Genomic DNA, 71,915 nt, shown 5'->3' on the forward strand with positions numbered 1-71,915 from the left:
CCTTAAGCGTAATTATCCTGCTCATGTTATTGATCACGCCATTCGCAAAGTTTCTACTATTGATCGTACCACCGCTCTCACTCCTCACACTCGTCCCTCTAATGATCGCATCCTTTCACTCTTACTGTATCATCCTATTAACAATTCCATTAAACCCATTGTTAACCGCAACTTTTCTCTGCTTGACTCTGATACTCGTACTTCTGCTATTTTCAACAACCGCCCTCTTTTTTCTTATAAACGTGATCGTAATCTTCGTTCTTTCTTGGTTAAGGGAGTTCTTCCCTCTAACAAAGAATCTGGTACTTTTCGCTGTTCTCGTAAACGTTGTTATACTTGTCCTCACATAGCCTCTCACACTTCTGTCGTCGGTCCTAAATCCACTGTTAAAATTACTGACCATTTTGTTTGTACCACTTCTAATGTTGTATATTGTATTAAATGTACCCGCTGTAATCTTTGTATGTGGGCGAGACTGGCCGCCGTCTTGGTGATCGCATTTGCAATCATCTTTATGATATTTGCAATAACGATCCCACCAAACCAATTTCCCGCCATTTTAATCTAGCTAACCACTCTCTTTCTGAGTTCATTGTTTTCGGTCTTTGATTAACGGCAACAATGATTGTCGCAAGACCAAAGAAATGCGGCTTATTCACCTATTGGGCACTCTTAGTCCCAACGGGATTAATGAACGCTTTACTTTCAACTAACCTTTTCTTTTGTCTTTTGATTGCTTGTTTTCGTTTCCTTGCCCACCTTGCTCTCATTGGTTTCTTTTGTCTTATTCTATCATATATTCACTCCTTTCTACCACCTCTTTCTCTTTTACTCCGACGAAGGACTAGTGTCCGAAACGTCAGTAAGTTTTCTCATCTTTTCACGGTGTATAATTTACCTTTTCATCATTGCTGTTGACGGTTCCCTATCAGCACGAATTTCATTTTGTCTTCGCTAAGCTTCAATTTATCGATTAATATCCATACCCTGATAGCTTTAACACGTGGTTCCCATTTTTCTTGTCGCATTTTCACTCAGCATACATTCAATTAGGTTGAAAATATAAATAAAGCTGAGTATCATGAGCATAAAGATGTTTGAGATACTCTGTGACATACATGTTTTTAATCTATTTAATGAGTTTTCATTCACAGTACCGAAATGAGGTTCCTCGTGGTCGTTTTACTCGTGTCCTTAGCTGTGTTCGTTTCTCCAGTCATCAAGCCGGCGTGTGGACAGAAAAACAAGCCAGCCGGACAGGTAAGCTGATGATGTCATTAACAATTAAAATTGAAGCCAGAACGATTGGCTTGTTGACTTGAAGACCTGGAGAGCGAGAGGCTCATTGTTTAATTTAGTCAAAACGTACTAATTAGTAAAATATATGAATTAAAATAATTGTGAAATTAGGTTAAAAACGTAGCTAATTGAGAATCTATAATATTTTAAAATGACTATGCGAATTGCTTTAACCTCTCAAAGGCTGTAAAATTCTGTTAGAAAAGTAGGGATCACCATGCATTCAAAAGAAATAATAATGACTTTACTAACACGAGAAAAAACGATTCTTTTCAAAAGATTTTGATGGGCCTTAATAGCAGTTATTGCCCATGTTCGCGCGGCCAAAACATCGAAACCATAATTTTTTTGCACGTTTTTAGTTTATAGCTTTTTTTAATTTTTACATTGCGCATAAAACAATCTTTTAAACTTTTGATCAAAAATTTAATTGTCTTCGAAAGTAAAACATAATAATAATAATAATAATAATAATAATAATAATAATAAATAATAATAAATATTTATATAGCGCCTATCCAAATCTGCTCTTGGCGCTTTAAACAAAAAGAAAAACCACGAACCGTGGTAGGCTGTGAGCTTTGCTTGGCGCCTGTGGCTGCCGCTACACAACCCATATCACAGGGGAAAAAATAGATGAATAAATGATACGAAAGTAAAATAAACACACACGCACGACGAAACCACGACTAAAGGTCAGACTGTTGTAACGGGTAACAATCCCTTACTCTTACGAAAAATACAAAAGGATATTTTACGTCCACTTTATCGGGTGTCAAGTGCAAGCAGACGGGACCTCTGGTTTTACGTCATTATCCAAGAAGACGCTTGCTTGATGGCTGTTGTCTCCTACGAGTTCCTCCACCCTTTGACAGGTCTTATTTTTAATCCTGCTGGGTGTCAAGCCACCCTCCTCACTGGATAGTCAGTGGGGGAGCCGGTTTAGACGCCGACGACCCGTCCATGTGGCAGGTAGTACTGTGTTACATGGTACCACTAGCAAGTTCGAAAACCTGACCTGACCATCATGGTAAATTAGTCTTTTTTTTGAGCTGAAGTGACGATGTATACAAGAAACTCATGGTGTACCACTTTCAAATCTCCGTGAAATAGCTCAACCCAGTATAGCGTGAAGAGTATTTGGCTGTAAGCATAAAGCAAATTTATAAAAGTCATATACAATTTGTCGCGAAAGTTTTTTTTCTGGAAATTTAATGTTCATTTTTTAGGTCAAATAGGGCAAAAATTGGCCTAATACCACCCCCCACAGTTTCAAAACGAGCACATTGACCCTTTTTTTTTAATTGTATTTTTGACTTTTATATATGTTAGTCTTTAAGTAGAAAAAGTTATAAAAAAATTCTATCGAAGGGAAGTGTGACTGCCAAACTACCTTTAATATGATAATTCTAACTGGTTTCACTACAAAAACCTTATTTAAAAAGCATCGGCGTTATACTCATGGTTTTTACAGTGTTTATAAAGTGCTCTTGAAAATAAAATGTTCAAAAATACATTAAAGATGACTAGTAATTAGCAAACCCGAGCTCGAAGAAAAAACTGGGTCGTGTTGGCATTGCGCGCAGTGCCTTCTGGGGCAGTTTTATGTGAAATATTTTTAAGATGATGGCTATTTCATTCCCAAAATTGCCCAAAAAATGACACTGTAATGTAAACTCGACCGAGGTTTCTCCTCATCCTCAGAATGGCTAATAAATACAGCACTTACCGATTGTGCAACGAGCTCGGCTTCGCCTCGTGCAATATTCAGCGCGTGCTTGTATTTAGAAACAAAGCACACTCACATAGCAGTCTCTAACGCCTAATCAAAGCATAAGCATCATACCTTTTAGTCAACGTCATGTCTGGCGGGTCGTCCTGGTATCCCTGGTCTCCACGGTACACCCGGTGCTCCTGGACGAGACGGACGAGATGGCAGACCAGGTACTCAAGGTAAACAAGGTCCTCGAGGGTTTGATGGGACTCCAGGTAAGCAAGGACCTCCCGGAGCTCCTGGTACACCCGGTAACACTGGTCCTCAGGGTCTTAAGGGTGACGCGGGCCCAAAAGGAGAAAAGTGCGAGCCTGGCGCAAGAATTCTTTCAGCCTATTCCAACTGGAAAGAATGTTCATGGACCAAGATCAACGAAGGAAAAGACAATGGGCTGATCAGGGTACGTTCGTAAATTTAGCAAAACATGCTAGTATTTAACAACCCTTGCCATATTTTTCCTTTTTCTAATGTAGCACTTTTTACGTTTAAAAACACATAATTAGATTCAAAGGTTTTTTGATTGATATTTGTGTTGGTATTTATGCGACTCAAGTAGTAGTTTAAGGATGGCACGATCCGGATTTTCAGTGAGGATTTACTAATTTTGGGTGAGGATAGGTGAGGAGCGGTGAGGATTTAATCATTTTCTAATACGTCACGCATTACCATGAAAGTATATCTCTTCCTATTGTGTCAAAACACAATGAAATTCAATAGAGGATTTTAATCTGTGATGCCACAGGTAGCTTTATTCAGCGAGTATATTTGCAGAGGATTCAATTATATTCTAATACGGCACGCATTACGTATATCATATAAGGTGGATTTAATTATTTTTATTGCTTATTAACATAAAATGACGGGTAGGTATTGTGAAGTTGTCATGACGACCAATTGACGCCATGAGTTTATTGTTTGACAAGTTTGGACAGGTCTTTTGTTTACCAATCCAATTTATAGAGCGCGGGGATTTTGAATTTTTAACTCCAAAACTCAACCAACCAAGCAAGCAAGCAAAACCTAAAAAATTTACTTTTGAGAAACGCAATGGCTACGTTATTCCAGTTAGGCTCTCGAGGATATCACGCTACCGTCAATGAATTCAAAGGACTAATGAAAATTTGATGACTATTGTATCCAACACAATGCAATTAATGACTCATAAACGATATACAATAAGACCTACTAAGTTCTTCCTAATTATGCAAAAATCAGCTGAAAATGATTAGTTCTGTTATCTTGTTCTTTATTATATAAACAGCAATCGTTTTATTTCATACTGGACCATAGTACAATGATTCTGAGTTCCCTTGGTATTCAAGCTTATTAATGCTGTCATATCTCTTTCCTTCAATCATTTTTTGTCACGTGATAAATAAGACACGGCATCAAAACAATTTTATGAATGCACAAATCTACAGGAAGCTCATATCCAATTTAGTTATTGAAAAACACAGGAAGCCCATGGCCAAGACCATTCGAAATACCAAAATTAATAAATGATTTGATAATAATTTTATATTTGCTTATTTTTTCTATGATTGAGAGTCGATGAGAGGTCGATGAGAGGTCGATGTAAGATTACCTCCTCTCCTCCTGCTATCAGGCTATCAATAGCTTAGCTATCAGGCTATCGATAGCTTAGCTATTGGGCTATCGATAGCTTAGCTATCAGGCTATCAATAGCTTAGCTATCAGGCTATCGATAACCTGGCTATCAATAGCTTAGTTTCTTGGCTATCAATTGGTATCTATTGATAGCCAAAATTAGTAAATCCTCACCGAAAATCCGGATCGTGCCATCCCTACACTACTACTGACTCAAAAGGAGCATCCACCTCTTATACTATGTATGTAAAGCAGTGGTTCCCAGATCATGAGCCAATGCCATTACTAGGAGCATACAGTGTCCTTGAGACATTGTGTTCCCAGATAAGAAGCCCAATTGGTATGTAGGATAACGTTTTAAAGTGTATATCAAGGAAATTTCTGTTCTTTCAAAATCACTTATAATGTGAATAGTGTTGTAGTAGGGTTGCAGTATTTTTGTATGTAAAATTTTCTTTTAGGAGATAAAAACATCTGAAATATCAATGTGCAAATGAGATGACGCAAATTCAAGACTAATTTATTATACCAAAACGCTTTTGTGGAAAGTACTGCTGTTTTTTTCATTTGCAAATCGTCCTTATGACTGAAATATATGGCTTTGTTAACTTTTAGGTTATTTCACTTCAGGAAACTTGTCGTAAATTACATTGCAAAATGTAACCCATTCTTGAATTTATGTCATCTCATTTGCATATTGATATTATAAATGTTTATATCTTTGAAAATAGAAGTGCACATACAAAAATATTGCGACCATACTACTACAACTGTTCAAATATAAATGATTTTGAAAATAATGTCTTTCCTTGATATACACTTTAAACTTTCCTATGAACTTTTTCGTTCAATAACTTTATACAGGATTGTCTTTTCTACAAGAATTTCACTGATTCCATCCTTCATGTTTACTGGAATGGCGATTTTAGAATTAATAATTGTAACGACTGTTGTAAGCGCTGGTTCTTCACGTTCAACGGTGTTGAATGCAAGACCCCTCGTGCTATTGACGGTACCTTGTACTTGAGAAAAGGAGTGGGTCACAACATCCACCGTGTCCGCCATATTGAAGGTCACTGTGACAAGATCCACAAGGGACCTGTTCGTGTAGGATTCAATGTCGGGAACTGTGCCGGGTATGGAAATGTTGACGCCTATACCGGATGGAATTCAAACAGTCGTCTTTTTGTAGAGGAGGTGCCCAGACCCCAGTCGTAAACTATCCATTTCCGACAAGACATAAGCCAGACTGATTGAATGCGAAGTCTAGTAAAGCACTATAACAAGCGCTTTGAGAATTTTTGAGCACTTTGTTTGATCCATGCTGTGTTAGTTGAAAAAATAGGAATAGAATAAACGTCAAAAACTAAATGTTACCATTATCGTTCACTATATTGTTGTGAAGTAATATCACTATTAAATGCCGCAAAAATATGTTGAGACATTGTGTTGTACTGAAATTAAACACTGAAAGGAGTTGATCAGAGGTAGGTTTTACCAAGCAAACATCGTAGATACTCGTACCTGATCTCATGGCTAAACAAATTCAGGGACCCCTCGGCACTGACTGGGGCTGAGTTATAGAGGCCACCACCCCCGCAATAGCGATGCAATTCATTTCATTTGCAAATCAATACATTGACGGCACTCGCGCCTTAGCTGAGATGTCAACTCAATGTACTCATGCTTTTTTGTGGTATGAGAGAACATGCATCTCCCTTTTGCAATCTGTTAGAGTTACTACCCTTCAGTAACATTTTCAAACTAAGATCAGCGTTACTTACACATCAAATTATAAATAAGAAATCTGAAGTACCTCATATATTCAAAAATATACTTAATCTGGTGAGTGAGCAACATTCTTATAATACAAGATATGCCTCTAAGGGTAATGTTGTTCGTTCATCAATCAATACCAACTATGGTAAATTTACATCTAATTTCTCGGCTTCTAAGATTTGGGAAGAAATTCCAACTCCTATAAAAAAAGTTACTTCCTTTCAAACATTCAAAAAGCGAATGAAAATTTATCTCATTCACTCACAAAAGTGATAAACAATATATAATGTAAAATACAGTATGTTGGTCAATGCATTAACAAACCCCTTTCGAATTCCAAATTACCGCTGTGTTTCTTGATTACAGACTCATTTACTCAGGCTTAGCCTCGATTTTGTGAAGAATATTCACGTGTTCCAGTCAAGGTCCGTCAAGTTTCAAAGTGTTTGTATTGTTGAAGTTGTGCATTCTTTACTTTACCGTTGATATTTGAAAGTAATTAGACACCGATTCGAGGCTTAGCCTGAGCAAATGAGCCTGTAATCAATAAACACAGCGGTAATGTGGAACTCGAAAAAGGTCTATTATTCCCTTAATACTTGATAATTGATGGCTGTTGACTCGATAGTTTATACTTTTTCAAAAGCCGTACACACTAAACGTGATCTCGCTTTGTAAATATTTATCCTGTATTTTTCATAACTGTTCAACTCTATTTAAATATTCCTATATTTTTGCATTGTAATTTCGTGTGTGAAATAAATTTGACTTGACTTGACTTGCGCAAACAAACACTGGGAGCCTACGCAAACCGGGATGAGTGGCGATATAAGACACGAACCTTTTACACTTGATAAATATAGATAAAAAGATACACCATTTGACTGAATAAACTTAAGAGCGGCTGTCCGTAAAAACCAGACAAATTCGAAATTTCGTGGCAACAGTCAAAAAATCGATTTTGTTCATACTTTGAAGTTAGATACCCTATCATATGATATTAATGCCTGTGCACTTAGTTTTGCAAAATTATTTTTTGTTCGGGAGAAATTTGAATTTTTATGCAGATAGGCAAATATGCTAATTTGACGACTCTGAAATTGAGGTAAATTACCGATCTCGTGTACGAAATACAATCAATACTTGACCTTTCTAACCTAAAAAACTTCAAATATGGTATCTCTATCACAGGTAGCCCAAGCTTGGTTTCTGTGGTGTCCTATTATAAAGAAATGTATGGAGATTCATAAAAAAATTCAATAAAATTATTGAAACGTGAAATAAAGCCCCGAAATTTTACCCGATCATTGAGAAATATCACTTCTTTGGTTCTGCGTGGTTATTTTTTGAATTTTTGCAAATGTGCAAATTTTGAGGCTTTATTTCATGTTTCAATGACATTATTGAAATTTTTTATGAATCTCCATACATTTCCTTATAATAGGACACCACAGAAACCAAGCTTGGGCTACCTGTATCTCTATATGCCTCACAATGATTTTCAGACATGTAGCTGTAACGAAGAATTTCTGGAAGAATTATTTGCAAGACACAGTTTTCTTGAGCTTAAAAGTACCCTCAAAACAAGTGAGAATTTTACCTTATTCTATACATACTGAGATTTTCTTATGAAATTTCCCTGTGTGAAAAACAAGTTCGTGACTTTTTTTAGCCAATCAGAGAAGCGAAACGATTTGTCATGTGTGAAAAAAGCGTTTCGTCCAATCGCAAACAACTGTCAAGACGAATCATGTTTTCGCGGTCGTCGCGGGTAGCTTTGTCGAGCAGCTTTCAAATATTTTCAGTGTATTCTAGTTGTTTGTAGTTCAAATTAAACTTATCTGTTATAGCTTATGAATGATAGAAGTGGGTTCCCTGTGGAAGAGAGAGAGAGAGAGAGAAGGAGCTCGTGGGAATGGGACAGAGTTGTTATAGGGAAAAGTAGACAAGTTGTTGTGGTTCTTAAAAAATGAATCCGGAATTCGAATGATTTTATCTTCAGGACAGCACATATGTGTAAGTATATTGATTCCGTTTTTCTTGGACAGAATATATTCTCATATAAGGTTTTGCAATTGTCATTCTAGCGAATCGTGAAAACCTGAACTCGTGAAAACCTGAAATCGTGAAAACCTGAAATCGTGAAAACCTGAACTCGTGAAATTAATCCTGTAGCGTGGAATTGTGAAATCATTGACTGACTGAACTCTGAATAAACTGATAATCTAGAACTTGAACGTCACGCATCTTGACTATAGTCCTCGGGATAATCTAGAACCACTACATTATCTAATCAAGAGCTAGGAGATATTTGTGAGGATGGTTGAACAATCAAGAAGATTTGTGTCTCTAGACAAACCTACAGACAAGTTTATCGAAGACCAAAAAAAGAAAAAAAAAAAAACAAAAACAGAAACACTCTTTCAAAACACGAAGATATGTAAGTTTGCTGACTGAGTTTCTCAACTCCAAAGAGTCGAGGAAATCCCGCCAGAAGAGCTTAATGGATATATCCGTGAATTGCAGTACTATCTCAAACGAACAACAGAAAAACATGTCTTTGATTCTGAGTGGAAATACTACAAGTACGTCTATAGGAAAAAGGCCAGTGTCGAGATTACAAAGTGCAGTGGGCACCGAGTGTCGTGAATCTTCATTCATGAAAAGTTCTAGTTTCCCTGCAGCAGGTCCATTCAGTGGAGCAGTTTTTCAATGAGGACAGTTTAACACAACAATAAAAACTTTAAACAAGTCGCCGACTTTCACCGATAACTCATTCAAATCAACAGAGTCAACAGGTAGCTTCAAACGCATCAAGCGTGTGTTTGAATCGTCGAGACGAAGACAGCCCTCCGCTTTGACAAACTAAGTTTATAAGACTTCATTGACCTACTCATTTTGGTTGCTTATTTCGTTATTTTCAAAAGAACAGTTTTATATTTAGTTTAGAATTTAAACGTTTTGCTATTTACTTTGTACCAGATATGGTTTTTGATTTTAATAGTGATATTTTTACATGTAGCTTTTAAGCTTTTAGCTTTTCGAAGGAGAATTTTAAAATACAGCAGTTTTGTATTTTTTTTTTTTTTTTTAGAGAACCCATTAAAGGTGAATAGATAAAAACAACAAAATATCAGTACAGCTGTATGTATAAAATAAATAAATTACAGGATGGAAAGCGCTTTGTACGGGATTTTCCCACTCGTTAGTTTTGTATCTGAAATCTCACTCGTTCGCTGCGCTCACTCGTTCCATTTCAGATACTTCACCAACTCGTGCGAAAATCCCGTACGCGCGCTTTTCATGAAGTAATCTCTATATGGCCGATACAACGGAAAAGCGAGATTTTCACTGTATGTGATGTCAAGATGATATCGTTCAAGATTGTGGGGAAAAAAATCTGAGGTAAATGTGTTTTTAAGCTTCTACGATCGATCAAATATGCCTAAATACGTTGTTTCAGAAAGGATCGTTTTTGCATAAATTAGCAAGTAAATGACTGCCAAAATTAAATTAATAGTTTTCAAATCTTTTATAAGCCGTTTGAGACATTAATACTTAGCAAATTCGAGGGATTTTTCTGAAGAAAGAGCAGCATTTACTCTCTACCGCTTCACAAATCATGAATTCTAGGTGTAGTGACGGCCATCTACACAAAACCGCGAAAGCGTTGCGTGACCACCGGCGGCGGGATAATAAATACTGTGTGTGTCTGTGATTTTTTTTTTTTTTTTTAATGTATCCAAATAAATACCGAAAATACTACTTTTATTTCCCGTTAATAATAATAATAATAATAATAATAATAATAATAATAATAATAATAATAATAATAATAATAATAAATCACTTTATTTAAGTGTCTAGTCGTTCTAGCGCTTTTCGCACTAATTGGGGACACTTTTCGCTCACACGCACTACCACTACATTTAATATTCTATGCACACAACGCTCAACTCACATGTTGATTTTTACGGAGGGAGGAAACCGGAGAACCCGGAGAAAACCCTCGTAGCATAGGAGAGAACAACACATCAAACAAACTCAATTCACATGTGGCGACCGCAGGGCTCGAACCAGCGACCCGACCCGTTGGACTCACAGCGGTGAAAGACGACGCGTTAGCCGCGAACGCCACCCATGCTACCCTTAACTACATTTGTGCGTCTTCCTCCTTTTGTTTTAGTATCTAAAAGTATAACGTTTGTGTTAGCAGCTCCTGGCCGTTCAAATCTATGCAAGGCTCTGATGACGTATTCCAGAGTTAATAGAGGGGACTCCCCTCTATTAACTCTGCGTTGGAGGGTCCTGAAGGGGGTTCCTAATCCCATTTCCAAGTCCAACATTTACCCAAATCCCAGTTCAAATCCCTTTATTCTTAGCCCGAGTATGTTTTGCTAAAACCTTAATCCAACTCCCATTTTTGATGGTTTTTTGTTTATGAATCCCAGTGCATGATATTAAATTTTCCCAGCACCAAACAAGGAGAATACCAGCACTCATTTTACCCCTTCAGGACCCTCTAAGTACTAGCTCGGTTCAATCACAAAATGGGTTGGGGAATAAAATCAAACGAAGGTCGAAAACGTCTTAAAGAAATACAGAAAGACTATCTTATGGCCCAGTTTAACATTGGTGAGCAGACCGGGCATAAAGTTGATCCTGTAACGACATCAAAAAAGAAAAAAACTGTCATCGCTTATCACCACCGCAAGTACAGGAGTGGCGCAGCTCAACGGGGTCGAACTGAAAGCATTTTTGGCCTTCCTCAAAGTCCTTGAGGAAGGCCAAGAATTCTGATGGTGTCAGTTTTTTTAAGTCCTGATGGTTTCCTCACATCTAAACAAGTGGTATAAGGTTTTTTTTACGATTACCAAAGAAAAAGGTCGTCCCCGTCGAAATAGATGCACAAGAAGACGACAAGCTTCCAGAAAAGGCTCTGGACAAAATGAACAAGGAAGTACAGAATGCCCTATTAATACATCACACCATATTCTTGGATGTTTATAATGTGTGTGAGCTTGCTGTGCAGAACATGATAAAAAAATTCTCGAAACCCCTGTTACGAGAGATGTGAGCAACACGTGGACACCAGCAAAAAGGATAAGAAAAGAAAACAATCCTACATTGACGCCACTCGTCCGCACACATCTTTTCACAAGAAAAACAACCATTTCAACTAAAGCCGTTTTATAAGAAGAAATATTTATACCGACATTATTAGTTTTTGTTTCCTAAATTAAAACAATATATATGACGCGAGTATATATTGATTGGGATTCATGTGATAACTTACCGATACCGAAATCACTCGCGTAACTCAAGGGCGGATCCAACGGAGGGGTCCAGGGCTGCGGACCCCCCTTTACAGCTCGTTATTTCCCTTTTTTTTTAAATACGACATATTACAGATAATTTTCTTTTGAAAGTCATAACTCTTATGTAGGTTTATAAATTGAAAGCCAAATCAAGTTGTTATGTTTGTGTTCTGAAAGATTACAACAAATATAGCGGTGTGTATGACCTCAAAAGTAACGTCACTGATTGAATGTAGTTTTTGGACCCCCCCCCCCTAAGAAATATCCTGGATCCGCCTTTGAAACTAGACAAATGTTACCTCAGGGATCACACACAATACGAGGGCGTATAACGCGAGCCGATCTATTATTTTTGATGCGTTCGTGAGAAGAGCAAAGTTTGCATTCCTATATTACATAAATTTGTTATGCATACAAGAGGGGGGTATTGTTTTGAAAGAAAGCATAGTTTAAGGGGCTTCGAAATTTAAGTTTAGTCCTTAAGTGGCTGGGCCTGTAAAAAAATAAGATTCTTGAGGAGAACTCTTCATCCCCAATGGTCATGGCCGCCAGTGGTCACGCAACGCTTTCGTGGTTTTGTCTAGATGGCCGTCACTACACCTAGAATTCATGATTTGTGAAGCGGTAGAGAGTAAATGCTGCTCTTTCTTCAGAAAAATCCCTCAAATTTGCTAAGTATTGATGTCTCAAACGGATTATAAAAGGTTTGAAAAATATTATTTTAATTTTGGCAGTCATTTACTTGCTAATTTATGCAAAAACGATCCTTTCTGAAACAACGTATTTAGGCATATTTGATCAATCGTAGAAGTTTAAAAACACATTTACCTAAGATTTTTTTTCCCCACAATCTTGAACGATATCATCTTGACATCACATACAGTGAAAATCTCGCTTTTCCGTTGTATCGGCCATGGTAAAATTCTCACTTGTTTTGAGGGTACTTTTAAGCTCAAGAAAACTGTGTCTTGCAAATAATTCTTCCAGAAATTCTTCGTTACAGCTACATGTCTGAAAATCATTGTGAGGCATATAGAGATACAGGTAGCCCAAGCTTGGTTTCTGTGGTGTCCTATTATAAGGAAATGTATGGAGATTCATAAAAAAATTCAATAAAATTATTGAAACGTGAAATAAAGCCCCGAAATTTTACCCGATCATTGAGAAATATCACTTCTTTGGTTCTGCGTGGTTATTTTTTGAATTTTTGCAAATGTGCAAATTTTGAGGCTTTATTTCATGTTTCAATGACATTATTGAAATTTTTTATGAATCTCCATACATTTCCTTATAATAGGACACCACAGAAACCAAGCTTGGGCTACCTGTGATAGAGATACCATATTTGAAGTTTTTTAGGTTAGAAAGGTCAAGTATTGATTGTATTTCGTACACGAGATCGGTGATTTACCTCAATTTCAGAGTCGTCAAATTAGCATATTTGCCTATCTGCATAAAAATTCAAATTTCTCCCGAACAAAAAATAATTTTGCAAAACTAAGTGCACAGGGGTTAATGTTATATGATAGGTTATCTAACTTCAAAGTATGAACAAAATCGATTTTTTGACTGTTGCCACCTTATGTCTGATTTTTACGGACAACCGCTCTTAATCATTATGGCAGTGTTATTATTAATTATTGGCTTAAAAAAACACAAGTGGAACTGAAATTTCAAATTAAGAAACCAAGTTATGCGGTGTCCCCCAGGGTTCTATTTTAGGCCCATTGTTGTTCTTGATATTCATGAATTATATTTTCAAAATATTCTAACGAATTCACAACTTATTTTATGCAAATAAAAGCTTAAAAGCATTAGAATAAAAATGTAACTTCCTAAATCAAATACCTGGCTTATTATTAATTACAAGATATTAAAATATTGATATTAAAAAATTGGTAGGCTTAAACACATTGGAATTAAATGTTAACATAGACCTTGCTAAATTAAGTAACTGGCTTTTTATTAATTTCAAAATATTTTTTGAACATTTCAAAAGAAACTTTCTCTGGAACCTAATATAAATAATATTGATATAAACTCAAATAGAACGAGGATTTTAATAAATATCTCGTAATGTTGTTAGACAGCAATCTTTTCTGGACGTATCATATAGATTACATAGCAATAAAAAGAAGGAAAGCAGTAGTTAAACCAATAAATTAAATACGAAGTTGATATACTGACAAAAACACGCTGACACGCTGTAGAGGATGGGTGGGTGCGGCGTCGCGATGTGCACTTGCTCCCTGGGATGTCAAGAAGAACTGTCACAAAGGCCCGATGACAGGTTAATATATAGAAAAGCGGTGCATCAAGAGATCTCATTTGTATGTTAAATATTAATATCGTTGTTATTATTGGCACTTAGAATAGCTAATGTTGCTCAGTATTAACTTTGTTTTCATTTCATGGTTTTACTGCATGAGCTGACTACTCTCCATAATATTTATCGATCTCTTATTCACCCTTATCCTATTTATGGCATATGCTATGGAGACAAGCTGCTCATCTCAAAGTCCTTCCACAACAAAAAAGCTTTTAGATTAATGTACTTTGTTGATAGATCAGAGCATACCAACCCTCTTTTCATTAGAGCTAATATGTTACCTACACATGTCCTTTATTATGAATCTGTTGCCCAGTTAATGCATGACATTAAAAATAGGTTGCACCCAATAATATTTTCAACCTATTTATTCTTGCTTCTAATGTTCACTCATAAAACACTACTAGAGATTTTTGCGTCAGGTAATTTCTATATTAAAAACTCTCAACTCTCAAGAACAAAATAATTCTTTCTCAAGATTTGGAGCTAGATTGATATTGTTATGTTGATATTTCCTCAGTTGTAGACAGGCTTAATTACAAATCATAACGCTGATTATTATTCATTACAATTCATTTGTTTTTTAATATCGCTGTTTAGCTATTAATATCATCTCCTTTGCCCTCTTTCTCTCTCTCCCTCCCTCTCTCTCTCCATTCATTTTCTTGATTTCCGGGATGGTGTTAACTTGGAAATGTATTCTTTAATTCTTGTAATAAACTTGAAACTTGAATACTAGCCAGAAAAAAACAGCACCTCTCTATGACGGCGTTGCCAGGAAACAGAAAATGCTATGACCCAGAGGCTTCTTTTGTTATTTTGCTCTAAACACGTTCTTACGTGAACGTTATGAAAGCGGAAAAACAACACTGTATCCACAGAAAGCTCCGTTAGTTAACCATCGCTCGAGGATACAATTCTTTAACAAACCACAGTTCCAAATAAGGTCCAGTTGCGAGACAGTGTCACGTGGTATATCTTTTTTTTACAAATCTTACAAATTTCTCGCGCGCTGATTGCTTATTTTTATCATTGATAAGGTGAAGACAGATAAGCTGACTCCAACGAGCAAGCACTCTACTTTGAATGTTTTGATAACTAAGATTGAGAAGTTTTCAATGTTTTTGTTATTGTAAAAAAACAAATTGACATCAGATTGTGTCAGTCCTCTTAATGACGAAATTTATATTGCTTCATCACATCATCAAAGTAGTGTGCGCATCCACTTGGCTACGCCTCTTGGATCCACACTACTTTGATAATGTGAGGACGCAATTTATCGTCAATAAGAGGAAAGATAAGAAAACTGATGCCAATTTGTTAAATGGAAGAATGATTAACAATAAATTATGAGGCGATGAATCATACATCTTTTGTTCGGTGATGAATGACTTTGGTCCCTACCCCACCCCCCTCATGAATGTTGAAATCATTTATGCCAATTAGCTTTCAAAACTCTGAAAATAAGTTCAACTTGACTTTCTTTCCTCCTTTGCTACTACTGATATGACAGAACATGTTACAACATGTAAGGACTGGATCTTCAAGCTCTTGTCAGTCTTTACTTAACTGACTGTCCGCTTGAAAGAAGTTCATTCAGTACCTTGGTGATCGACAACAGAACAAGATACTACAGAACAAAGAAATCACTTGAATTCGTAGCAGGTAGGTTACAATTTTTTTTTTTTTTTTTTTCGAGATTCGTTAAAAAAAATGGAATCCTTAAGAAAAAAGTTTTGTTACCTTTACTGCTTGAGTTTTAAAATAAAGGTTACACTGAGTTACTAAACTCGGTCTGGCCTCTATGATTTCGTCTCTGCATCTTGATGAGCGAAGAGGAGCAGGATTTAAATATTTTCACAATATATTTTTATGCCATTTTCTTTCTCCTTACGTGTTTTTTTCGGCCGTTACGTTTCTCAAACGAACAATTTAATTGAATACTAATTAGAGTGGATGAATTTTTTAACGTAACTGCAATGTTTCTTCAACATTTTCCCTCACACCTTTTCTTAATCAAATAATGTAATTGTATTTTTAAGTGCATGAAATGTTGGTTGACTAAAACGTTTAAAAAATTGCACATTTCAAAATGGTCATGAGCGAAGAGAAACATATCAGGCGGGAGGAAAAACGTTTTAAGAAATCTTTTTCTTTTCCAGGGCACACTTAACTTTTGAGACTCTCATCATGCATTTAAACTTCTTAGTGCTCTTTTCATTTTTTTAGTTTATTGTCTTTCATTTTAGTATGTGTTGGAAGTTATTAAATAGATAGCTAAAGACCAAACTGCTGTCTACAGGCTCTTTGGCTAGCTCTCCAAATGAATTCCTTCGGAAATACATGGCCCAATCTAATTCAATGAAACAAGCAAGCTGTTGACGGGTCCCTATCAGCACGAATTCCGTTTTGTATTCGTTAAGCTTCAATTTATCGGTTAATATCAATGCCCTGATGCATTTAACACGTTGTTCCTATTTCTGTAGTCGCGCTTTCACTCGGCATACAGTCAATTAGGCTGAAAAGATAAATAAAGCTGAGTGTATAAATGAGCATAAAGATGTTTAAGATGATGCTGTACATGTTGTTAATTTGAGGCGTTAACGTTGGACAAGGCAGAAGTTGTAAACCGCTTTTAATCTATTTAATCGAATTTTCCTTCACAGTATAAAATGAGGTTCTTCGTGGTCGTGTTTCTCGTGTCCTTAGCTGTGTTCGTTTCTCCCGCCATCAAGCCGGCGTGTGGACAGAAAAACAAGCCAGCCGGACAGGTAAGCTAATGATGTCACATCGCCAACTATTCCGGCCATGCGCCGCTCGCCAAGTCAGCGGATATCATGTATAAAATAAAAACCACAGGAAGCCCAAGCTCTCTCAGGCCCGGACTTAGAGAAACAAAACCTTTTGCTACGGTATTCCTGTGCTTTAATAGGTATCCTATTACAAAAGATGGCAAACGAGAGCTGAGGATTCAAGCTTTATTTTGGTAACAAACATGCCGTATTTTGCGAATAATTTTCAAGGTTTTCGCTTCACAAAGTGCCTATTCTTGAAGAAGGATCTCTCAAATATTCGTCTCAAATCGGAGCTTTTTTTTAAAAAAAACGAAAAGTAGAAATTCGTTCAATCGACCACAGATTCGACATCAGTAATCTAGAATGTGTGTATTTTAAGGATCGACCCCGGCAAATGAGGTAACTAGTTCTGATTTTGAGAAATCCTGTTTATAATATTTGACCTTTTGTGTTTTTCTTGCAATTTAACAAAGCACATATGGCAAGAAGGCTGTTAAAATCTAACTATCGAGACGAAAAGGTTTTTCCAAACAAATTAAAGTATGTTTGGTAAAAATCAAATGCTTTAATGTTATATATTGTTCTTCTACCCCGGCAAGTACAAAACTGTTTACACAGAAATTTATAAATCGCAAACTATCTTGACTCTCTATACATTTCTTTGTAAAATCTGACTTAACTCGCTTAACACTTTCAAGAAACACCGCTGCATTTGTACGCGGGCGCATGCACGGAATAGTTGGCGATGTTAACAATTAAAATTGAAGGCCGAGCGATTGGCTGTTGACTTGAAGATCACGAGAACGAGAGGCTTCATTGTTTAATTTAGTCAAAACGTACTAATTAGTCACATACATGGATTAAAATAATTGTGAAATTAGAGTTCAAAATGTGACTGTAAAAGGACGTTGCCTGCTAATTGAGAATCAGTAATATTTTAAAATGACTATGCGAATTGTTTTATCCTATCATAGGGCTGAAAAAAATATGTTACAAAAGTAGGGAACACCATGCATTTAAAAGAAAATAATAAAGCTTAAAGGATCGTTAAAAAGTGATGACGTCATAATTTTACTAACACGAGAAAAAACGACTTTTTTTCTATGACTCTAACTGTTAGTTTTAAAATATATAATTTCTTGGCTTCGTGCTCCCTATTTTGTTATCATTAGGTACATACAGATTGTGCCCATTTTCTTTTAAAAAGCAATTATTGAGGTTAATTAAAGACTAAGTTGGCATTTACTTTATAACTTAAACAAAGAAAATTAGAAGTATCCAGGAGTTTTTAAGAGATACGAATTTTTACAGAATATCATTAGGGCTAAGTCTTAAACCGAATGCGTGACAAGCGTTACATAGCATACAAAACGGCGTGACAACACTGTTTTCGGCGCGTTTGCACGTCAAGCTAAAGCATGACGCTTCCCTGCCATCCAAGCCAAAAAAAAAAAAGGAAAAATAAACCATATTCTTAATAAATAAACTTATGTTTGTTCAAGTGTGGTAGTTCATCATTGTCATCGTACGATAATGTCGATAATGCTGCTCCGTTTGCACGTGCGTGGGCTTTATATATTATGGTATGTTCAAAAACGTTTTCTCATGCACTAACTGATGACAATCACAATTTGAATGCATATTAATGATGGGGAAATACCGAATTGAAAACATATTTGCCTTCAAAATTCTGCGACTCCAAAAATTGGAAAAAATAAACTCAGAACCCCTATTTAGCCACCACAGTAAAAAAAACTTTCTTGGCTATATTCGAGCTATAGCCACACGACACAGAGATGGCTACATTCCCCGGGCTACATTCAAGCTATAGCGTCATTCCGTTACCATGCAATCAGATGATAAACAAAACTGATATGGACTATTGTATAGAGCTATATGAACTATGCACACTTAATTGCGGGAACGAAAGTCTTCAGTAAAGACAACATCGGCTTAAATATCATTTTTCATGCATATGAATGATATGTGTATATGAATAGTAGCCGTCGTACAGTATATTTAGCCGTTAGCTCAGTGCATGCCAAACCACAGTCGACCAAGGATCGACAAGAAACGTCATCGTCATTGTCATCAAGCCCAGCTAGAGCAGTCATTGATATATCTAAATCCTTGAATCCGGCAAGCTTCAAGAAAGAATTGTAATGGAGTTTTTCATTTACCTGTGACTTGTTCAAGCTGGACTTTGATTTCTTTTCAAGATCGTTATCGAACAAGTTGAATTCTCTCGAAGGTAATAAGAAATCGAGACGGAATCTAACGAAGTCTAGTTCAGACCACGAGCAATGTTGAGATGTCGGATATAGGTTGTTTGGCTTTCAACATCTTTTTTAATTTAGCGATATATCTAGCAGGGATTACGCACAAGACAATATGTTTAACGATATTAATGCTTGATTGCTATTTCAGTTTTTCTGTCAGACAATCAGGGCGAATCTAGTTTTTATCAAATATCATATGATTATGTGAAGCTGTTTTGACATAAACCATTTCATGACTTAATTGTTAATTGTTTTCAGCCCGGAACAGATTTTTCATGTCTGGCGTGTCGTCCTGGTATCCCTGGTCTCCACGGTACACCCGGTGCTCCTGGACGAGACGGACGAGATGGCAGAACAGGTACTCAAGGTAAACAAGGTCCTCGAGGGTTTGACGGGACTCCAGGCAAGCAAGGACCTCCCGGAGCTGCTGGTACACCCGGTAAAACTGGTCCTCAGGGTCCAAAGGGTGACGCTGGTTCAAAAGGAGAAAAGGGGGAGTCTGGGGCGAGTGGACTCTCAGCCTATTCGAACTGGAAAGAATGTTCGTGGACCAACATTGACGAAGGAAAAGATAGTGGTCTGATCAGGGTAGGTATTTCTCCAGTTTCAAATTGTCATCATTCTCCTCCATGCCTGTGTTACGCTTAGGGCTGACAAAAAGGAGGATGTTTCACTAGCATGCTTTGCGCGCCGTACTCATTATGCATCTGTCTTTAGCGTTTGTTTGTTTGTTGTTGTTTTTTTTCTCCAAACAAAATCAACAGCCGTTCGCTTATTAAATATTTTCTGCATCCATACTGATAAACAATAGAAAGTCTGGCCATGATCTCTGGGACTTCGGTGTTTTTGTAATTTTTGCCATTGGAAAATCAAAATATGTCGTATCAATGAATAAATAGAAAAAGATAAAAATTGTTCAGATACAAGCAATGTGTTTGAAGGCTTTGAATTACGTGGGAATAAGCCGATATTAGACGAAGAAAATTAAAAAGAAGACACACCTACATAAAGTATAGTCTTCATACTATGCTATATACCTTAGGTCTCCTTAAAGTCTCCACGTTTGAGTGAGATACGGCCATTACAATTTCCACTATAAAATTCCCCATGTGTTTCACTTCGTCTTGTCTTACGTCCTTGATGTGTTTTTGAGTGTCTTATACAATTCTGATAATCTTGATTTTAGAATTCAAACGTATACTTCATATGATAACAGCAACAAGGCAAAAGTTTATATATCTATTTTTATTTAAGTCATGTGAAGGCAGTTTTATAAAGAGGAAATAGAGTTAAGCCCGCTAAGTTTACTTTTATTTTTTACTCACAGAAAGTGTAACAAGCCCGACAGACAATTCAAAAATCTCCTTAATCTAACAAACTGTAAGCGAATGAATAGTCAATCCACTAGACACTAATTTTATTCAACTCAAGAAAGCCAAACCTATAGTATTCAACAGTGCAGATAGTGTAATTTTATTTAAAAATCAATTTGAAAAAAAAACTTAAAATTTCAAATGCAAAGGCAAAACATTCGAAGAAAATCCTCGATCGTAGAAAGAAGTTTGTATATTTTTCTCAAGGGTAGATAAACAACAACAAACTTAACACATGGCTTTTGTACCTCGAACAACAGCTGCTAGATAAAACTTTGTTCACTAACGATTTACTTCTTTCCGGAAAATCGAGATTGTTGTTGTTCAAAAACCGGCAATGCAAGTCTTCTTTCTTCAAAAATGCCTGGAAATTAAGATGGCTGCTAAATTTCACAAGTTTAAAACACGCAATACCAGCAAATTCCGTCTAATTGATTTTTTTGTGTAGACAATACAGTAGACAAAGAGCATAGTATCATCTCAATAGTATTATCCATAGTCGATGTTTCTACATTGACACCAAAGCGAAAATGAGTAGTTCACGTGACTTTTCAGTGTGATAATATAGTTGGTCATGGCGCGCAAAGCATGCTAGGTAAACATCTTCCTTTGTATGACAGCAAAGACTTCAATTTCAAGTTGTATACATCCTGGTGACGCGAGTGAAAAACGTCTGCGCATTCTCTGAATCCGTATGCAAATTAGTCAAAACATAAGTAAATTTGACTTTCAAACATACCTGATAAATTGGACTTAACAAAATGCCAAAACTTAGTGTCCATACTTGAAACTTAAGTCTAATTCTTTCATATTGTGTTTGTTAATACAGTATCTTGGTCTGACAAAAATATACTCTCGAACTGTTTTGTATACTTTGAGAAAACAAACATTCATTTTCTCACTCAAAATCTTCAACATTCTTAGAAAACGTGCTGAAATGCACGCATGCACAAACATTTTTCTCTAGTGTGCATCCTGGTTGGTTTTCTTTCCAACTCCAAAAGCTTTTCCAGCTCTTGGTTTATTTCCTCTCCTCTAAAACCGTCCCTAACAAATAGAAATGGATTGGAGCTCCGAGATCATATACATGGACTGTATATAGCGGCTTCTAGAAAGGCCGCCTTATCTTTGTTTTTTAGTTTGACCCCATACTGGGTAGCTCAACTAGGCTGTACTTGCGGTTGAGAATAGCAATAACGGTTTTTTGCTACCGAATCAACATTAATTCAGTATTGAGTTTTTATCGTTTAATATCAACGTAAGCGACATTTTTTTTTTAGCCAAGATTCAGAAAATAATAATATTCTATCATAACATTTGACAACAGATGCGCTTGCACAGATACCAAATATATAGGGCAGTGACTTTGTGGAATGAGTTGGCAGATTCACTCAAATCTATTGAGTCTTTAAATCGTTTTAAGACATCATATAAGAGTTTCCTTAAATAATTTTCGTATATTATTTCGGATATTCTATTAGAATTATCACCACTTATATGGTTTTTTAGAATCTTAATTGTAAATGTAGTATTTTTTGGATATTATTCCTGAAAAGCCCTCTGGGAGGTTTATATGCATAGCCATTTGGTATCTGTGCAAGCGCGTCTGTTGTCAAGTATTACAGCAGTAATTGTAACTGGTAAAGGGACTATTTTGGATTTTATTGAACGTTCTTATCCATATAAAATTTTTCACTTTCGGTTTGGTTCGGTATGGTTGGTTAGGCTAGTTTGAAGAAAAAACAAAACAAAACAAAAAAAAGATCGTAGTGATTCAGTTCTGCTTTAGTAATAGTCACCCATTACAAGCCTGCTAACCTCAGTGTTATTCTAATAAATGTTTTTCCTGCAGGATTGTGTTTTTCACAAGAACTACAGCGACTCTTTCCTTCGTGTTTTCTGGAACGGGAACTTAAGGGTTTATAACTGCAACTTTTGTTGTAAGCGCTGGTTCTTCACGTTCAACGGTGCTGAATGTCAAGTCCCACGTGCTATCGACGGCATCGTGTACTTGAGAAAAGGAAAAGGCACCCAAGATCTTCACCGTGTCCGCCATATTGAGGGTCACTGTGACAAGATCCACAAGGGACCTGTTCGTGTGGGCTTCAATGTGGGGAACTGTGCAAAAAGTGCCTCAGGTGATGCCTATACCGGATGGCAGTCTACCAGCCGTCTGTTCGTAGAGGAGGTACCCAGGCCCCAGCAGTGAGATCTTCCCTTCCTTACCAGTCCCTATAGCTAGCTCATCATACAGTATTCAATCAGTCTGGCTGTTAATTCTATTGATAACCAGGCTGAATGAATAGTGAATGAAAAGTGACTTAAAAACAACGATCATGATAACAACAGGCACAACGTTAAAATTAAAGATAGAGTTCCACTCTATTGCCTTCAAAAAATTGTTTCAAGTCGAGGCAAGTGGGTCAATACAATAAATGTATAGAAACTGGCTCAAATGCAACGATTTTTCGAAGGTAATAACGTATAACTCTGATATCTGCCATTGACTAAGATGTAATGAATTGTAGTAGAACAATTTGATGCTGTAAAAAAATCACTGTTAACAGAAAATAAAATATTAACATCTCCTACACTGGCTGTACGTGCACAGAGGAGTAGTACAGATGAAGTTTGCAATGTTAGCAAAAAGATGATGGAATGCTTCATGGAAAAGAATGATTTCCTTTAAGACGATCTTCTCCCTTAAGGTGCTTTTTACATAACATTTAAATAATTGCAGTTTTTCCCTTTTTCAGCCTATAAAATAAATAGTATTGCGTTATGTCACATTACTTGAAATTTGATTTTGCGCCATAGATCACGCAAATATTCCAATGTTCTCAGTCATAATCATCCAGTACCCAGAAGTCTTCACGGCACCAGCCACTAGTCCTTTGCGAGCATATGATATAGAGATCCAAGTGCAGTAAATGGTATTGTCAGCAAACTTTGCCAGGAAATAGGAAAGGATAGGTCTACTTTTCGCGGATCGATATTGCTCATATGACTGATAACGTCTGATCGAACTTATACAGGCTTATAAGCAACCGACTAGGAATAAATCTTTTTTTCTCCAAAACGATTGTCGTATTTTGAAAATTTAAGTCTAAAAAGAAAAATGGATTAAAGAAAAAAAAAAGAAAAAAAAAAGAAAAATTTTATTTGAATAAGATGGAATTTGAACCCACCAAAAGAAATTTAAAAAACACAATTCCACTGTGCCATACCCCCGAGACATCCGCAGAGCTGAGGCGACGTATGGACTTCGGACCTGACGGCGATTAAATCCTTCTGCCCTTGGGTGTACGAATTACGCAAGAAAATGTTCTAGCCGAAGCATCAGGGGAGAGACCAGCCGGCCCCCAGACCATATCGGCTAATCCCTTGCATCTCTGCCACGCACGGAATCGGTTGAAAAACTACTGTTAAAAAGTCTAGTCTATTCGGTTTATTGTTTTCACGGCTATTGTTATGCTGATTCACCTAGAACCGTGGTCCAGTGGATAAATCGTTGTCGTTAAAGATACTGAGTCAAGCTCGTCTGAGGAGGGTTAGCACTTGGATGGGTGACCTAAACATAATACCTACTTACGCTTTTGCTCTTTTTTCAGTTTTTCTTATTGATTTTTTTGAAATAATAGAAGTCTTTGACTAACCTATTCCTGTCTACCCAAATCCGTCAAATTGAAAACTAGCAGAGGAAAATCCATGGGGGAAAAATGAAACTGCCAGCCATTTATTATTTTCATATAGGAGTGGTCTAAATCAAATCTTATCGTAGACTTTACTGTCGGTCCTAAAGTCCTTTCCCACTAAAGACTGACGGCTGCAAAGGAGACTAAACTTGCAAAGGTAAGCTAATTTTACTAGAGAAAAGGATACTATTTTATCAGATATAGAAACATAAAAGATATGACGTCTAAACCATGTTTTCGATACAAAATTAAACATAAAAACGACGTCACAGAAATTCAGTTTTTCAATCCAAAGCATTTTGACATTTTAAATTTAAAATACTTATTTATTAGCGGATTACCTGTGGTAAACCGCTCATAAAATATCTTGGCTTTTTTCTATGATTTCCTCCACGACAAAATGGACAAATATTGCAATACTACCCAGGTCCTTACCCTTACAGAGACCTTTGCGGGCTTCTGCTATAATTAGCTTGTACCACCTGTCATCAATGTCACTATGTTGCTAAGTGACGATGAGAGGGCGGAGCTAGCACATCACGTGACATAAGTTTGTGTTTACGCATGCTCTATTTTGTTGACTGCTGTAATTCAGACAGCCGAACTAGAAATATTAATTAACCATCGTAATCGTAAACAAGGATTTTTTAAGTAAGATGTTAATGGCTTCTAAGCGAGGATTTCTAATGGGCAATAGATTATTGTGGTTAACCATCATGCTTTGATTCAGCTATTCGAAGCAGTATTTTCTGTAATCGAAGATCAGTTCTAAGGGATAAACTAGTCGTGTTAATGAGCTTCGAATTTTAAATTATTTTGCAAGCTGACCCGATTCTGATCATTTGATGCTATATTTTATTAAGGTATTTTCATAAGGTATTTTGGCTCTGAAAGCTACTACAAAAAACACCAGGCAAATATTGAAAAAAAAAAAAAATTTTTTTTTGAGTTTTGATTTTCTTTATTTTTTTATTTTTTAAATTGCGTGCGTGGAGACAGAATGTCTACTCTCTGACATAATTGCGTATGCGAAAATCCGAATTCCGGGTTGACGAACCTGCTGGACTGCTGGAATTGAAACTGGACAATTCTTCCCGATTATTATGAAATTATGTGATAAACGTTTTGCCCAATTTGGATTTTATTGTACATTAGTAGCTCTGTCACCGTCTTTCGAAACTTCGCGACTTTTTTCCACTTCTCCTTTGGATTCTTAGAGGCTCTGAAACCAGGAAACCCGGTCTACCCTGCCACCAGGGTCTTGTTTTTATTAAAAATTACGTCTTTGCTCTAAAAGAGGAAAATATGTTGTTTTGAAGCACTTTTGATTGGTACTACATTTCGACGAGTAAAGCTTTCTTTCGTTTGTACTGCGACTATTACAATGACCTTATTTCACTCAAACTAGAAGCTTTTTGCTTGACCGGTGATGGTGTAAGAGAAGTAAAAAAATAATTTGAAACATTTTTCATAGTCAAACAAGAATGAACAAAGCGAATAGATCAGGCTTAGCTAGGTTCTGTTCTCTGATAAGACACTCCTGAAGCTGTAGGACACGAAAAACGTTATGGAATCACGGGAAGTAGGTGAGTGATTTCTATAACTTGAGTGTTCTACAGCTTCACGAGTGCTTTATCAGAGAAAAGAACATAGCTAAGACTGATCTCGCTGCGCTCGTGGTTCCACTTGAGTTTGGATCATATGCTTGCACCATTCCCTGTTCGATAAGAGTACAGACCATACAAAAAGGGACCTCCATTTGCAAAATCTCAACCAAAGGTCTAGATAAAAACACCCTATCAGGAACTATTGTTTTTTGGCTTCTAAATAAGAAACTAGTATTGTTAAAAACCTACTCAGCCTGATTTCTCACTAGATGCCAATTAATGATATAACAACCATTTACAGCTTGACTTGGGAAAATAGCGGTTCTTTTATGCGGGTCTTTTTATGCTGTATTCAATTAATTTTGCGAAGTTGTATTCTAGAAGGATGAAATTGTCTTTCATCTATAATGATGGATAATGCACCCCCCTCCAAAACGAAAAAAATCTATACAACGTCTGATAACTTGGTTGGGCTTCCTGTGGGGTAATACGGGGTAAAAAACAAAAGCTAAAAGTATCGAAAAATTACAAATATTCCGACATTCTGCTCTCTAGACTTCAACTTGACCGAATTACTAATTGATATATTATACACTTTTTCCGCGTTGTAAATTAAAAACGTAGTTCCAAATATATCAACCAATGGGTGCGGCTGCTTAATGAAGTGTATGGGACAAACCATCAAAGGTGTTTGTATTTAGTCTTTACCTTAAACAAACAGTGATGGAAAACTTGTTTCAACAAGTAAAAATGACCACAAGTTGAAAATTGTGGTTTTACTTACCAGATGAAGCTAAGTGAAGGCCATTGTCTGTTAGGACATCATTGAGCAAGGATACACACTTCACTACAAGACATCTTACTCGTAAGTTATGGGGAATTTCATTTTTTATTCGACCTGATAATTAATTTATATAGCAATGTAAGCTAAATATGATCGCCTGGTGGAGAAATACGAGTCATATTTGAAAGAGTGTTTAAGTAACTTGACGATATTTATTGCTCATTATCTAAGAATGCCTTGTTAAGGGTTTTTAAGATAACAATAACAACAACAACAACAACAAAACAAAACGAAAAAAACCCCGACGAATTACTGTATCGTTTTTGGGAAACGGATTTTGGAACCTTTAGGCATAATAGATAACTGTCCCAGAACGACGCGGGTTTTCTATTACTGAGTCGGGAGAACGAGAAAAGAAACTGAAAGATAACAATCCATGCCTATCATTATATATACTGGATTCAATGTTTGCCCACTTTTCACTAACGTACATATTGACTTTTTATTCGATACCCTATTTTTATTCGATACAACTCTTAATTCAAAAAAAATTCATGGCGAGGGAAAGAACCAAATCAAACAAATTCAACTCACGCATGCGGTTCTGTTGAGCAGCAAGTCGTCATATTTTAAAGACACAGTGTAAGATACATGAACGTAGCAACGCATGCCATAAACGAGAATGCTGATTTTTTTTCAGTTGTGATAAAATAGCCCATCGTTTTATGTGTCAAGCACAATGTTTTTTGATTTTGTTCTCCTTAATTATAATAGTTTTAAGTTGTTTAAAGAAATTATGTTGTTAAGGATAGAGCGTTAAACAAGGCCCAGGAACAATTTGTAAACCTTTTCTTATCTCTTTCACCGGATTTTCATTCACAGTACCGAAATGAGGTTCGTCGTGGTCGTGTTACTCGTGTTCTTGGCTGTAATCGTTTCTCCCGCCATCAAGCAGGCGTGTGGACAGAAAAACAAGCCAGCCAGACAGGTATCTACTGGTTTTGTTTAGAGTTATAAAATTGAATGGTTTCAGATTAAATTTTTCTAATTCATTTATTTATTCATATATTCTTATATAGTGTGAAAACCTAGTTACTTCATCACAATAATCAATTATTTTAGTTTTGATTGTGTTCCTTCTAAACTAATACCCGATAATTATAATAATAAAATAATATAAGATTGGTAATAATTGAAACAAGAAAATAAGAGCTATACAAACATATGTGACCACAGACAATTCTGTTTTTTTTTTTTTTTTTTTTTTTTTTTTTTTGCGAAAGAATATGAAGTACTTCATACAAAGAGAGAATTAACAAAGAGAAGGAATCCCCGCACCCCATCATGAGCACTCGTTGATGCTATTTTTAGAGTCTTTGATGCTATTTTTAATTCAAGCACATTATATTATTGGTTAGAATCTTTGTGTACCTGGTAACATTAAACTCTTTATGTATTAGTTTGTAACATTACTATCTTTGCTTATGTTTTTTTTTTTGGTCTGTCAATTGCGAAAAAATGGCCATAGTTGTATATTGTAAAGGCACAGATTAAGAGACATAAAAATCTAAGAACATAAAGTTAGAGCAGACCACGCTTTCAATTGTTTTCTTTGGATTTCACATGTTTATTTGAATCTTTTTTTAACGGTCCTTTGCTTTAGTATTTCATAAAGACATGACTAATTTTGCAAACAAAAGTATCCAGTTGTAGGATGTGTACTGAACGTCTGAAATTACTCAAAAAGGGTTCCAGTCTTTTGACGAGTATATTTAAATCTCTTGAAGAATTTAGAAATAGATATCGCTAAAAGGTATTACATACTCTCTAGTTATGTGCAATTCAATTTTTTAATTTCGAAAATATTAATTTTAGCTGTTTAAACGAATTTTTTTAAATATCCCAGTTGCACTGCATTCTAGGATACTAGTGGATCCTCCGCTGAAGTTGGCCATTCCAAAGTCGATGAAAAAACTGGTTGAATTTGACAATGTAATACGCGTTGGGTCTGTTTTGGGGGACATATTTCCAAGTTGCCATTTAGTCCCATAAATCAGTTCCCACATTGCATTGCAATGCAACTCGAACCAGTTCTTTTTTTTCTAAACCTCGCAATGGCTCGTACTAAATACCAAGCTTGCTGACTGTACAATGAATACAAAATACTCGGCCGGGTCGTTAATTTTACAGTCAGCCCTTGCGTTTCTTTGCAAATGATGCACACTTACATCAGTTTCGAACCCATAATTAAACTATGGTCCTCACCTTTTTTTAGCCCAGATCAGATTTTTCATGTCTGGCGGGTCGTCCTGGTATCCCTGGTCTCCACGGTACACCCGGTGCTCCTGGACGAGACGGACGAGATGGCAGACCAGGTACTCAAGGTAAACAAGGTCCTCGAGGGTTTCACGGGACTCCAGGCAAGCAAGGACCTCCCGGAGCTGCTGGTACACCCGGTAACACTGGTCCTCAGGGTCCAAAGGGTGACTCTGGCCCAAAAGGAGAAAAGGGTGAGCCTAGGGAGAAAGAACTCTCAGCCTATTCAAACTGGAAAGAATGTTCGTGGACCAAAATCAACGACGGAAAAGACAATGGGCTGATCAGGGTAGGTATGCTTACTTTGGCAGTAGATTGTTTCAACTGGATAAGCATATTCCTAGTTCATAAGCCCATTCTTTAAAAATATATATATTCCAAGACTTGATGTTTGACTTGATTTTTTATCAATGATGGCAGCAATGAGGTACGGCGGCATAGAATGGCGCTTCGCTATTTTTTTCCTTTATCGTCAATTATTTGACTCTGTATACGTTTCTTAACATTGATGCGCCTACATACCGGTTTTTGAAAGCTTTTGGACAAGATGTATTGGATTTGTCATGTAGCAATACGTCGGGGGGACTGAATATTTGTCCCTCTCTCTGCAATTTGAGTTTGGTAGAGTACAGCAGTATTAGCATAAATGGACAATGATATCCTTGGCCAACGACGCCTTTGGACAAAAGAACCAACCTCAGAACCATTGAACCGAATTATTCTACAAAGTCCAAATTTTATGAGTTCTCCACGTTAATTCAAGAGGATGTTGAGGTCCCGGAGCCTAGGAAACCATTGCTTCAAATATCTAAATCCTGTGTTTGGGACCTAGAGATGCATAAATCATTTACTACCGTAAATACACAATACACACACAGGAAGCCCAAACGAACCAAGGGACGATGTATGTATTATCCTAATTCATACTCCTCAAGACAAATGCTGTTAAGGGGTGGAGATATTTCTACTAGCCCTGGACCTATCAGCCATCGAATACCTACAGGAATATACCAATAGAGTGTATAAAAACCGTAGTCAACATAGGTCCCGTACTCCTGGCAACTGCATATCACTCTATACCCTCCCTACTGTGAACCGGAGGCTTAGGCCTAGGGCAAACGTCGAACTCATTAAAAACAATGGATATCAGGTGATAATGAGGCGGCATTCTTTGATGTATTTAAGTTCGGTGCATGGCTGTCCCGTATCTTGTCTAGAGGATAAACTTTTTCCCGGCGTACTGCCAAGCTCTAACACCTGGAAAAGACATAACAGGTGACTTGAACTGCAACTTACGTTATGATAGGCCGGAGACCACTGCTGTCAATAACTTTATTGCCTTTTTAAATTTGACACAATTAACTCCAAGCCAACCCGTGTTACTGAGTCTTTCAGCACACTGATTGATCACATTTACACCTCCAATGTAAGTGTTGTGAAGCTCTGTGATGTCCTTGATATAATCATTAGCGACCACTTTCTAGTATATGCAAAACTCAACCTGAAGATAGCCAGAGGCAAGCCAACCGCGATCACTACAAGGTCCTACAAGAATTTCCATGCGGAATCCTTTGCTAGTGACCTTGCAATAGTTCCTTGGGATGTTACCAGCCTGTTTGATGAGCTTGAAGACAAGGTAGATTGCTTTAACCGTCTTTTTCTTCAGGTCTTGGAGCAGCATGCTCCTATAAGAACCTTCAACGTTAGACATACTTCAACTCCATTTATCACTGCGGATTTAAAGGCACTTATGAACAATCTAATCGCGACAGTCTACGTCGAATAGCCCGTAACTCCTGTAACCCTGGAGATTGGGAAGCTGATGTTAAAGCGAGGATTAGAACAGCAGAAACCAACTATCTTAGAGATGAAATAACGAACAACAAAGAAAACAGGACGTCTATATGGAAAACTGTCCGATGATGTCTCAACCCCTCTGATACCTCCTTTTTTCCACATTCACGTGACTGTGTGGAGGTTGCAAATGACTTCAACACGTTCTTCTCTTCTGTAGGAGAGAAAGCTGCCCAAAAGGCTCAGCAACTGGCCAACTCAGAAACTGATTTCAACTTACAGTCCAATGATTCTTTGTCTTTGAATCCTGAATTTAGCTGCAGCTGCAATCTCTCCTTCATTTAATTTTCAGCGCGTTACTGTCACTAAAGTCAGAGACACCATCATGCAAATGGTTTCAAACAAATCCCCTGGTCATGACAAGTTCAGTATGAGGGTGATCAAAATTGGTCTACCTCACATCATCCAAGTTCTCACCGATTTGATCAATGAATCATTTTGTGGTGGAATCTTCCATAAAACCTGGAAAACAGCTGACGTTATTACACACCTCAAAGAAGGGGATCGTGAAGTAGCCAGCAACCATAGACCGATATCCCTACTTCCTGCGGTGTCGAAAGTTGTTGAGAGATTTTTGCATGATCAGATAACTAGCTACCTGAGTTCCAACGCGTTGCTCTCACCCCATCAGAGCGGGAACAAAAAGCTTCACCCCACTGAAACGCTTGGAATCTACTTTACAAGTCAAGTGTATAGAGCGACTGATAAAAGGAAGATCACCTCAGCAGTACTACTTAACTTTAGCAAAACGTTTGATAGCATTGACCATGAAAGATTACTTGTGAAACTTGACAATCTTGGTGTCTCTTCTACAGTATTGAAGTGGTTTAGAAGCTATTTGTCCGACAGAGTTCAACGTGTACGTATCAACACCTCTCTATCCAGTCCTCTGGTGTTAAAACATGGGGTACCTCAAGACTCAATACTGGGTACATTGTTATTTAATGTTTATATAAATGATTTACCATCTGTGTGTGAGTCCTATGTTGATGATTCCAAATTATACATCACATTTTCTAAAGGGGAATCTTCCAAAGGCCTTGGGGACTTGATGATCTACTGAGACTTCTGCCTGCATGGTGTAGCGATAATTCCCTCATGATAAATCCAGACAAAACGCAGTTTTGGGTAAATTGTCCATGATCAGCAGGATCCGCCATCTGTTAGATGCGTCTAGTCTGTCCATTGTCATAAATTCTCTTGTTTTCAGCAAGCTGTACTACTGTTCCAGTGTATGGTCAGGCACTAGTTACCCTGCGAGCAGAGTCTCCTTTACCTGCTCGCGGGGTAGGCACTAGGAAGAGTAACATCTCAAAACTTGTACAAAACTTGGCGGCGCGTATTCTGTCTGGGAAAAGGAAGTACGAACACATAACCCCAACATTGAAGCAACTTAAGTTATCACCTGTTGTGGACACATTGTACTTACGAGATGCATTGCTAATGTTTAAATGCATGGACTCCTTGGCTCCTGATTACCTCTCAGTCTATGTTTGTCAAGCGTTCTGATGTTCACTCAAGGGACACTCGAAAGAAAGGTGACCTACAAATCCCTAAGAGTAGAACTGCCACTCGTCAACAGAGTTTCTCTTACAGAGGTACTAAAATTTGGAACAGCCTGTCAACCTCAATCAAAAGCTCAAGTAATACATTCCACATATACATTTTTATACATTTTTATTATTATTGACTTAATTGATAGTTGTATTACTATGATAACTATAAGACTTTATTTATAGCATAATAATAATAGTTTTTTTGTTATTCATTTATCAGTTTCTTTGTTTGTACATGTATTTCTTTAATTTAGAATTGTTCTTATTGTATATTGACCTGAAAAGCCCTTTTGGGAGTCCATTAAAGTGTATGGATGTATGTATGTATGTTTGACCCAGAAGATTTAATTACCATATTCCCAATATAGAATGAGAATCCCATATTTATGCTTAGTTTGATAATCTTCTTTAATTGAGAGTTACATTTCTCTTCTTTGACTCTTTACTGCAGGATTGTGTTTTCCAAAAGAAATACACTGATTCGATCCTCCATGTTTACTGGAATGGCAACCTAAGAATAAGTAATTGTAACAACTGTTGTAAGCGCTGGTTCTTCACGTTCAACGGCACTGAATGCAAGACCCCCCGTGCTATAGACGGTATCGTTTACATGGCAAAGGGAGTCGGTCACAACATCCACCGTGTCCGCCATATTGAAGGTCACTGTGACAAGATCCACAAGGGACCTGTTCGTGTGGGATTCAATGTCGGGAACTGTGCCGGGTATGGAAATGTGGATGCCTATACCGGATGGAATTCAAACAGTCGTGTGTTCGTAGAGGAGGTACCCAGACCCCAGCCGTAGAACTATCCATTTCCGACAAGACATAAGCCAGACTGATTGAATACGAAGTCTAGTAAAGCTCTCTAACAATTACTTTGAGATGTTGTTTAATCCATGCTGTGTTAGTTAAATAAAATGAAATAGAATAAACCTCCAAAAATAAATGTTACCATTATCGTCTACTATGATACTGTTGTTCAGTATATCCTTATTAAATGCTGCAAAAATGTGTTGTACTTAAATTAAACACAGAAAGGACTAGAGTAGAGGCGGGTTTTACCAAGCAAACATCGTAGACACTCGTACATGATCTTATGGCTAAACAAAGTACATTATTTCATTACACTGACGGGAGTTGTGTTATAGGCGGATTAATGAAGTAATTGTTATTGTGTCGCAGTCAGCCGGTTAGTTACATGAGGCCAGTGATGCTGAAGCCTCATTTTTGTCATTTGTCGCTACGTACTGCTACTGCTACTGCTACTGCTACTGCTACTGCTACTGCTACTGCTACTGCTACTGCTACTGCTACTGCTACTGCTACTGCTACTGCTACTGCTACTGCTACTGCTACTGCTACTGCTACTGCTACTGCTACTGCTACTGCTACTATTATCATTATTATTACTTCATTATCATTACTAATACTCAATTTCAAATGATAATAATAATATAATCTATTGGTGGTGTGCATCCCTTCCCCTCAGGATAAAAGGTCAAAAAACGCGGTCACCATCTTGGTTGACCCATCATTAAGACTCTCTGAGGTTATTTCGAGAATCATGCATTTGATCGTTTGTTTTTCCGTACGCACTTACTGCGCGCGCTCAAATGTTTACTCATTTTCTTGTGTTTTTCAACAACAAAAAATTAACAAATTGACATCAGTCTTTTATGTGTCTTTCCTCTTATGGACGATAAAATGGCGTCATCATATTGTCAAAGTAGTGTGGATCCACGAGGCCTAGCAGAGTGGATCCGCATACTATTTAGGCAATGTGTGATGACGAAATTTATTGTTAATAGGAGGACAGACACATAAAAAACTGATGTCAATTTGTTTTTTACGATAACAAAAACGATAAAAATTTCTCATTTTTTTGCGAACAAAACAACCAACGAAAAAGAGCGCGCGTGGCTGGTTGACGTCAGCTTATCTGCATGTCCTAATAACCAATCAGCGCGCGAGGAATTTCTAAGTTAGTGTTAAAAAGAACGTTTCTGCAACAATACACTGAATCAAAAACGGCGACCAATTTGAATAACTATTAGGGCAGTTCTTTATGAGAGAGAGAAAAACTACACATTTTCAAACTTCTTCTGCAGGATTTAATTTCGGTGTAATTTCTACCTTAGTAATCGAAAATTCAAATTTTAGTAAAAGCTGTCACTCAAATTACTGTGGGTGGTGCCCATGGGATGAAAAATCGATGTTTCAATAACCTATTTAAAATACAATATGTCAGTTGTAAGTTTGAACCATGAAAAAAATATGAAGCTTTTATTGTTACTAACATTGTTGGTTGTTATTATTATAACTAAATCACTTGCTTTAACAGCAAAAGACATTTGAGTAGAAATTTACACTTTCACGGCGAAAAAATAATAACATAAATTTCGTCACGGATGTTACAAGGGAATATGCCCCAAAGCATGATTTTTTTAAATTACATTCTAGTACCTGCGTACATTGTAGCATTATTTCGGATTTTCTTTTAATTAGTCCTTATCAACATAACAACACCGCAAGATTTGAAAAAATCTGCTATTTGCATTATAAATTTGCGTTACGGACGTTACACTTTTAACGTTACGGACGTTACACCAACATTGTCCTTGACGTTACAAAGTGTTATTTCTTGACTTTATCATTGTTTTTATTCTAGTTTTGTGAAATTAAGGCAAAAAGTGTCAATACAATTGCTTTTTGAAGCAATGTTCATTAAAAATTATATTATGGTGAGTGATACTTAAAAAGCTATACATATTCATAATAATATCCAATACGTAAAAATTATTCTTTCAAACAAATTTGAAAAGAATTAATCATTCCTTTGATAAATTAAAGAAAGTGCATGTAAACAGATTGCATGAAAATTATTTAATTGGCAGCTCAGCATTATGCTTTTACAATATTATCTTTTGATGTGTTTCAGAGTGTAACGTCCGTAACGAAATTGTGTAACGTCCGCAACGTTACAATAAATTATTTTTCTGCAACTTTAAATCTAACAAATTTAATTTTTCCACCTAATTCGAAAACCTTATTCACCCACCAAAACATTTATGAAAAGCAATAGTTATATTGACAAAACATTTCGCAGGAATCTTTATAAATTGATAGGTGGTAAAAAGTGTTAGGTAATTTCGATGTAACGTCCGTAACGGTGCTTTTAACCCGTGTAGAAAATTTAAATAACAACATCGGAGTTCCATTTTTTGGTAGATTCTTTCATTAAGTCATCATAAAGCATCTTGCTAGATAAATAACAAAAACATTGCAAACTCTTCGTATAAAAGGATTAGTAAAGTTGTTAGTTGGAGTCTGAATGAAACGTCCGTAAAGAAGAACTGCCCATTATTGTTCTACACTGTCACTGACCAGCCTCTCATACATGTGAAAAAGCTTTTATGATTCCAAGTGAACACGACGCTAGTAAATCGCTAGTCAGTGCAGAACAATAGTTATTCAAATTGGTCGCTATATTATGATTCGGTGTATAGCGCGCCATAATGATAGGGGGAAGTATCCACAAGAAAAAAAGTTCCTAATTGTTTTTAAAAAAACTTTTTCTTTGTTTGTTTTATTTTGTCATTATTTTTGAATTGCAAATTTACTGAAGACATTAGGAACATATTTTATCCCTGATGCACTGCTTGGCTCGCGTCTCAAAAGTTTAAGTAAAGTTTCATGCTTGATGTCTCTTTTGTTTTAAATGTGGTCGTCTTTACATTCTTTAGAAATATCAAATTGATTATCTTGAGCCAAAATACCCTTTCTTTATTTTTAACCGCCTATAATTCTTCATATTTTCTAACATTTCGTAAATTATTGCCTTAGTATTGATCATTATTTTTTTCTTAAAGTTATAAGATTATACATTATATCAAGATCCTTATAGATGTCACTACTTAATATACTTAAGCAAGCACCCTGGTTGAACTAAACAGTTAACAGTGAACTCAAAGCAGCTTTCAGATTACCGTTATACTTCTTTTAGACAGAATGGAAACTGCCTATATTATAAAACTAGCTAATGCATGTGCCCTTTGCTTTTCGAATTGTATCCATATTCATGTGTCTTCTCATGCGCAACAGTTAAACGAACAAATGATACTCTTGGGCGGGAAACAGCTTCATTGTTAGATGTTATGTCACCATGAATCAACCAATTAGAGCGCGCGCATTAAAGGGAAACATCCCAGCCATGGCGAAGGCAGAGGCAAATAATTGCATGCGAGATACTAACAAATCAAGATATTTTGTTATAACCGAGTTCAATAATCGTTTTATCATTCAAAGTTGTTTTTGCTATAAGATACCAAGATAACAAAGGTATCAAGCCGTTACTGCGCATGAGTAGAGTATTAATTGCTGCAAAACGGCTTTAGCAGCAGTAAGGGGGACTCGCGGTCGATGTCGAAGATTTACGGGTTTTACAGGCGGTTTAAGGAAGGCGCCGGCAGCGGGAAATACCCGCGCGACAAGTCCCTTACTGCTGCTGTGTTGGGTACCGCAAAGGTATCGCAAACGGGGGTTAAAATATTTGTTGGATATACGATGCATAAATGTAAAAAGTTCACCAATGACTTCTGTATAATTTGCCTAAGATCCAAAGTTAACATACCCAAGCCCAAGGGTTTCTGGTGTTGTGGTAAGAAAATGCAAATAGAAGATGACACGTCAGCACAGTGTTACGAGTGTGGTAAGAATATTCGTAATGCCGTACCAAATGCTACCAGAGAGCAGTATTACGCCAATGGAGGCCGTAAGAAGACCCCATACAAAAGAATAAAATACTTCCGAGACTGGATGAGTCATATCCAGGGTTTACGACCGGTATATTTAGACAACGAAGTAAAGAAGAAAATCATAGACCATTTAGAAGAGCCAACCCCGCAAAGTTTACGGAAAACGCTGAAAAAATTAAAACTAGGGAAATATTACAAAGCTATTCCCTATCTTTTGTCTGAAATTACCGGTAAGTCTATTCCCGAGGTTTCTGATATGAGCAGAGCCGAGTGGATGTTTTGTCGGCTGGATAAGGATATTCCTTATTACCCTGACGTAATCTACGAAATATTTCACGAAATCGACCCCAACCACCCCCTGTTAGGATGGATTCCGAGAAAATAAAAATGCAAAACTGGCGTTTATTTTGCCAGAAACCCCACTGTGGAATGCATCGCGCAGAACACCAAGCTATCCCCAGTGGGGTTTTTTGCATTTTGGGCTTACGGGGCTTATTTCATCCCGCGCCAGAGAGGCCCTCTAGTACATACACATATATCTTTCTTACGACCCACCAGAGGGTGAACTCCGGACAGCGTCCCGAGACACCCCCTGACTTTTCCAATCGCGAAACCCCCCATTGCGGGGTTGAATCGCACTTTCTACCCCTCCCCCCACGGTTGCTGTGAGTGGGGGAGGCTTTTTTTTCACTCACAGCAACCGGTCCAAATGCGTCTACAGCGAGGCTCGAACTCGGGACTTTAGGCCTCCCCAGCTCCAAAGTCCACGATCACAAGCGAACGCCAGACACATCTGGACGCTTATGTATGTGAAAATTATTATATTTAATCTGCATATGAACCAGACAGCCGGCGTTCGATATGTAAATAAAATCCTGTCACGATATTTACTGAGCAAGCTTTCTTTGAAGCTCTTCTTTTGCCTCCTGGTAGATCTTTTTGCGAGATTCCTCGGAAAGATCTTTTACGACTGTTTTTTTATTCCTTATGTCCGACTTTAATTTCTCGTACTTTTCCTCTTCGGCCAGAATAAGCGAGAATTCTACGTTGTCTATCTTTCTGTCACGCAAAGCCTTTGAGACAAGATCGGTAATTGTATTTACTTTAGCCCTTGACAGAGCTATTGTCGTGTCATGCTTGGATATTTTGCTTGACAACTGTTTCATAATACCCGTAGCAACAGCAGAAATAATACCACAGGCTGCCCCAACGCCGGCCAAAGGAACTCCAACGATTATTCCCGGTCCAGTAAGCGAAGTAGCAACGCCGGAGCCCGTTAACACAACGGATATGGATCCTGAAGTTATTGAAATCTTATGTAGCGTACTCCGGGCTCTGACGTACTTTTTTCGGACTTTTTCGTAGTGTTTTGTTTGCCCTTCCAAGTAAGCCAGGATTAAGTTCGCTTTGTTGAGCCTAAAGTTCTCCGCGTTTAATTCGTTAGGACCCTCTTTGGAAAGTTCAGGATAAAGTGGAAGTGCTGATGGTATAACATCCATTATATATACTAATGTACGACGCTTTTGGGAATGATATTGAGGAGCAGCCACATCACGACAACAGGGATTACTGGAACTGGAGAGCGTTTAGGAAGATGTTTCCACGCGCAGACGCCAGTAAGTTTGAAAGAAGACCCGATGGGATTTACTTCAACGGCTCCAGAATGTACAGCAATGAGGATTTGAAACCTACGCTGGTCGATCAGATAGACAATCAACTGAAGAATTCTGGTTATATCGAACATAAGCCCGTGCATGTCGAACCTAAACCTAGTTGGTCAAAGGAATTATTGCTGGGTACCAGTACTTATCCGATACCCGCGGTTCCATTTGATGAACATCCAAGTTGGGCCTAACGCTGAATATGCGGATCTCAAACAACCATTCCTTTCCGTTAAAGGTGCGAGATATTTTCAAAAACGTGCCCATTGTTCATACCACCGCTAAGGAATCTCATGAATGGTTAAGTGGTCCTAACATGCGTTATTGGCCGCAGCAACTAAACTTTGCGGTTTGGTGTGCCACTAGCGGCTGCGGTGTAAGTGCGAACTTGATGAAGAATTCGATATTCATGTTTCATTTTCACTTCACGGTTAGAAGAATGCTGCATGAGATGGGAGTTACCGCTTTACCAGGAGATGCTGCGTTCTATCCAAGAGATAACAAATACGACGTTCCGGCCTATAACAGGCTTTGTAAGGAGTTCGGTGTTGTAGGGAAGGATTTTAGATGTACTGACGGTGCTAACAATGGTTTGGGACATATTTGGGCTTATTGGGGGATTGGTGGACACGAGCTAAGTGATAAGGAAGTTCATGCATTGCAGTTGCAATGGGACACTGGGTATCATAAAGAAATTTACGACAGCGGCACCTTCTTCGAACCAAATGCTAAAACTATTAAGGAAGTCAGAGATGGGCCTTTGTTTAAAGATGAGGGTGGTAAGTATGAAGGGAATAATCCATTGATCATTAAGATTACCAACGACGAGCAAACAAAGCAATACCTTAATTTCATACCCCCAACGGGTAAAGGATTGACTAAAGCCGGCCTTGCTCGCTTGAATCGTAGCATAGAAGCTTATGTGTATTCTATCCTTGGGGCTCAGGTAAACACCCGATCTAGCATAATTGGAAATACGGGCGCCGCAGAAGAGACGCGAGCCGAAGCCCTGATTTTATTCGAAAGTTCGATCTTGGAGGGCGACATTAGTAAGGGCGTACAGCGTTACCAACTAGCTATACAAAATTCTAAGGCAAGGTTGGACTGTGCAGTAGCCCCGGGTTGTTGGTTAATGCCTAGTAACTTATCTATAAATACCAGTTCCGTTGTGGGATACAACAACAAGCTGCAGCGGGCTACTAAGGATATGAAGTTTGGGGCAAATGACGTGAACTCTGATACTACCAAGGGCATTCCCCATTTCGTGGAGAAGTCAAAAACGTCGCATGAAACGAAGCTACCCGTAGTTAAGAAACCATCAAAGCATATTCCCGCAACCATACCTGAGGAATATGACCATAACTTACTAAAAGCCGGTCTAGCAGCTGCAAGCATTGGTCTGAGCTATTACATATGGCGATGAACAACCCCTACGTAGCTGGAGTAGATTGTGTCTATACGACTTACACAGGCGAGAAAAAATACAACCAGGCATCTTGGGTTGATGTCACGGGCATGTCCGTGAATTTGAACTACTCAGGAAAGAAGTTAATCCTTTGTAGTATTTGCATTGGCACGAGCAGCCATGCCAACGTGGGCTTCAGGTTCCTGGATGACAATGGCATACTGCAGCCTATGCGTGTGAAGACAAACAACAGGGAGCCTACGCATTTCTCCGTAGAACCGCCAACGAATAGCTCCGAGAATTTATCGGTTTGGACTTTACACATGGTTGCTAACTGCCATGGAAAGGTAAAGCTGCAAATACGCGTAGACGATACGAGGAGCGTTTGCGTGAATAGCATGGAAAATCAAAGAGATACGGTTTATAACCATTTAACCATAAGCACTCTTACGGTGATAAGTCTTTAAAAGCAAACTATGTTTGCTGAAATATATGAATCCACATCAAAAGGAATCCCATTACGTTTATTACTTAAGGGATGGAACTTACACTGATCGCGGCTGGCGCGATCTTGGGATGTGGGTTGAAGTTGGAGGCCTTGCATTGATTATTTGTAGCATTGACGTTAGCCAAGCGTATGCTAGTATCATGGGATTTAGGTTAATTGACGAGAATAACGAGCCTTTAACGCCCTTTAGGACGTCAACCAATAATCGAGGACCTACTCATTTCTCGGCGCAGCCATATCCATTTATTTCCGAGGTGTTTTACGTGGTTACGTTTCAAATGGTGGTTAATTGTAATTATGTTAAGTTACAACTTTACCCAGACGGTTCGCATAGTAGTTACGTAGCTTATGTAAATCACTTGCTTAACAACCCCGACAGGACCTGGAACCATAAACCCATTAGCACCATGAGCGTACTACCGCTAGTTCCGCATTATCAAGGTGGCGCGAATACTATCTTTACTTATCCCCAGTCGAGGACGCCTCGGGCGCCCGACGACGATAAGCCCGACGTAATACATAAGGATAAGGTTAACCCCTCATCTTCTTCAGGAGTACCACTCCAATAGCGACAACCAAGATCCAAATGTTGTTGCCCACGAACTTCAACAGTTAGCCGCCGGCCCTAAGTGCCAAGGAAACAACCGAACCCAGCAGCCCAGGAAGACCGGCTGCCATCTTTTTTCCCAAGTCCGTCAGTCCCTTACCTAATTTCTTTACGCCTGCGCCCGTAGCCTTAAGTGCGTTAAGGATGACTCCTACTACGCTCGAAATAGCGACCGCAAATGCCAGCGGAATACCATACTTCAAAAGGGCTCTTTTTACCTTTTCCTTGGTGGTAAGCCCCAACTCCTTTTCCAGGTTGTCCTTTTGCGCTTGTAATTCCGCGACTCTTTCCTGAAGGGCTTCTAATTCCCTTTGGGCAGCCTCCCTTTCCTCTTCGTGACGAGTTTGGTCATTGATTATTTCCTGCTGCCGCTCTATTTGCCCCTCCAGGTCTTCGATGGCCTGATTTCCTTGCCGGATTTGCTCTTCTTTAGTATTGATTTCGGCAACCAACTGCCGTCGTTCCTCCAAAGAGCCGGCTATGGTGGTACGTAAGTTCTTAGCTTCTTCCTTGCTCATGTCCAGGTCTTGCAGGGCGAGCTCGAAGGCTTTTTGGGCTTGGTTCCTATCGCGTAGGGCATTGTCTCTTCGTTCTCTTATTTCTATTATTCTTTGGTTTTTGTCGTCAAGTTCTCTCTTTTGAGCATCAAGGAGTAGTCGGTTTTGCCTCATGTAATCTGCTTCCCTTTCCTCCATTGTTTCCTTTAATCCTTCTACTTCCCTTATCGCCTCAGGACCTTTTCGTTGCCGCTGCATTATGGCCTTAACTCTTTAGACGGCTTCGTCAATATTCTCACTATTTTCTCTCATTCTTTCTGCTAAGTTGGGTTCTCCTAATGCCTTTCTAAGGGTTGGAGGAATATTTTTATCTGCGTAATATTTACCATTTATGTCCCTGATGACATATGGATGAGCATTAGACCTATTTAACCTTGCTACTACGACTTCCCTGCCCCATTCATTATCCGCGTCAAACATTACTTGGACTTTGTTTGGGTCCCAGTTTGGGAATTCTTCCTTGATCCTATCAAAGTCGTCCGGGGTTTCTTCCATGGATTCGTCCATTTGTTCCTGAACCCTACTAAGCCATGCAGCGCCGGGGGCTTCGGGGATGTTGCCGTCCGGACCAAAGCTGGTTTCCGCGGTTTTGCTCCTAGGAGGTATCATCATCGTCTTACTACCAAAGTCGATGTTGTCGAGCTTTATGTATTCTGGTATGGGTTTGCCTGGGTTCTTAGTGCGGTATTTGTCTAGGAAAGCCATCCAGCAGGCGCGGGCTCTTTTTCCAAACCGACGCACCATGTTACCTCTGAATTCCGTGGGGTCGTTGGTTTTAGGTAGTAAAGACTCGTATTCATCGTCGTTAATGTCAACTTGACCTTCTTCGGTAAGGGGATCAAAATCCGTTCCTTCTACTTCCATTATATATGATAAGCTCAAAGTTAAACCCCAACGTATTACCTAAGCAGGTTGGTGGACTAAAAGCAGAACGCACCTTTCACCGGGTCACATTCACACCATCCAGCGCAAAGCCAGGGGAGACGCTGTACGTAGGCGTACCCCGTCTAGCGGATAACCTAGTATTGGTACCCGGCACCTTGGCGCTAAGGTTTGACCTAGCAATACAACCAAGCACCAAGGACAAGCGCTATACCGTCAATAACGTGGGCAGGAACCTCGTCTCTAAGATGAGAATCAAGTTCGCCGGGGAATCCCTTTTGGACTTGAACAGGTAGGATTTGTACACCACGTATAAGGATCTGTGGCTAACAGCCTTCGACCGTGCACAAAAGATAGAGCAGGGAATTGGTAGTGTTATCCTACGTAAGCTTCGCAGCGACACCAACCCGGCGCCTACGGACTCCAGCGGAGCAACCGCAGTAGCAGACGCAACAAGGGTAAAGACCGCTTATGGTAGCAAGTACGTTATCCCTTTGGACTTTGAAGTGATTACGAATCATGGCGTGTACTACCCCAGACAGTTATCCGAGTTACAGTTTGAAGTAACCTTGGCGGACACTACGAACGTCATTGGAGACATGGACAGCGCAATTAGCGGGGCTGTTGATCCTTATTCTATCACCAACTTAGAGCTACAGTACGAAACGGTATACAGCGAAGAGCTGGCCCGTAGCGCTGGCATGGAATACAGCTCCGGAAAGGCATTCCTTTACGACCACGTAGTGATGTACAAGACATTTAGCTTCTTGGACAAGACGGATGAGGTTATCAACCAAAGCATTAACCTCCCCCGAAGAAGTCTCACGGGGTTAATGCTGGTGTTTGCCAAACCCTACGAGGCTGGTAAGCGCGACTCCGAGGCTTTCTTCAACCCCAACATTACTAACGTAGGGGTCAACATAAACGGCGTTCCAAACAAGGTTTACTCCCAGGGAATAAAGCCCGCAGACGTGTACAGAGAGGCAAAGCGTAAGTTTGGCGACCAAATTAGCCCTGAGGAATTCTTTAAGGATAAATATGCGTTATGGATCGATATGCGCACCATTAACGACGAAGACCTACATGGTCAGGGTTTACGTCTAGTAAATACGCAGGATGGCATAACATTGGAGATCAAGCGCACCAAGAACGCCAGTGCGAGCGACGGCGACAAAATAAACTGCTACGTTTTCGTAGTCTCAGACGCGCAGCTAAGCGTGGAAATGAATCAGCTAAAGAGCGTTGCCTATTAAAATATCCCTTACGTATACGATGCTTCGCGTATTTCGAAACAACGAAACCAAACTGCAATGCATAGTGCAAGGCAACGAACTGTACTTCAGGGCAAAGGAAGTGGCTACCGCGTTAGGATACGTTAACTCCAGGGATGCAGTTAGAGCACACGTTTCAGAGGAAAACAAGGTAACTTTGAGGTCTATGAAGGGCGTCAATCTGGCCGACACCCTTAATGCGCAACCACATTCCATTTACATCACCGAAATGGGCCTTTATGAGTTAATATTCGGATCTGAAAAGTCCGTAGCTAAGGAGTTTAGGAAATGGGTGTTAGGCGACGTTCTTCCTACGCTAAGGAAAACAGGTAAATATGAGATTGAAAGGCGGTTTAACACCCCAAACAAGTTGGTATTCAAAATAGAAAACGAATTCGACCTGCATAAAAAGGTAGTGGATTACATCCGCAGGTTTTACCCCCAAATGCTCGTGACTCCTGGTCTAGGTGAACTGCAGGATTCGGACGGCAAACGCATAAAGTGCTGGCAGAAGGGCTACCAACGCGGTCAACCCGACTTAATGATCTTGAATGCACACGTGCGATACCATGGATTCTGCATCGAGCTGAAGACTCCAAAAGGCAACGGGGTATTATCTGAGGATCAACGCCGCCTCTTACAGAGGTATGAAGAAAACGGCTATAAGGTAATAATTGGCAACGACTACGATGTCATTTGCAGGGAGATCACGGAGTATGCACAAGGAATTCGCCTGCCATGTAGGTGGTGCTGCAGGCGCTTTAAAAGCGCGCAGACTCTGGCAACGCATTTAAGGATATTCCATAGGTATAATGGACAAGGATAAATTTAACGAGTTAAAGTTCATACAAACGCACTGGCGCGATTTGCAGGTGGGGGAGATCTACGAGATAAAGAATTATGTGGTCTTCGAAGACTTGGACCGCCTGCGTTTGGTCTTAAAGAATAAAAAAAGAACATTCACCCTTTGGGCGCCCGATAGGATAAGGTACGCCATCGAGGGGCAGGACGTTACCCATGTTATGAGTCATGGTAAAAAGGATGGCAGGTGGGTATTCGACGTGGTCAAGTACGAGCCTGAGAGTCCTCTGCATAGCTAAGCTTCGTTCCTCAACTTACTAGCGCGTCTGCTAAAGTCCGCTACGCTTTAGGATCCGCGGAGCACCAATGCCCCACAAAGGATCCTTCGGGGAATACCTTGCCACAATGAAGGCAGGTGTATTTTTTCTCCTCACGAATTGCGGGGGTTTCAGGGATTATGCAGTCGCTTGGTAGTTCGCACGTAATACAGTCCATATATTGAAAGGGCGATTAGGAATCCTCCAAAGAATGCGGCTGCGTAGGCTAGCATATACCTTTAAAAGAGGTCCTTATTTTTATTGTTGTTTTGTTAAATGTTGATGATACTTAACAAACAACAAGAAAAATAAGAATGGGATTTGAGACTCTTTGCGCAAGTCGTACTTTGCTACGACATCTCTTGGGACACAAGAACCGCTCTTCTTTCAAAAGGGTTCCTATTCTTATTCATTATCCTGCAACCTCCTTTAAAAGGGATCCTTATTTTTATTGTTGATTTGTTGAGGTATTGTTGATCCCTAACAAACAACAAGAAAAATAAGATCAGGATTTGAGACTCTTTGCACAAACCCTGCTTTACTATTAAAGGCCCCAAGAAATGCTATTGCGTATCATATATTTCAAAGAGTGTCTCAGAATGTTGATAATAAGGTTAAATCTTTGTTAAGGATGCCTGGAAACTATTTCAAAGAGTGTCTCAGAATGTTGACGTTTAGGTTAAATCTTTGTTAAGACAGTTGAAGATATGTTCCTCTTCTCTAACACAACCACAACGATCGCACTCCTGCCTCCAATACTCCCTTTTAGTCCACGGAACGCCTTCGGCGCGTTCGAAAGAGGGGAAAGTACGGACTATCTTCTTATGGTAATCTATGCGATTCCTTAAGTAATCCTCTTTATGCGGGCAGCGACACATCAAATCCGCACATTGGTAGCAATCCACGCCTTCCAAGTCGTAAGCGCGGGAGAGAAACCTATAATTCACTTCATGCGTTCTCCGGTGCGTCTGTAAACGTTGACGACTACTAAGTATCTTATTACAGAAACTACACTGTCTGGTTCGATTACAGACGCCCCTTTTCAGATGCTGCTGCATTTCGAAGGGGCTGTGGAATTCCTTATTACAGTCCTTACAAAGCCCACAAATGCGTTTATCCTGATGTTGTTGCATCTTTTGAACGGTGCTGAATTCCTTACCGCAATCCTTACAAGCGCGGCTAAGGGGTTTCTTTGTACAAACGCCGCGACGAACGTGGTATTGAAGTCTTTGTTTGGTGCTGAACACCTTCTTACACAACAAGCAGTCCATATATACTTAACAATATCTTAGCCTCCATTTAACATCCTTAACAAAAATTTAACCTTATTGTCAACATTCTGAGACACTCTTTGAAATAGTTTTCAGGCATCCTTAACAAAGATTTAACCTTATTGTCAACATTCTACAGGGGATATCGCATGAAGTCCTTAACGGACTCCTTAGCCCACGTTGCCATCGTTATCAGCGCGCCAAACCGTTCTGCACGCTTCAGACCGCACATTTCATCGTACGACTCCTGCACGCGCTCTTTTAACCGGTCTATCTCCTCCCTTTGCATTTCTATGGTGTCTCTTTCATCTTTTGCGTCGGCGACAATTCTTTGCACTGCTTCCACTGGCTCCATATATATCAGGGAACAAGTTCCCTTCGAAAGAAGGGATATAATGAACCCAGATCACATGCCTTGTAACGCTCTGATAGTAGGACCCACCGGCTGCGGAAAGACCCAGTTCGTAGTAGAGCAGCTGTTGGGGCCCTTTAGATACCGTTTCGACTATATCGTACTGCTTTGCCCTACCTACGTGAATAACCGCACCTGGGAAGGTATAGGAGTAAAAGATGACGACTTCTTTGTGGATATCTTAGACCCTAATGAGTTATCCAACCACCTTAAGTTCTGGCATCGACAATTCCCTAAAGATACGCAAACCTTACTCATACTGGACGACATCGCCTGCGGGGACGACGTAAAAAAGCGCACCTCCGAGTTGGTGAAGCTTGCCTTTAGCGGCAGACATGACAATATTAGCGTTTGGTTGCTCTCCCAGCAGCTTACCAGTGTCTCCAAGCCCTTTAGGGAAAACATTGGCGCCTTGGTCGTCTTCTACACACCCAGTAAGTCCGATTTGGAAACCATCCTCTCTGACTACGGCGGTGAGATATCCAAGGAACAGTTGCACGAATACATGCGGCATTTAAAGACACACCAACATTCCAAAATGATCTTCTCTTTGAGGTTTCCGTATTCCGTTAACATATATGGAGATTTAGCAGTTGTTAGATGAAGTCCCCACACAACTAGATGAAAGTAACCTTAAAGAGCAACTTAACATCCTTGTGTCTTCTGGGAAGTGCAAAGAAATGGTAGGCAAGGAACTTACCCATGAGCAAGTTAATAAGTTGTCAGAGGAGGAGGTTAAGAAGTTCCATAAAAGGTACGAGGCTGCCCTTGCAAGTAAGACCACGGACGCCGTAGCAGACTCCGCTATCCGACTTGCCACTAAATTGCTTGGACTTGCGCTGCCTATAGACGACGCGGAGCAACTGCGGAAGGACATCAGCGAGGACTATGTCATCGCCCAAGAACTTAAGATAACCTGCGGGTGGTTGTCTTTGAAGTGCGGTAAGTTAATGGCAGTCGCCTCTGCGGCTTTGCACGTAGCTCAGCACGTTGACTTGAAAGAACTTACGGCCTCTTGGAAGGACTTCAAGAAGGACAGGAACGTTGAAAAGGTCTTCCAGGCGGCACTTGCCGAGGTACCTGATCAAGTCGCCTCAAGTACTTAGTCAAGTCATTCGCGGGAATTACCCAGGTCGCCTCAAGTACTTAGTCAAGTCGTCCTTAAGTACTTAGTCAAGTCATTCTCAAGTACTTACCCAGGTTACCTTAAGTTACTTATCAAGTCCTTCAAGTCCTTAGATATAAATGAGTGAATCGAAGGTAGAGCAGCCCCAAGAGGAGCAGAAAATTACCAAGTTTAAATCTCCAGGCAGAGTCGCTGCCGGAAAGAAGCTCGCGGAGATGAACAGGAAGAACAAAGCAAAAAAAGAAGAAAAGGTGGAGGAAAAAGAAGAGGAATCCTTTATTAATCCGGGCTACGTCATTGGCGCGTTGGGAGTCATCATAGCAGCAGGTAGCCTCTACTTACAATGGCGGGCAGCAAAGCCAAAAGTAGAACCCGTGCGTGTGCCGCCAACATATCACGCACCCGTGCAGGAGCCCCCTAAGAGTAGGATCCCCGTAATGGAGTGATAACCTTCTCACTCTGTAATATAATGTCAACCGCGTTATTGAAAACTGTTGAAGAAGCAGCTATCATTACTTCCATCGTTGCGGGTATTGGTTGGGTAGGTAAGAAAGTGCTCAAAGAAGACTTTACTGAAGACCCAAGCAAGAGCTTCGCTAATTTTGCTAAGATGACCGCTGCCGTTGGCGGGGCTATCATGCTAAAGGATTACCTACGGAAGGAAAAGTACCTGCCTACGGTGTGATTTTCTAATATATAATGGCTAGCGTGGTCGTAGGTGGAGTCGTTGCAGCTTTAGCATTCACTGGAGCTAATTATGGTGGTCAGTATTTGGATAGATTAGTCAGAGGCGACAAAAGCGGAGATTTAGCCGCCGAAAGGAAGAGACACGACTTAGCGCTGGAGAAATATCAGCGAGACGTAGCAGCTTGGAATGAAAAAAGACAAGCTTACAGGGATTGGTTGGACAAGAACTACCAAGACAAAATGCAGGCGGATAAGAACTTCGAAAATACAGACTACGCCTTTAAGCTCTATGCGCAAGCACACCCCGACTTTAGGTTAAGAAAGCCTCAGTTCAAGAATTACTACCAGCCTTCTAAGAAACAAAAAGATAGTGAGTTGGTCTTCGTAGGAATCGCAGGGCTGGCGGGAGGCGTAGCTTTGGCGTATCTAATATAATGATCGTCTTTTTGGAAAGCAATAAGAATGACTTTACCACTTATCTGAATCCTCCCATCAAAGCCTGTAAGGTCCGGCTGGTTAGTTGCTCTTTGTACGATTCTTGGTATAATTTAATTAATGGCTTTGTCATCGGAACTTCCGGCACCAAACCAAAAATACCAGATTCCCATTACACCCCCATAACACTGGCTAAGGAGCTAGCAAAGCATGGATATACTTTTACCACAGGATTACCCCATGAAATGAAATTCAAGAAAAATAGTGGGAGTGCCAATCTAAAGGACAGTTCATTGGTAGAACTCCTGGGCCTTACTAGTACCACGATAAATAGCGGTAATGCATATGATGTAAAATGGAAAGTCGCATCCTCTTATGAAGTCTATTGCGATTTGGTCCATAGTTACAACAATGGAGAAAAGTCTTCTCTTATGTCCAAGTTTCTACCTAAAGGTAATCCATTTGATCCAGTAGAATACACTCCCATTTCTTTGAGCTATGACTTGTCTCATTTGGTAGAAAGCATAAACACCACCATTAAAGTGGACGGAGAGACGGTGGATTTCAACGGACGCAAGATCAATCTCGTTTTGGAATTCATATAATGGGTCGAACAGAGGACAAACTCAAAGGGATTTACTATGGGCCTGAGGGCTATTGGAGAGGAGCGTCAGCTATTAAGAAACTCGCGACCGCGGCCAGGATATCAGAAGAAACGGCTAAGAACTGGCTAAGAAAACAAACCCTCTGGCAGGTTTATCTTCCCGTGCCCACGTACATTCCCAGGCCCAGCTTCACCGTAAATACCCCCAATGAAGTTCATCAGGCGGATTTGCTTTTCTTACCGCACGACAAGGTAAGAAAAAAGACCTATAGATACTCTTTGACCGTAGTCGATATCGCAAGCAGATACAAGGACGCCGAACCCATAACCAGCAAGGATTCTGGGTAAGTCGTAGAAGCCCTAGGTAGGATTTATAAGCGCGTCTTGAAATGGCCTAAGCTGCTGCAAGTGGATGCGGGGACGGAGTTCATGGGCATGGTTACTAAGACCCTGAAAGACCACGACACTAAGATTAGGAGAGCCGAAGCAGAGTACCACAGGGGTCAGAGCATTGTCGAAAGATTCAATAAGACCCTGGCCGAGCGCCTCTTTGGGTACCAGTATTGGAAAGAGCTGGAAGATCCCTCCAAACGCAACAGGAAATGGACTCAGAGACTCCCCCAGGTCGTCGCGGCTTTGAACAACGAGGCGGCCAGGGCTACGGGAATGAAACCCAGGGATGCCATAAAAAAGAAACACGTGGAACACAAGTCCTACGTCAGAAGTTCGAGGGCGGTCGGACTGAAGGAAAAAAAGCTCCCCCGCAACATAGTGGTCAGATACCTCTATCAGCCGGGGGAACTCGAAGGTGGCAGTAAGAGAGCCACGGATCCTAACTGGTCTCTGGAAACGTATGAGATTTCCAAGTCCGTCACCAAAGAAGGGCAACCCGTGTTGTATTACCTAAATGGCCCAAGTCGCGGATTTGTCAAGGAAGAGCTGCTCATAGTTCCCAAAGACTCAGAGTAGTGCTGCTCCGCGCGCCCGATTACACTCTAGGCATGTCAGTCTTACATTGCCTCTGCAATGGCCGCGCTTGTTGTTGATACGATCCACGGAGAACTGCTGATCGTCATTTGGGTCAAACCTCCATAGTAGAGGTATGTTACATTTGGCACACCTTGCCCCTTTCTTATAGACGTCGTCCACGCATAGGTCGAACGTCATATTTTTTTCTTCGTCGTGCCGCTTGTAGCGAAGGAGTTTCTTAGCAATGTTCTCCTTAGCTACTTCTTCTGGCGTCTTATCGTAACGCAGTTGCGGCCCCCAGGCTCTTTTTAACTGTTTGGCATATTCTACGCGGCTTACGGCGGTGTAGATAAGGTTGCTCCAACACAGCCGCTGGTCTATGATCCATAAGGTTTCTTTTATGGTAAGCCCTTGCGCGCTGTGGACCGTCATGCAGTAACCTAAACGCCAATCTGGATGGGAGGTTATTTTTTCCACCTTTTCTATGGGTACCCAAGCTTTATCGTGCGTTACTGCGTTCTGCAGTTGAATGTCGGTACCAGGTACCCAGACGTCTCTTTTTTGCATGCGGGTGTCGTGGGGTTTGTAGCAAACAGGTACGGGTTGCGTAGGGAAGCGCTCTCGGTGTATATTTAACAAATCCTTTTGTATGCGAGACTGTGCTGCGCGTTTGCTGCTCAGCACCAGATCCTTTGGATGCCATGTGTAAAGGAAGTCCTCGTATTTCTTCGCTCGTACGCGTTTGCGCAGCGTCTTGCATTGCTCGACGTCACTGAGGCCCCTCAATTCCGCTTTCAGGTTTCTTATTTGATCCTTACTGCGGTAGTCGGTGTTAATTTCCTCCGCATGGTCTACGAACCCCTCTAGCCATTCGTGGGGCATTTCTCCGGATATTGGAGGAGGCTGGCAGGGATCTCCGGCGAATATTACTAGACATTTCCCGCGAAGGAACTCTACGAACTCCTGCAGGATTTCCAAAGGCACGGTGCAAATCTCATCCCAAAGTATCACCGGAGGTATGTCATGGATGGCCTCTGGTACCCACTTTTGGCCATTCCAACGAAAGAAGCTGTGGTACGTTTGAGCGTCGTGACCCATTTCGCAGAGTTCTCTTTCCAAACGGTGCGTTGGCGTTAGCACCTTTACTTTTGGGAATAACTGCAGTACGCGCGTCGTCTTACCGCTGCCTCCTGTACCGTAAAGGTAAGAGAAGCGTTGGTAAGAGATTGGGTCCGCAACCGACGGTAATGGCTCTTCCGTCGGCGTTACGGTGCCCCGGGTGTGCTCGCCGTGATATTCTACGCGTTCTCTCCAAGCTTTTATTTCTTCATCTTTGACACGCCATTGACCACTTTCTGCGAGTTTGTCGTCGGTGTAGAATTCCTTCATCTTTTCTAACACTTCGGGCTTTACGTACAAGGAATCCGTAGCTACGCGCGGAACGTCCTCTTTGTCAAACCGCAGTAACATCGCGAGAAGGTTAATGTGCGCATATGCAAGCATGCTGGCACGCAGATGATAATACTGCGGTCGATGGTCCTGGTAGTAACACAAAGCATTCCACTTACGTTCTCTCTGCTCGGCTTCTATGAAATAATACCATTTTTCTACGGACACCATGGTTCCTTGGTCATGGGCGCGCTTGATGAGGAAGCTTAGTTCGCCTTCGTCCGTTATCAAGCGACGCTGCATATGTTTTTCTCCCTCCTTAGCGCCCTGGGTGAATTTACCTATGACAATCCTCGCGGTGGGGTTATGCTCTGGTAACCATTTGGTAAAGGCGCTGTGACAAAGTATGGCTTCATGCGCTGTGTATTCGAGCAGCTTACGCTCTTCAAAGAACTTCAATAAGGGCACCGGTATCCATTCTTTCTCCTGCAGGTGCTTTCCGTACCACGCATAGATTATTGGATGCAGGCCCGACGCTAATTTCCAAGATGTCAATCGTACAAACCCCGTTGCCGGGGAGTCGTATTGACCATCTAGAGACACACGGAAGAATTGGGAGTCTGGATGTCCGTAACGGTCGTAATATTCCTTACAATCTCCTAGACCTTTAAAGCTTGCAGGGTAACAGTGTTTCATATCCAAAGACACGTATTGGTCTTCGTCGTATTCCATGTTCCACAGACCACCGTGACCGTGTTCTACACAGGCTTTGGCTATGTCTCCGAACTCTTTTGGGGTAGGTTTCCATCCATTTCTTTTCTTTGCGGCTAAGAAGTCCAAGCTGCGACTGCTAAGGACCTCGTCAGAGAAGTCTTCCCCTAAGGTCTCACAGGCGCTTTGAATGCGCTGTTGTTCAATTTCGGGTCGATACAAAGTGCCGTCTTGCGTCATAAACTGACTTCCTTCTGAATCCATCAACCAAATGGAATTCTCATGGATTAACTCTGCCAATGGAGAATTCTTATAGACCTTCGTTTCCTTCTTTCTTGGGAACCGCAGTTCGCGCCAGGCGTGCCCATTGTGCTGGTAGATGACTATAGGCGCACCACGGCCCCCATATTTGTGTGTTCCGGAGTAAATAAAGCCGTCGGTGATATCTTTCACATGGATTCGCCTCTCCAGCGCCGTTTCTAACTTCTTGATGTTGTCTATCGACCCTCCGGTCCTATTAGTATCTTTTTCCCATTTCCTGATGGCTTCTCTTCTCTTTAAAGTCAGTTTACCGCCCCGAGAGGAGTCTTCAAAGAACTCTCTTACTAACTTCCCTACGCAATTACCGGGATGTCGCATCGGTTTCAACTTCTTAACGTCTGGCGTCTTTATCTCGTACGCACCGTAAATGACTACGGTAACAGGGTAAGCAGCCTCGTAGAACAGCATGTCTATTCCTACCAATGCTCCCGGGCGTGTGTTTTCGTTTAAGACAAACAGGTCCTTCTTACCAGACGCCCTGATAGGATTGCGCCCCTTTTCTATCATCCACTCGCCGTCTAAATACTTTATGAACGTTAGCTCCAACCGGTAGTTACCTTCGGGTATTAAGTTAATTATTCTTTCAGCCCTTTCTTCTGTCATCGTCTCGTCCGTATCTCCCTCCATAAATGTTGTGAAGGCAAAGTCAGCATCCAGGCGATCCAACACCTGAGTTCGCAGTCGGCGCACAGTTTTATTTCGAATGCTTATGATGGTGTCCATCTATATGTAAAGGATATCTTAACCTCCGTTTGCGGTACCCAACACAGTAGCAGTAAGGGACTTGTCGCGCGGGTATTTCCCGCTGCCGGCGCCTTCCTTAAACCGCCTGTAAAACCCGTAAATCTTCGACATCGACCGCGAGTCCCCCTTACTGCTGCTGCTTTGCTTAATAATGCAAATGAGTAGAATATTATTTGTAGGTCTTTGTTTTGCTGTCCTCTTGGCCAATCAGAACGACGAAAAAGAAGATTTGAAAGATAATGCTTTTTATCAAACTCTTTAGATGGACCACTGAGGTACGATAAACCTAATTTTTCAACTGTTTTGGTAGACGGACAGCTGAACAGCATGACTCTTGGTCATCCTGCAGCCGGAATCTCTATGACGGCGTTGCCTAGTAACATACGGATAAATGCTATTACCCAGAGATGCATGCTCTAAGCTGGATGGCTTCTTCTTTTATCTGGTCTGCGTACTTCATCAACTGGCCTATAATTCATAATGACATATATAGTTTGTTATTATCGGTTATTATCGGTTATTATCAGCAGAACAGAGCTGAATAAGCGCTCTTCAAGTGTATTATCATTGCCAATAATGTTTATATGTGTGTGTTGAACACGTTCGTACGTGAACTGTATGAAAGCGGAAAAACAACACAGTAGGGAGGATGGAATACGTTGGAGTATCCACAGGAGGCCTGACATTTGACAAGACGAATCATACATCTTTTGTTCGGTGATGTATGACTTCGCTCCCCACCCCACTCCCCTCATGAATGTTGAAATCATTATTTATGCCAATTAGCTTTCAAAACTCAGAAAATAAGTTCAACTTGACTTTCTTTCCTCCTTTACTACTAATGATATGACAGAACATGTTACGACATGTAAGGACTGGAGCTTCAAGCTCTTGTCAGCCTTTACTTAACTGACTGTCCGCTTGAAAGAAGTTCATTCAGTACCTTGGTGATCGACAACAGAACAAGATACTTCAGAGTAAAGAAACCACTTGAAGTCGTAGCAGGTAGGTCACAAGTTTTTTTGAGATTCGTTAAAAAAAGGAATTTTTAAGAAAAAAAAGTTTCGTCACCTTTACTGCTTGAGTTTTAAAATAAAGGTTACACTGAGTACTAAACTCGTTCTCGCATCTATGACTTCGTCTTGCATAGCTGATGAGAGAAGAGCAGCAGGAACTTAACATTTTCACAATAAATTTTTATGCCATTTTTTTCTCCTTTTACTGTTTTTTTTTTTTTTTTTTTTTTTTTTTTTCGGCCGTTACGTCTCTTAAACGAACAATTTAATTAAATACTTAATATTAGAGTGGGTGAATTTTTTTTGCTTCCATGTTTTTTTAACAGTTTTTCCCTCACACCTTTTCTAAATCAAATAATGTAATTGTATTTTTAGCTGCATGAAATGTTGGTTGACTAAAACGTTAAAATACATGCACATTCGAAATGGCCATGAGCGAAGAGAAACGGATCAAACGGGAAGAAAAACTGTTTTTAAAAATATTTTTCTTTTCTTGGAGTCTCTTTATTTCGTGACTCTCAACATACATTTAACTTCATAGTGCCCTTTTCTTTTTTTTTTCTTTTTTTTTATTTTTTTTATTTTTTTAGTTTAATATTGTCTTTTATTTTAGTATGTCTTCGAAGTTATAAAATAGATAACTAAAGACCAAACTGGTGCTAGAGGTTTTTGGCTCTCCAAATGAATTCCTTCGGAAATATATGGCCCAATCTAATCGAATGAAACAAGCAATCTGTTGACGGGTCCCTATCAGCACAAATTACGTTTCGTATTCGTTAAGCTTCAATTTATCGATTAATATCTGTTGACGCATTTTCACTCAGCATACAGTCAAATAGGTTGAAAAGATAAATAAAGCTGAGTATCATAAGCATAAAGATGTTTAAGATGATGCTGTACATGTTGTTAATATGAGTCGTTAACGTTGGACAAGGCAGAAGTTGTAAACCTCTTTTAATCTATTTAATCGAATTTTCCTTCACAGTACAAAATGAGGTTCTTCGTGGTCGTGTTACTCGTGTCCTTATCTGTGTTCGTTTCTCCCGTCATCAAGCCGGCGTGTGGACAGAAAAACAAGCCAGCCGGACAGGTAAGCTAATGATTTCATTAACAATTAAAATTGAAGCCCGAACGAATGGCTGTTGACTTGAAGACCTGGAGAACGATAGGACTTATTGTTTAATTTAGTCAAAACCTACTAATTAGTCACATATATGGATTAAAATAATTGTGCAATTATGTTCAAAATGTGACTTTAAAAGGACGGTGCCTGCTAATTGAGAATAAATAATATTTTAAATGACTATGCGAATTGTTTTATCCTATCAAAGGGCTGTAAAATTCTGTTAGAAAAGTAGGGATCACCATGCATTTAAAAGAAATAATAAAGGTTAAAGAATCGTTAAAAAGTGATGACGTCATGATTTTACTAACACGAGAAAAAACGATTTTTTTTCCAAAAGATTTTGATAAATTTCCATTCTAAATCCACCTAAATGACTGACAATTTGTTTCTTTACTGGAATATACCCCTACTACCATGACTCTAACAGTTGGCTTTTAAATATATAATTTCTTAGCTGCGTGCTCCCTATTTTGCGATCATTAGGTACATACAGATTGTGCCCATATTCTTTTAAAAAGCAATTATTGAGGTTAATTAAATAATAATTTGGCATTTACTTTATAATTTAAACCGAAAAAAAATTGGATCGGAGTATCCAGGTAGTTTTAAGAGATACGAATTTTTAAAGAATATCATTAGGGATAAGTCTTATACCGAATGCGTGACAAGCGTTACATAGCATACAAAACGGCGTGACAACACTGTTTTCGGCGTGTTTGCACGTCAAGCTAAAGCATGACGCTTCTCTGCCATCCAAGCCAAAATTACAGAAAAAAATCTACATTTTAAAGTTTTAAAATTCCAAGAAGACTATTGGGTTAGAAGTGAAGCTATTGTTGACTTTTTACTTTAATGCAGAGTGGAATTTTCCAAATATTTAGTACGTAATGACGTAGTTTGAAATAAAATTTCCGATGCAGATCAAATGAAAACTCATGTTAGAGGCCGAAATATGGCCATTCGCGGAGTTTTGATTCAAAAAAACTCCATAACATTTCATATGGGCCTTAATAACATTTAGTGCCCAAGCTCGCGCGGCCAAAACATCGAAATCATGAGATTTTTCACACCTTTTTAGCTTATAGCCCCGAATACAGTACGGTGACACCCAACTTTTTTTTCCAATTTTTACATTGCACATAAAACAATCTTTTAAATTCTTGATAAAAAATGTCCTTGCAAGGCAAAACATGGTAACTTTGACTTTTTTTGAGGTGATGTATACAAGAAATTCATGGAGTACCACTTTCAAATCTCCGTGAACTAGCTCAACCCATGCTGTCCCAATGGAATAAATTGATGAAAAATATAGCGTGAAGAGTATTTGGCTGGAATCAAAAAGCAAATTTATAAAAATCATATACACTTTGTCGCGAAAGTTTTTTTTCTAGAATTTTAATGTTCCATTTTTAGCTCAAATAGGGAAAAAATTGGACTAATACCCACCCCAACAGTTTCAAAACGAGCACGGTGGCCCCTTTTTTTGTTTCTTTTTTTTTTTTTTTTTTTTTTTCTTTTTCTTTTTTTGCATTTTTGACTATTATATATGTTAGTCTTTAAGTAGAAAAAAGTTTTAAAAAATTCTATCGAAGCTAGGGAAGTGTGAGTGCCAAACTACCTTAAATATGATAATTTTAACTGGTTCAAAACAAAGACATTATGTAAAAAGCATCGGCGTTATACTCATGATTTTTACAGTGTTTATAAAGTACTCTTGGAAAAGAAGTTTCAAAAATACATTAAAGATCACTAGTAATTAGTAATCCCAGCTCGAGGAAAAACCTCGGTCGAGTTGGTATTGCAGTGCCTTCTGGTGCAGTTTTATGTGGAATATTTTCAAGATGGTGGCTATTTCGTCCCCAAAATTGTGCAAAAAAAGACACTTCAATGCCAACTCGACCGAGTTTTTTCCTCATATTTGGAATGCCTAATAACTACAGTGGTTGTCGGATGTGCAACGAACTCGGCTTCGCCTCGTGCAATGTTCAGCGCGTGCATGTATTTGGAAACAAAGCACACTCACATAGCAGTCTCTAACGCCTAATCAAAACATGAGCATCATACTTTTTAGTCAACGTCAAATTTTTCATGTCTGGCGGGTCGTCCTGGTATCCCTGGACTCCACGGTACACCCGGTGCTCCTGGACGAGACGGACGAGATGGCAGACCAGGTACTCAAGGTAAACAAGGTCCTCGAGGGTTTCACGGCACTCCAGGCAAGCAAGGACCTCCCGGAGCTCCTGGTACACCCGGTAACACTGGTCCTCATGGTCTTTCAGCCTATTCCAACTGGAAAGAGTGTTCGTGGACCAACATCAACGAAGGAAAAGACAATGGTCTGATCAGGGTATGTATGTAAATTTCATGAAAACATGCTCTTTTACCTAGTATTAGATTTAACAACCCTTCCCATGTTTTTCTTTTTTCTACTGTGGATCTCTTCACATTTAAAAATCCTTTTTTAGCTACAAAGGTTTTTTGTTCAATATATGTGTGGGTGTTTTGATCTGACACAAAAGGAGCATCCACCTCTTATACTATGTATGTAAAGCAGTATATTCCAAGATCATGAGCCAATTACATTACTAGGAGCTTTCATCTCCCATGCAAACAGTGTCCTTGAGGCAGTATATTCCCAGACAAGAAGCCAACTTGGTGTGTAGGAAAACTTTTTAAACTTTCCAATGAACTTTTTCATTCGATAACTTTATACAGGATTGTCTTTTCTACAAGAATTTCACGGATTCCATCCTCCATGTTTACTGGAATGGCGATTTCAGAATTACTAATTGTAACAACTGTTGTAAGCGCTGGTTCTTCACGTTCAACGGCACTGAATGCAGGACCCCTCGTGCTATAGACGGTAATGTGTACATGGAAAGAGGAGTGGGTCTCAGCATTCACCGTGTTCGCCATATTGAAGGTCACTGTGACAAGATCCACAAGGGACATGTTCGTGTGGGCTTCAATGTCGGGAACTGTGCCGGGTATGGAAATGCTGACGCCTATACCGGGTGGAATTCAAGCAGTCGTCTGTTTGTAGAGGAGGTACCCAGACCCCAGCCGTAGAACTATCCATTCCCGACAAGACATAAGCCAGACTGATTGAATAAATGAAATAGAAATAAAATACACGTCAAAGAATAAATGTTACCATTATCGTTCACTATATTGTTGTGAAATAATAACCTATTAATTGGCGCAAAAATATGTTTAGACATCGTGTTATATTGAAATTAAAAACAGAAAGGAGTTGAGTGTAGGCGGGTTTTACCAAGCAAACATCGTAGATACTCGTACCAGATGTCATGGCTAATCAAATTCGGGGCCCCTCGATCGAAGCTGGCTAGGGCTGAGTTAGAGACAAGGGTTTTCCAAATGTACATCGTAGACACTCGTACCAGATCTCATGGCTAAACAAAGTCCATTAGTCCATTACACTTACGGGAGTTGTGTTATAGGCGGATTAATGAAGTATTAGTTATTGTTTGGCAGTCAGCCGGTTAGTTGCATGACGTCAGTGATGCTGAAGCCTCCTTCTTGTCATTTTTATCTACTACGTACTACATTTTTGTCATACTACTGCTACTACTGCTAATAATACGAACACCCCCCCCCCCCCTTCCTCCCACTACCACCAAAAAAATGTCATCGTTTATCACCACCGTAAGTACAGCAGTGGTGCAGCTCAACGACATCGAACTGTGAGCATGTGAAGGCGCCTCTGGCAGCCGCTACACATTCCATGTGTGACCCCGGAGCACAGCTCTAACCAGTTTGAATAAGTTAGGGTTGATTTTGAGACGAAAGAGGAAAAACCGGAAAAGTCCTCGGAGTTAGGAAGAATACCAACCAACTCAGCTCTCATGGGGCGACTGGGATTGGAACACCGACCCCAGAGGTGAGAGGCGAGCGTCTTACCACTACGCCATCCTGACTCCCCACCATTTTACCACCAACACCACTTTTACTACTACTACTACCACCACCACCACCACCACTACTACTTCTGCTACTACTACTACTACAACTACTACTACTACTACTACTACTGCTGCTGCTGCTGCTGCTGCTGCTGCTGCTGCTGCTACTACTACTACTACTACTACTATTATCATTGACTCTGAAGATGAATTTATTCTCTTAATACTTGATAATGGATGGCTTTTAATTCGATAGTTTATACTTTTTCAACAGCCATACACACTAAACGTGATCTCGCTTTGTAAATATTTATTCCGTATTTTTCATAACTGTTCAACTCTATTTAATTATTCCTATATTTTTGTATTGTAATTTTGTGTGTGAAATAAACTTGACTTGACTTGCGCAAACAAACACAGGGAGCCCACGCTAACCGGGATAAGTGCCGAAATAAGACACGAACCTTTTACACCTATTTCAATAACATACAAATGAATATGGATAAAAAGATGTCTTCTACACCATTTGACTGAATAAACTTAAGAGCGACTGTCTGTAAAAATCAAACATACGGCGGAAAGGCTCAAATTTTCGAATAGACCAGTTTCGAATTCCAAATTACCGCTGTGTTCCTTGATTACAGACTCATTTGCACAGGGTTAGCCTAGTATCAGTGTTTAAATATTCACAAATACCGACGGTAAAGTAAAGAATGCACAACTTCAACAATACAAACGCTTTGAAACTCGACGGACCTTGACTGGAACACGTGAATATTCTGCACACACTCGAGGCTAACCCTGTGCAAATGAGTCTGTAATCAAGAAACACGGCGGTAATTTGGAATCCGAAAGGGGTCTATTCGCTCTACTTTTGGAATTTAGTAGTGTATGATGAAGCAAGAAACGCTGTGTGGTTAGTTTTGGAAAATCCTTTTTTGTTTTCGAGAAAAAGGAAAAATCGGTTTGAGTCCAGGGACAATTTTCGCTGCCAAAAGATGGCTGAAAATTGCTTACTTTCGCTTGGTCCGTGTATCAAAACTATTGATCCAAATAGCCTTCCAATACTTTCTGACAAAAGTACAACTCTCATTTGCTCAATTAAGAGTAGTTTCATAAAAATCGAACAACTCTGAATTATTTAAGACAATAAAAGGTACTATCGTCGTATACGGATTAACGAAGTACGTCATAGGTTTCCGAACACACGAGTGGGACTTAGAAATTTTGGTTCTCCTCACTTAGAAAAAAAATTAAGTGAAGACACCAAGAATCTCGGTACCTTCGGCACCAAAGAACTACTACAATGCCAACCCCAACCCTAACCCTAAACCTAAACCTAACCCCTAGACCACGAAGTGAATTCGGTTGGGTGGTCTCATTTTTTAGTCATATTAAACAATGTATCATCAGCGCCTGCAAATAAATATTTATTATAGTTTAATTTATGCTATCGTAGGGTACGATCACTAGCCGATTACTTGAAATTTGAATTTGAATAGAATTCCCCTGACAATTCCCGTACACGACGATACAACCCAATAAAAAGCAAAGGGCACTGAGTTACAATGCTTGTCAGTGCATCTCAAAAACTGCGATTTTCCCCATGTACCATCCTTCCAAATCTTATAAGATTACAGTCAACAACTATTGGGAAACTGCTCTTTTGAAAAATGTATTTTTTATTTTGGGAAAATAATGGTGCGCTTTTCACTAGAGCTTTTATTTTGACTCATTAAATATGCAGAAATCATTGTTTGGCAATTGCGTGACTAAAGACTTCTCGAAATAAATTCCCTTGAAACATCATTGTTTTTCAAATCTAGTCTATACAAATAAAAGAAAACATTAATATACTAACCTTCAACACGAAAAGGTCTTTTCCTTTGCTCCGTTCATCGGAGTTATCAAGAAATTAGAATTGGCAACTGTGGCGTTGGCTTGTTTTATGCAACCGATTTCCGAAAATACCATCTATCAGTAACTAGTCAGATTTCAATATAAGAACTATACAGAACAGTATAAGGCCAGGGATCCACCTTTGGCTATTTCTCCAAGAACTACTAGTCAGTAGCGCTTTGATAAATTGGTCTGTAATGTTTAACATGCAATTGTTTGCGAGTGACTGTCATAAACTTATACCGAGACAGCATTCCAGCGTGCAGATCGTGTCGTGGGACCATAGTGCACCGACTACTGTTCTTTGATGAAATAGAAAGAAAGAAAACAGGAATTTGTCTTGCAACAAACTGGCTTCTTAAAGAGAAATCTAGTGCAGGAACTAATCACAGAAAACAAAATTATTTAATGAATTATATCAACACGGAGCAGTATGGCATAGTAGTTCGCACAGGTGCCTGTAGCCGGCTCCACCATAATCTATTGAGAACCACTTTTAAAATTGCTCACAAAGGGCTTTTCATGTTAAAATGACATGATAATGTATATCTCGACTCTTTTTGTTGCCAAGGATAATACATAAAATTCCAACACCACTAGGGTATGGACAGAACCGGAAGAAACTACGGTACGCTCTTTTCTCGCGCCAACTGTGACTTTTCCGACAATATGCAAATAAGAGACACTAAACAACTTTGCCAGTGAAGTTAGAAAACCTACTGTACTCTGTAGGAATCGAATTTAGTATACTGCTCTGTATATTTCTTATTGAAATCTGACTAGTTATTTGTAAAGAAACGCGAACTGTCGACTGGTACTGATAGATGGTATTTTCGGAAATCGGTTGCATAAAACAAGCCAACGCCGAGGTTGCCAATTCTAATTTCTTGATAACTCCGATGAATGGAACAAAGGAAGAGACCTTTTCGTGTTGAAGGTTAGTATATTAATGTTTTCTTTTATTTGTATAGACTACATTTGAAAACAATGATGTTTCAAAGGAATTTATTTCGAGAAGTCTTTAGTCACGCAATCGCCAAACAATGATTTCTGCTATTTAATGAGTCAAAATAAAAGCTCTCGCAAAAAGCGCACCATTATTTCCCCAAAATAAAAGATACATTTTTCAAAAGAGCAGTTTCCCAATAGTTGTTGACTGTAATCTCATAAGATTTGGAAGGATGGCACATAGGGAAATTCGCAGTTTTTGAGATGCACTGACAGGCATTGTAACTAAGTGACCTTTGCTTTTTATTGCTTTAAATAATTCAGAGTTGTTCGATTTTTATGAAACTACTCTTAATTGAGCAAATAAGAGCTGTACTTTTGGCAGAAAGTATTAGAAGGCTATTTGGATCAATAGTTTTGATACACGGACCAAGCGAAAGTAAGCAATTTTCAGTCATATTTTGGCAGCGAAAATCGTCCCTGGAGCTCAAACCGATCTTTCCCTTTATCTCGAAGACAAAAAAGTATTTTTCAAAACTAACCACACAGCGTTTCGTACTTCATCATACACTACTAAATTCCAAAAGTAGAGAGAATTCGAAAATTTGAGCCTTTCCGCCGTATGTTTGATTTTTACAGACATTCGCTCTTAATCATTGTAGCAGTGTTATTATTAATTATTTGTTTCAAATAACACAAGTAGAACTGAAATTTCAAATAAAGAAACCAAGTTATGCGGTGTCCCACAGGGTTCCATTTTAGGCCCATTGTTGTTCATGATATCTATGAATTATGTTTACTTACTTTATACAAACAAAAGTTTAAAAGCATTAGAATTAAATGTTAACATAAAACTTGCTAAATCAATTACCTGGATTGTTATTATTCATAAATTACTAAAACATTGCGATTAAAAAATTGGTAGGCTTAAAAACGTTGGAATCAAATGTTAACATATACCTTGCTAAATTAAGTAACTGGCTTTTTATTGATTTAAAAAATGGTTTTGTCCATACCAAAAGAAACTCTCTTTGGAACCTAATATAAACAATATTGATAGCAAGTCAAATAGAACAAGGATTTTATTAAATATATTGTAATGTTGTTAGATAGAAGCCTTTTCTGGAAGTATCATATTGATTACATAGCAATAAAAAGAATTAAAGCAGTGGTAAAACCAAAGAATTACATACGAAGTTGATATCCTGATAAAAACACGCTGACACGCTGTGGGGGATGGGTGGGTGGAAAGTCGCCATGTGCACTTACTCCTTGGAATGTCAAGAAGAACTGTCACAAAGGCCCGATGGCAGGTTAATATATAGAAAAGCGGTGCATCATGAGATTTCATTTGTATGTTAAATATTAATATCGTTGTTATTTTTGGCACTTAGAAAAGCTAATGTTGCTCAGTATTAACTTTGTTTTTATTTCATGGTTTTACTGCATGCGCTCTACTCTCCATAATATTTATCGATCTCTAATTATTTCACCCTGGCTTTTCTTTTTTATGTCTTATGCTATGTTTATCGAAGCAACAATATTTGTATTATGATCTCCGTGTGGATGTAGTCCTGAGAAGTACTGTTTGATGGGACTGACGTTTCGACAACCTGAGCGGAAGTCATCTTCAGAGTCAAGATGCTTTGCTTATGCTATATGGAAAAGGTACTCAAATCCACCTCAAGTCCTTCTACTACAAAAAAGCTTTTAGATTAATGTACTTTGTTGATAGTTCAGAGCATACCATCCCTCTTTTCATTAAAGCTAATATGTTACCTACACATGTCCTTTATTATGAATCTGTTGCCCAGTTAATGCATGACATTAAAAATAGGTTGCACCCAATAATATTTTCAAACCATTTATTATTGCTTCTAATGTTCACTCATAAAATACTACCAGAGACTTTTGCGTCAGGTAATTTCTAGTTAAAAACTCTCAACTCTCAAGAACAAAATAATTCTTTCTCAAGATTTGGAGCTAGATTGATATTGTTATGTTGATATTTCCTCAGTTGTAGACAGGCTTAATTAAAAATCATAACGCTGATTATTATTCATTACAATTCATTTGTTTTTTAATATCGCTGTTTAGCTATTAATATCATCTCCTTTGCCCTCTCTCTTTCTCTCTCTCTCTCTCTCTCTCTCTCTCTCTCTCTCCATTCATTTTCTCGATTTCCGGGATGGTGTTAACTTGGAAATGTATTCTTTATTTCTTGTAATAAACTTGAAACTTGAATACTAGCCAGAAAAAAGTAGCACCTTCTCTATGACGGCGTTGCCAGAAAACAGAAAATGCTATGACCCAGAGGCTTCTTTTGTTATTTTGCTCTAAACACGTTCTTACGTGAACGTTATGAAAGCGGAAAAACAACACTGTATCCACAGAAAGCTCGGTTAGTTAACCATCGCTCGAGATACAATTCTATAACAAACAGCACAGTTCCAAATAAGGTCAAGTTGCGAGACAGTATCACGTGGTATGTCAATTTTTTACAAATCTTACAAATTTCTCGCGCGCTGATTGCTTATTTTTATCATTGATAAAGTGAAGACAGATAAGCTGACTCCAACGAGCAAGCACTCTACTTTGAATGTTTTGATAACTAAGATTGAGAAGTTTTCAATGTTTTTGTTATTGTAAAAAAACAAATTGACATCAGTTTGTGTCAGTCCTCTTAATGACGAATTTTATATTGCTTCATCACATCATCAAAGTAGTGTGCGAATCCACTTGGCTACGCCTCATGGATCCAAACTACTTTGATAATGTGAGGACGCAATTTATCGTCAATAAGAGGAAAGATTAAAAAAACTGATGCCAATTTGTTAAATGGAAGAATGATTAACAATAAATTATGAGGCGATGAATCATACATCTTTGGTTCGGTGATGAATGACTTTGGTCTCCACCCCACCCCCCTCATGAATGTTGAAATCATTTATGCCAATTAACTTTCAAAACTCTGATAATAAGTTAGACTTGACCCCCTTTCGTCCTTCTTTGCTACTAATGATATGAGAGAACATGTTACAACATGTAAGGACTGGAGCTTCAAGGTCTTGTCAGTCTTTACTTAACTGACTGTGCGCTTCAAGAAGTTCATTCAATACCTTGGTGATCGACAACAGAACAAGATACTTCAGAACAAAGAAATCACTTGAAGTCGTAGAAGGTAGGTCACAATTTATTTTTTTTTGAGATTCGTTAAAAAAAATGGAATCCTTAAGAAAAAAGTTTCATTACCTTTACTTCTTGAGTCTTAAAATAAGGGTTACACTGAGTACTGGACTCGGTCTCGCCTCCATGATTTCGTCTCTTCATCTTGATGAGCGAAGAGGAGCAGGATTTAAATATTTTCACATTATGTTTTTATGCCATTTTCTTTTTCCTTCCTTGTTTTTTCGGCCGTTACGTTTCTCAAACGAAATGGATGAATTTTTTAACTGCAATGCTTTTTAAAACAGTTTTTCCCTCAAACCTTTTCTTAATCAAATAATGTTGTTGTATTCTTAACTGCATGAAATGTTGGTTGACTAAAACGTTAAAAAACATGCCCATTTCGAAATAGCCATGAGCGAAGAGAAACGTATAAGGCGGGATGGAAAAACTTTTTATAATTTTTTTTCTTTTCCAGGGCACACTTAACTTTTGTGACTCTCATCATGCATTTAAACTTCTTAGTGATCTTTTCATTTTTTTATTTTTTTATATATATTTTTTAGTTTATTGTGTTTTATTTTAGTATGTGGTGGAAGTTATAAAATAGATAACTAAAGACCAAACTGGTGAGAGGCTTTTTGGCTCTCCAAATGAATTCCTTCCTTGAAATATATGGCCTAATCTAATCGAATGTTTAAAAACAAGCTGTTGACGGTCCCTATCAACATGAATTCCGTTTTGTATTCGTTAAGCTTCAATTTATCGATTAATATCTATGCCCTGATGGCTTTAACACGTTGTTCTTATAGTCTGTTGTCGCATTTTCCCTCAGCATACAGTCAATAACGTTGAAAAGATAAATAAAGCTGAGTATCATAAGCATAAAGTTGCTTAAGAAATTCTGTACATGTTATTAATTTGAGGCGTTAACGTTGGACAAGGCAGAAGTTGTAAACCTCTTTTACTCTATTTCATCAAATTTTCATTCACAGTACAAAATGAGGTTCGTTGTGGTCGTGTTTCTCGTGTCCTTGGCTGTGTTCGTTTCTCCCGCCATCAAACCGGCGTGTGGACAGAAAAACAAGCCAGCCGGACAGGTAAGCTAATGATGTCATTAACAATTGAAATTGAAGCCCAAACGATTGGCTGTTGACTTGAAGAGCAGGAGAGCAAGGGGCTCCTCGTTGTTTAATTTAGTCAAAACCTACTAATTAATCACATAAATGGATTAAGATAATTGTGAAATTAGGTTCAAAACGTGACTTAAGGACGGTGCCATGCTAATAGAGAATCAATAATTTTTTAAATGACTATGCGAGTTGTATTAACCTATCAAAGGGTTGTAAAATTCTCTTAGAAAAGTAGGGATCAATGAAATAATAATGATTTTACTAACACGAGAGAAAACGATTTTTTCCAAAAGATTTTGATAAATTTTCATCTAAATTCACCTAAATTACTGACACTTTGTGTTCTTTACTGGAATATACCACTACTACCATGACTCTAAGGGAGCGGTCATTAATTATGGGGGGAGGGCCGGTAAATTTATGGGGAGGGCTGCGATTTTTTGGGCGCATGCTAGAGGGAGGGTCGCAATTTTCTGGGCCCCCGTATAATCCACAAAAACCTCCTGTTCAATATGTATCCCACCTATAAGCTAGTTACAGAGTATAAGCCTCTGACTTTTTTGGTATGCAGACAAATTCTATAGATTTTATTCAAAACATTATTTCATAAGAGTAATAACACGTCCAAACCATTTTTTTCTTCATATGCATGTTTTGGTTCTACACACTATAAACTCGCAAAAATGTAAAAATATCTATGATAAATTGTAATATAAAGTATATATAAACTATCAAAAAATTGAGATGCGATTGTTGTACTTTCATTGCTGCTACCATTATCAACATCAACACTATCATGACCATCTATTAAAATGAACATCTAAATCCACATTCTTCGAACTGATTATCAGGCTTATTGTAATCAACATTATCATCACATACAACATTATCATAATTACCATAACCTAAATCATTCAAATAATTTACCGGCCCTCCCTCCCCCCCCCCCCCCCCCAACCCCCCCCCCCCCCCCCAAACAATTAATGACTGCTCCCTAACTGTTCGCTTTAAAATGTATAATTTTTTAGCTTCGTGCTTCCTATTTTGCGATCATTAAGTACATACAGATTGTGCCTATTTTCTTTGAAAAAGTAATTATCGAGGTTAATTAAAGACTAATTTGGCATTTACTTTATAATTTAAACAAAGAAAAAATAGAAGTATCCAGGTGTTTTTAAGAGATACGAACTTTTACAGAATATCATTAGGGATAAGTCTTATACCGAATGCGTGACAAGCGTTACATAGCATACAAAACGGCGTGACAACACTGTTTTCGGCGTGTTTGCACGTCAAGCTAAAGCATGACGCTTCTCTGCCATCCAAGCCAAAATTACAGAAAAAAATCTACATTTTAAAGCTTTAAAATTCCAAGAAGACTATTGGGTTAGAAGTGAAGCTATTGTTGACTTTTTTACTTTAATGCAGAATGGAATTTCTCAAATATTTAGTACGTAATAAGAAGATATTTTAGTTACCATAAGGTAGTTAGGGAACCTTGCTACATCGCATCCAGCTCGCGCATGTAAATCGAAATAAAGTTTCAGATGCAACTCAAATGAAAACGCACGTTAGAGGCGAAATATGGCCATTCGCTGAGTTTTGGTTCAAAAAAACTCCATAACATTACATATGGCCCTTAATAGCAGTTAGTACCCATACTCGCGCGGCCAAAACATCGAAATCATAAGTTTTGTTTTTGTTGTTGTTTTGTTTTGTTTTTTGCACGTTTTTAGCTTATAGTTCCGAATATAGTACGATGACACCCAAATTTTATTTTTAATTTTTACATTGCACATAAAACAATCTTTTAAATTTTTGATAAAAAATTTGGTAATTTTGACTTTTTTTGAGGTGATGTATACAAGAAATTCATGGAGTACCACTTTCAAATCTCCGTGAAATAGCTCAACCCATGCTGTCCCAATGGAATAAATTGATGAAAAGTGAAAAGTTTAGCGTGAAGAGTATTTGGCTAGAACCATTAAGCAAATTTATACAAATCATAAACAATTTGTCGCAAACATTTTTTTTCTGAAAATTTAATGTTCCATTTTTAGCTCAAATAGGGCAAAAATTGACCTAATACCACCCTTCACAGTTTCAAAACGAGCACATTGACCCCTATTTTTCATTGCATTTTTGACTTTTATATATGTTATTCTTTAAGTAGAAAAAGTTATAAAAAATTCTATCGAAGGGAAGTGTGAGTGCCAAACTACCTTAAATATGATAATTCTAACTGGTTTCACTACAAAAACCTTATTTAAAAAGCATCGGCGTTATACTCATGGTTTTTACAGTGTTTATAAAGTACTCTTGGAAAAGAAGTTTCAAAAATACATTAAAGATCACTAGTAATTAGCTAATTCCAGCTCGAAGAAAAGACTGGGTCGAGTTGGCATTGCAGTGCCTTCTGGGGCAGTTTTATGTGGAATATTTTCAAGATGGTGGCTATTTCGTCCCCAAAATTGTGCAAAAAAAGACACTGTAATGCCAACTTGACCGAGGTTTCTCCTTATCCTCGGAACGGCTAATAAATACAGCATTTGCCGACTGAGCAACGAACTCGGCTCGCCTCGTTCAATATTCAGCGCGTGCGTGTATTTAGAAACAAAGCACACTCGCATCATTCTCTAACGCCTAATCAAAGCATGAGCATCATACTTTTTAGTCAACGTCATGTCTGGTGGGTCGTCCTGGTATCCCTGGACTCCACGGTACACCCGGTGCTCCTGGACGAGACGGACGAGATGGCAGAACAGGTACTCAAGGTAAACAAGGTCCTCGAGGGTTTGACGGGACTCCAGGAAAGCAAGGACCTCCCGGAGCTGCTGGTCCACCAGGTAACACTGGTCCTCAAGGTCCTAAGGGTGACGCTGGTCCAAAAGGAGAAAAGGGGGAACCTGGGGCGAGAGGACTCTCAGCCTATTCGAACTGGAAAGAATGTTCGTGGACCAAGATCAACAAACAAAAAGACAATGGGCTGATCAGGGTATGTACGTAAATTTAGCAAAACATGCTAATAGTTGTCAACCCTTCCCATCTATTTTGTATTCAAAATTTTCTTTTAGGAGATAAAAACATCTGAAATATCAATATGCAAATGAGATGACGTAAATTCAAGACGAATTTATTATACCAAAACGCTTTTGTGGAAAGTACTCCGGTTTTTTATTTGCAAATCATCCTTATGACTGAAATATATGGCTTTATTATATACCAAGTGTCAAAGTTCAATTTTCCTTAATTTCTATTGGTCGAGAGTGTGTCACGTGAACGTGAAAAAATTCGACTGTTTCCTGGCGACCATTCTGGGAGGGGAATATTATGTTATGGACCGGGAATAACAAAACCGGAACTCACGTGATTGAAAAAAATATAAAAACCACAAAGCAACACATTTGAGCGCGCGTTTGCAAAATTCATTCACACGCTTTCTTTCACAGATTAAATATGAAGTCTTCCCGATTTTCTTGCCGCGGAGAGGTGGAAATATCCAAGTTACTAGAAAACAAGGATTCTAAATCCATAAAAAAATCGACTAAACAAGCAGTCAAGATTTTACGAGAATTTTGTGAGGAAATATGCCAACTTTTGACACATTGATTTTCTTCGTAAAGAAGTGCATATTTATTAAGTTGTAGGTTTGCTTTGACTACGGCTACGCACAAGTTGTGTATTAAATAACAACATTAAAAATCTCATTCATTTCTCCATTTTTGTTTTGTTCCCTTTGACACTTGGTATGATAATAAAGCACTTATTTACTGGAACCGAGGGAAAGCAGTATGTTTTGTGGTCCCTCGACCGCTGATGTTTCTCGGCCGCGCCTCGGGGAACATCAGCTATCAGTTGTCTCGGGACCACAAAACACAGTTTCCCTCGGTCCCAGTAAATAAATGCTAATTGTACATTTTTAGGTTACTTCACTTCAGAACACTTGTCGTAAATTACATTGCAAAATGTAACCCATTCTTGAATTTATGACATCTCATTTGCATATTGATATTATAAATGTTTATATCTCTGAAAATAGAAGTGCACATACAAAAATATTGCGACCATACTACTACAACTGTTCAAATATAAATGATTTTGAAAATAATGTCTTTCCTTCATATACACTTTAAACTTTCCTATGAACTTTTTCGTTCGATACCTTTATACAGGATTGTCTTTTCTGCAAGAATTTCACGGATTCCATCCTCCATGTTTACTGGAATGGCGATTTTAGAATTAATAATTGTAACGACTGTTGTAAGCGCTGGTTCTTCACGTTCAACGGTGCTGAATGCAGGACCCCTCGTGCTATAGACGGTAATGTGTACATGGAAAGAGGAGTGGGTCACAACATTCACCGTGTCCGCCATATTGAAGGTCACTGTGACAAGATCCACAAGGGACATGTTCGTGTGGGTTTCAATGTCGGGAACTGTGCCGGGTATGGAAATGTTGACGCCTGGACTGGGTGGAACTCAAACAGTCGTCTTTTCGTAGAGGAGGTACCCAGACCCCAGCCGTAGAACTATCCATTTCCTACAAAACGTAAGCCACACTGATTGAATGCGAAGTCTAATAAAACACTATAACAAGCACTTTGAGATGTTGTTTAATCCATGCAGTGTTAGTTAAATAAAATAGAAATAGAATAAACGTCAAAAAATAAATGTTACCATTATCGTTCACTATATTGTTGTGAAGTAATATCCCTATTTAATGCCGCAAAAATATTTTAAGACATTGTGTTGTACTGAAATTAAATACAGAAAGGAGTTGATCAGAGGCAGGTTTTACCAAGCAAACATCGTAGATTCTCGTACCTGATCTCATGGCTAAACAAATTCATGGACCCCTCGACACTGACTGGGGCTGAGTTAGAGGCAGGTTTTACCAAATGTACAT

The 71,915-nt window shown here is 39.0% G+C and overlaps 5 protein-coding genes across 5 annotated transcripts in view; all 5 read left to right on the plus strand.

Annotated features, from left to right (window-relative positions):
• Window positions 1-6,121, plus strand: part of LOC116307028 (collagen triple helix repeat-containing protein 1-like) — a 7,102-nt gene extending 981 nt beyond the window's left edge. The window contains exons 2-4 of the mRNA XM_031717173.2: window positions 1,142-1,260; window positions 3,153-3,473; window positions 5,546-6,121. Of these exons, the coding sequence (XP_031573033.1) occupies window positions 1,162-1,260; window positions 3,153-3,473; window positions 5,546-5,899 (774 nt within the window). The 5' untranslated portion in view covers window positions 1,142-1,161 and the 3' untranslated portion in view covers window positions 5,900-6,121. The remainder of the gene's footprint in view (window positions 1-1,141; window positions 1,261-3,152; window positions 3,474-5,545) is intronic.
• A 9,582-nt stretch (window positions 6,122-15,703) lies between these two features.
• LOC148909503 (collagen triple helix repeat-containing protein 1-like) lies at window positions 15,704-23,145 on the plus strand. Its single transcript, XM_089033749.1, has 4 exons — window positions 15,704-15,772; window positions 16,774-16,878; window positions 19,440-19,769; window positions 22,407-23,145. Exons 2-4 carry the CDS (start codon window positions 16,780-16,782, stop codon window positions 22,761-22,763), a joined length of 786 nt encoding a protein of 261 aa, XP_088889875.1. The 5' UTR covers window positions 15,704-15,772; window positions 16,774-16,779; the 3' UTR covers window positions 22,764-23,145.
• A 3,498-nt stretch (window positions 23,146-26,643) lies between these two features.
• LOC116307040 (collagen triple helix repeat-containing protein 1-like) lies at window positions 26,644-33,319 on the plus strand. Its single transcript, XM_031717182.2, has 4 exons — window positions 26,644-26,721; window positions 27,523-27,628; window positions 28,916-29,245; window positions 32,818-33,319. Exons 2-4 carry the CDS (start codon window positions 27,530-27,532, stop codon window positions 33,169-33,171), a joined length of 783 nt encoding a protein of 260 aa, XP_031573042.2. The 5' UTR covers window positions 26,644-26,721; window positions 27,523-27,529; the 3' UTR covers window positions 33,172-33,319.
• Window positions 33,320-54,706: 21,387 nt separating this feature from the next.
• Window positions 54,707-59,013, plus strand: LOC116308448 (collagen triple helix repeat-containing protein 1-like). The gene is made up of 4 exons (XM_089033752.1): window positions 54,707-54,805; window positions 55,802-55,906; window positions 58,014-58,289; window positions 58,658-59,013. The coding sequence occupies exons 2-4, from the start codon at window positions 55,808-55,810 to the stop codon at window positions 59,009-59,011; spliced, it is 729 nt and encodes a 242-aa protein (XP_088889878.1). The 5' UTR covers window positions 54,707-54,805; window positions 55,802-55,807; the 3' UTR covers window positions 59,012-59,013.
• Window positions 59,014-65,778: 6,765 nt separating this feature from the next.
• LOC116308449 (collagen triple helix repeat-containing protein 1-like) lies at window positions 65,779-71,701 on the plus strand. Its single transcript, XM_031718868.2, has 4 exons — window positions 65,779-65,893; window positions 66,873-66,977; window positions 69,685-70,005; window positions 71,183-71,701. The coding sequence occupies exons 2-4, from the start codon at window positions 66,879-66,881 to the stop codon at window positions 71,534-71,536; spliced, it is 774 nt and encodes a 257-aa protein (XP_031574728.2). The 5' UTR covers window positions 65,779-65,893; window positions 66,873-66,878; the 3' UTR covers window positions 71,537-71,701.
• Window positions 71,702-71,915: the final 214 nt, after the last annotated feature.

Source organism: Actinia tenebrosa, unplaced genomic scaffold, assembly GCF_029948245.1.
Source record: "Actinia tenebrosa isolate PJP-AT-01 unplaced genomic scaffold, QUT_ActTen_1.0 PGA_scaffold2__45_contigs__length_23673736, whole genome shotgun sequence".
NCBI lineage: Eukaryota > Metazoa > Cnidaria > Anthozoa > Actiniaria > Actiniidae > Actinia > Actinia tenebrosa.

Bases quoted from the DNA above. Each gene is read 5' to 3' on its own strand.
- LOC116307040 (XM_031717182.2), top strand. From the start codon at position 27,530: ATGAGGTTCGTCGTGGTCGTGTTACTCGTGTTCTTGGCTGTAATCGTT. The intron at 27,629-28,915 runs GTATCTACTGGT...ACCTTTTTTTAG, and splicing joins AAAACAAGCCAGCCAGACAG to CCCAGATCAGATTTTTCATG. The intron at 29,246-32,817 runs GTAGGTATGCTT...TCTTTACTGCAG, and splicing joins AAGACAATGGGCTGATCAGG to GATTGTGTTTTCCAAAAGAA.
- LOC116308449 (XM_031718868.2), top strand. From the start codon at position 66,879: ATGAGGTTCGTTGTGGTCGTGTTTCTCGTGTCCTTGGCTGTGTTCGTT. The intron at 66,978-69,684 runs GTAAGCTAATGA...CATACTTTTTAG, and splicing joins AAAACAAGCCAGCCGGACAG to TCAACGTCATGTCTGGTGGG. The intron at 70,006-71,182 runs GTATGTACGTAA...ACCTTTATACAG, and splicing joins AAGACAATGGGCTGATCAGG to GATTGTCTTTTCTGCAAGAA.
- LOC116308448 (XM_089033752.1), top strand. From the start codon at position 55,808: ATGAGGTTCTTCGTGGTCGTGTTACTCGTGTCCTTATCTGTGTTCGTT. The intron at 55,907-58,013 runs GTAAGCTAATGA...CATACTTTTTAG, and splicing joins AAAACAAGCCAGCCGGACAG to TCAACGTCAAATTTTTCATG. The intron at 58,290-58,657 runs GTATGTATGTAA...AACTTTATACAG, and splicing joins AAGACAATGGTCTGATCAGG to GATTGTCTTTTCTACAAGAA.
- LOC148909503 (XM_089033749.1), top strand. From the start codon at position 16,780: ATGAGGTTCTTCGTGGTCGTGTTTCTCGTGTCCTTAGCTGTGTTCGTT. The intron at 16,879-19,439 runs GTAAGCTAATGA...AATTGTTTTCAG, and splicing joins AAAACAAGCCAGCCGGACAG to CCCGGAACAGATTTTTCATG. The intron at 19,770-22,406 runs GTAGGTATTTCT...TTTTTCCTGCAG, and splicing joins AAGATAGTGGTCTGATCAGG to GATTGTGTTTTTCACAAGAA.